Here is a 72,089-nt window from a genome sequence, read left to right as displayed (position 1 = left end):
CATGGCAAGGAGGAAGAAAGGCAAAAACCCTGTCTGAGTAAAGGATAAGAGAGAGATTACAAACACTTGGAAATACTCCTGGGGTCAAAAATCCGGAGATAACTCCAGGCCATAGTGAGTCTTGCTCTTCCCAGAAGACTTCACTTTGAGATCCATCTTGGCTGAGCTGTGTGTGTGCATCCCAGAGAAGGGTCCCTGGGTAGGTCAAGTTTGGAAAAAGAAGCCAGGCATTAGGCCTGAAGGAAGACAAAGACCTGGAAGAACTGACCCATGCAAATGAAACTTAACTCTCTCTTTACGGGGCTCCTCCTCACTGGCAGGGCTGCCACACCCTTTCTCCCCGGGTGGTGTGCATCTCTGCCCAGCTTCTCTCTCAATGAAACAAACTTTCTCTGTGTGCTGTTCCACTTGTTGTGTTATGTCTTTCATAATAAACTTGGTACTTGTGTTTACAGATTCTTCCTCTGTGATAAGTGCATTTTTCCCCTGGGCACAAAGATCCAAGGAAAATTGGCTTCTAACCTCTCGCCCTTGCTGGTTTGCTGACCAGGATTCCTGGTTTTCATCCAGGCTACCCAGGTTCAATTCCTGGGTGGGAAATAAAGATCTTGTTTCATGCCACTGCTCACTGCTGCCTCCCCGAGATCAATATCACTTATTTAGACACCTTCTCTTTCTTCCTAGTGCATTTAGAATAAATTGCAAATTCATTGAATGCTTTCAAAGTAATAAATTCAAAGTCAAAATCCCAGGGCATTTTTACAGTGAATTTCCCACTTTTAAGGAGCCTGTAAGTAATCATTTATCTAAATTATCCCAAATCAGAGCATTTTACGAAGCAAACACAGCCTTATGAAATTGTGCAAAACAGTCCAGAAAATAAAATTCCAATCCAGTTCCACTGATGAACATAGAGATTCAAATGTACCAAAACAAACAAAAGAGTGGCAAATAAAATCCTTCACAATATTTTCAGGAATAGTGCCTATTATTTACTTGAGTAATAGATTAATATTCAGAATACACACTACTATATAAAATAGATAACTAATAAGGACCTACTATATAGCACAGGGACCTCTACTCACTACTCTGTAATGACCTCCCTTAATTCTTCAGCTGGATCCACACCCACATTTTCAAAGTACTTTGAAAGAGCAAAGTACTTTTTATTTAGGGATCTTAGAAGCAGTGTGAAGAGACAGTTTGAGAGACCCTGGTTTTGGACCCAGATAACCTTGCTTTAGATGTATCTTGCTGTTTCATGTGCTTGCTATGTGACCTTGGCAATATATTTATTATTTGACCCCATATTGATTTTCTTATTAAAGAAAGGGTACCATAGACTGTGAAATTATTGTCAGAACTAGCAGAAGCTATATGTAAATAACTGTTTAATTAATTTCATAATAATACGAAGTTCAATTCAGTTCAGTTCAGTTGCTCAGTTGTGTCCGACTCTTTGCAACCCCATGAACTGCAGTATGCCAGGCCTCCCTGTCCATTACCAACTCCTGGAGTCCACCCAAACTCATGTGCATCGAGTCGGTGATGCCATCCAACCATCTCATCCTCTGTCCTCCCCTTCTCCTCCTGCCCTCAATCTTTCCCAGCATCAGGGTCTTTTCAAATGAGTCAGCTCTTCACATCAGGTGGCCAAAGTATTGGAGTTTCAGCTTCAACATCAGTCTTTCCAATGAACACCCAGGACTGATCTCCTTTAGGATGGACTGGTTGGATCTCCTTGCAGTCCAAGGGACTCGAAAGAGTCTTCTCCAACACACAATTCAAAAACATTAATTCTTCAGTGCTCAGCTTTCTTTATAGTGCAACTCTCACATCCATATATGACCACTGGAAAAACCATAGCCTTGACTAGATGGACCTTTGTTGGCAAAGTAATATCTCTGCTTTTTAATATGCTGTCTAGGTTGGTCATAACTTTCCTTCCAAGAGTAAGCGTCTTTTAATTTCATGGCTGCAGTCACCATCTGCAGTGATTTGGGAGCCCAAAAAAATAAAGTCAGCGACTGTTTCCACTGTTTTCCCATCTATTTCCCATGAAGTGATGGGACTGGATGCCATGATCTTAGTTTTCTGAATATTGAGCTTTAAGCCAACTTTTTCACTCTCCACTTTCACTTTCAACAAGAGGCTTTTTAGTTCCTCTCCACTTTCTGCCGTAAGGGTGGTGTCATCTGCATATCTGAGGTTATTGATATTTCTCCTGGCAATCTTGATTCCAGCTTGTGCTTCTTCCAGCCCAGCGTTTCTCATGATGTACTCTGCATAGAAGTTAAATAAGCAGGGTGACAATATACAGCCTTGACGTACTCCTTTTCCTATTTGGAACCAGTCTGTTGTTCCATGTCCAGTTCTAACTGTTGCTTCCTGACCTGCATATAGGTTTCTCAAGAGGCAGGTCAGGTGGTCTGGTATTCCCATCTCTTTCAGAATTTTCCACAGTTGATTGTGATCCACACAGTCAAAGGCTTTGGCATAGTCAATAAAGCAGAAATAGATGTTTTTCTGGAACTCTCTTGCTTTTTTGATGATCCAGCAGATGTTGGCAATTTGATCTCTGGTTCCTCTGCCTTTTCTAAAAGCAGCTTGAACATCTGGAAGTTCATGGTTCATGTAGACTTGTACTATTAAGGGTCAGCCAGACCTAAATTAAAACCGCACCTCTACCACTTAATCTGGGTAAGACTTTAGCCCAGTTCCTTAACTTTTAGATACTTAATTCTCTTCTTTATGAAAAATGATGTTTATCTTGCATATTGGTTGTAAGAATCCATGGAAACTTGATGCAATATCTAGCCCAGTTTCTGGTATCTGAAAGATGCTCAGATATAACTCTTCTTTTTATTTCTCTACATTGTTGCCTTGTGTCTCTCCCACTCATTAAACTGTAAAGAGACTGTAATGACTCCTTAAAGGCCAGAAGCATGCTTGCTTCTGGGCATCTTCAATACATTTATTTAGTGAGTAAGTCAAATATAGGGCTTCCCTGCTGGCTCATATGGTAAGTCATCTGCCTGCAATGCAGGAGACCCGGGTTCGATCCCAGGGGATCAGGAAGACTGCCCCCCACCCAACCCCCCGCCTCCTGGAGAAGGAAATGGCAACCCACTCCAGTACTCTTGCCTGAAAAATTCCATGGACTGAGGAGCCTGATAAGCTACAGAGTCCATGGGGTCACAAAGAGTCAGACATGACTGAGTGAATTCACTTCAAGTCAAATATAATGATATGCTGAATAATTAGCTCAGCAATACTAGGAAGTTAGAGGAATAAACCCACGGGTGGCTCCCTCTATTATTTAGAATCTAATTAAAATTCCCTCCTTGTTTGAGTCCTTGCCGACCTCTCACCTCCTGCTTGGCCTCTTCCTGCCTGTCTGCAGTATAGTCACACCTGTCTCCTTGTATCCAGAAGTGGCCAAACTCTCAGACTCAAGGCATTTGTGTTCTTTCTTTGGCCTGAAATGTTGTTCTCAGGAATTTCCATATGGCTGATTCCTTCTTGTCCTTCAAAAGATCCTCAAAGATGTCCTCCCTTTGGGAGATTTTCCAAGGCTAGGCTCGCTAAGTTAGGCATTTTCTCCAATTTTCTGTTCCATATTAATTCCTTTCTTTCATCTTACTGATTAACATTTACATATTAGCAGCACATATTATAAGGTTTTCTGACCAGCATTTTCTTGGTTCAGGAGAACTGTGACTGGCTTTTTGAGGGCTTGTGAGCTTTAGGCAAAGCTGACTTCATTCATCCCAGCGTTTCAGGGCAGGACTGCATGACTCAGATAGACTGAGAGAATCATTGAACCCTACCCCTATCCTCTAGCAGACTCGAATCAGGATAGTGTAGACAAATAAAACTCAGTTCTGGGCCATAGATAATGCAATCAGGCAAGTAGTTTTTCTTGTGGACATAAATCATGAAAGATATAGAGGCTGGAACTAAAGTAGCCAGCTTACAGTGAAGAAAGAGAAAGGGGAGTGTGTTGTGTGTGTGTGTGTGTGTGTGTTCATGCATGTGTCTTCTACATAATTATCATGTAAGTACTTGGATCAATCTATACCTGAACTAGACCTCTGACAGGATCTTTAGTTATATATCCAATATGTTTATTTTGCTTATCTGGTTTGAGTTGGTTTTCCTGTGATGTTATAAAAATCATCAAGATAGATACATTTGTTTAGTGTCTGTGTTTGATACTAAACTAAAGCTTTAGGAGTGAAGGGATAAGGCCTTATCCTTAATTATTCCATTAGTGCCTAGAATAGTGTGCATGCATGATCATATGTTAAGTTGCTTCAGTCATGCCCAACTCTTTGCAACCCTATGAACTGTAGCCCACCAGACTCCTCTGTCCATAGGATTGTCCAGGCATGAATACTGGAGACCTAGAATAATACTAGTCATCGAATAGATTCTTAATACATATTTGTTGAATGCATAAATATGGCATTGTGTCAAGCTCCAAGGGGGTCCCAATCTTTCCCAGGTGTGAGTTCAGTTGCTCAGACTGTCATAGTATTTAAGGACCTAGAAGTGCTTGGATTGTGTTTGACAACACTGACAAATGTGGAATATTCAGGATGCTAGCATTAGCTCACAGATTTTCACAAAGATTCTTTGAAAACTTAAATGAAGTCTGTGTGTCAAGGCAGTTCCTGGGCTTGCAGACTGGGATAGGTATGTCCAGTTTCAGCAGAAGTCCTGACTTTTCCTGTTGTTAAAATCACCCTGGGACTGATGACATGGAGTCATGGAATCAGTATTTTCAAATTAAAATACACCCTAGGGCTTCTTTAAGCTCTTATGTTACAGATGCAGAAATGTATGCACAAAGAGTTTACTAATTGGTCATCTAGTCCACTACACTTCACACCACACTCCTCTATTTAGACCTTTTTTCCTTCTACCTTTCCTTTCTTTCTCCTTCTCTCTGTCTCCCTTTTTTTTTCATTTCAGATACCTTCATAGATGACACTTCTTTCCTGCCAGCCATATGACATCTATTTCCTGCCAGTCCCCATATTGGGACTACACCTGTGCTGGCAATCATAACATGATCTTTGCTCTTAAGCATCTTTAATCTGTTAGAAGATGAAAACAAGGCAAAAGACAACTCTAACATGAGATAATTATCAAAGGTTACATTTATAAGGTATCATTTCCAGTCTGCTGGATATGGCGATTGAGTCATGGTGACTGGTGGTCAGAGAGAAGACTTAGAGGATGTAGAACGCAAACTGAGTTCCAAACTTTGCCTCCATTAGAGGTTACCAAAACAACAAAATCAGATTAAGGTGACTTCAAAAGGTCAACAAGGTAGTATGGTGTATCAGATGGATAATGTTGCAAGATCAGGACATAGAAGCACAAACAGGGTTGGAAATCAATGGCTTTGCAGATCTTACAGGAAGCCCTGACTTTATCACAGGGATGGGAAGACTTTTGAGAGACTAGGAACAGGAAATAAGCATGATCAGATGGGCATTACAGAGTGACCACCCAGACTGATTGATGGGTAGAACTGATCACAGGGAGATGAGTAAGGAGGCTGTGTCGTTAATCCAAGGTTGGGAGTGAGGGGTGGGACAGGCTGAAAAGCTGGGACAACACAGACTGCCAAGACAAAAACCCCAATGCTGTAGTGTATCATCACCCTCCCCCTTCCCTCCTTTCCTCACCTTTAATGATTTCTGGATGTTCTGAAGTGGAACCTGGCAGATGGCATTTTAAGAAAAAAATGACTTCACAGCCCCAGGTTCTAATCTGATTTATATTTTTTTCCTACCAGAAGGAGATGAGAATGCAATACCTTCTTAGGTAATTAATGATTCAACATGGGGCCTTTGCAAAATGAAACTGAAGCGGCTGGAAGCCTCATTTGCAGCTATAAGAATTCAAAGAACACAAGAAGGCTGATTTGTGATTGTTGCTTTTTCTCAATAAAAATTAAACAGATTACAAAGAGCTGACAGTGAGACAATGTCTTGCAGAAGTAATGTTTCTGACATTTCACTGAGTGTTTACTGCAAATATTCAAATTTATCATTCTTGACATTCTTTAGAAAAATGGGGATAAAATATTATTTTGGTCCTGCAATATTTGCTCATATGCATGGTTATATGCATGCATAATTGATGGAAAATTAAAAGATTTCTGAACTCTGCATCATATTCATTTTTTAAATTAAAAGTTCTGATGAAAGATCATGAAATTAAACCCAAAGAGCTTTTACTTTGGGTATCAAATCCATTTAAGGAATGATAACCTCTATTTTTTGTATAAGAAAAAAGGTGCCTATCATTAAAATTTTGTTTATTTTGTTTAAGTCAACCTTTAGAGAAAAGTTATTGACAAAACAAATCCAGATAACATTTATATGGCCCTTAAAACATTAGAGATATGATCTTATTTAAATATTTTAAGAATCATATTGATATTATTATGTCCCGTTTTATTGTAGGAAGCAAAATTCTGCTCACTGTCTGTTCTCAGGCAGGTTCCTAACCTCTCTGACCTTCAATTTCTTTATCTGTAGACACAGCTGATTTTCCCTGTGTTATGGGATAGTATGAGGATGATGGAATCCAAATAAGACACAGCACAGCCATGAATTCATAGTGCTGTTGAGATTATCTGTCACAACCACTCTGTGCAGACCAAGTCTGCTTTCAACTCAGGCTTCCTAATTTCTATTTTCATAATCTTAACATCCTAAAGTTCATTGTTCTGTTGTTGACAGGTTCTTCTTTCACAATATGCTCTATCCTGTTTTTTCTCTTCCTTTCCATTCCCTCCACACTTTGTACAAATTTTATGAAGTTTTCATAAAGCTGCTTCCCTAGTCTTTACTCTGTCATCCTTTTCATTTATTTCACGGTTCACAATGGGGAGCTTCCAAAGGTTTATACTACTTTCCTGATGAATTCTCGTTGTCTACATAAGAACTTAGTCCATCCCTGACATGCAAGGACTACTGTCTCCACTTACCTTCTTATTTCTCCCTAAATGTCTCTAATGAATGCTAAAATAAGAACACCTGCTATTGATGCAATGTTTTATGGTTTACAGAGTGTCTGTGATAGCCATTTGACATTTGGTATGAAACCATTAACTTTCTCTACCATAGCAATTAGAGGCATGTTTCAGTGCTTTACACTGGAAGTGTTATAACTCTGCCAAATAAAGAAATACATTTTATCTCAAACTCTTGAAAAAAGTGACTGCTTACAGATGGAGCACACCCATTTTAAAATTGCTAAAATTAAAGAAAAAAAATGATAATACCAAGTTCTCTTATAGGTGAGGAGCCATCTGATCATTTATACATTACTGATGAGAATAAAAAGTGCTATAACTATCTGGGAAATCAGTTTGTCAGAGCTTCATAAAGTTAAGAATATGCTTATATGGTCAAGCAATTCCAGTTAATACTATTCACCACAGAGGAATGAAAAGTTTTGCATGTAAATCTTGTCACAAAAGTTCAACTTCATTTATAAAAAATAGAAATAACAGCTTCATTTGTCATAGCCAAAGTCTGTAAATGACCTAAATATCCTTCAGAGGGCATTTGGCTAAACAAACTCTCATAAATCTATACAATGGAATACTACTAAGTGTGAAAGAGGAGCAAATCAACTTAGATGGCTCTTACTGCCTATCTCAGAATGTTGCATACTTTATGATTCTGTTAATTTACCATTCTCTAGGTGACAAAATTAGAACTGGGCAATAGATGAGAGGTTGTCAGGGGTTAGAGCAAGGGCATAACTGTTAAGTGGGAACATTGGGGATTTCCTATGTGGTGATGGAATTGTCTTGAATCTGAATTGTTTTGGTGGTTATACAGATCTGTCCAAGTTCTGAAATGTCAGAAGCACACACCCACACACACACACCCACACACACCCACCCCCCCACACACATGAGTTCATGCAAAAACTAGCGAATTCTGAATATGGTCTGTAGTTTAGTTCCTAGTATGGTGCCAGTGTTACCATAGTTATGGAAGACTATCACTTAAGGAAGCCAAGTGATGAGAACCTATGCTATTTTTGCAGCTTCTATATTAAATCATTTCAGAATTAAAAGACTTTAACCAGGAAGAAATAGAAAATCTTAACAGATCCATTACAAGCACAGAAATTGAAACTGTAATCAGAAATCTTCCAGCAAACAAAAGCCTAGGTCCAGACGGCTTCACAGCTGAATTCTATCAAAAATTTAGAGAAGAGCTAACACCTATCCTACTCAAAGTCTTCCAGAAAATTGAAGAGGAAGGTAAACTTCCAAACTCATTCTATGAGGCCACCATAGAACACCAAAACCTGACAAAGATGCCACAAAAAAAGAAAACTACAGGCCAATATCACTGATGAACATAGATGCAAAAATCCTTAACAAAATATTAGCAATGAGAATACAACAACATATTAAAAAGATCATACATCATGACCAAGTGGGCTTTATCCCAGGGATGAGAGGATTCTTCAATATCTGCAAATCAATCAATGTAATACACCACATTAACAAATTGAAAATAAAAGCCATATGATTATCTCAGTAGATGCAGAGAAAGCCTTTGGCAAAATTCAACATCCATTTATGATAAAAACCCTCCAGAAAGCAGGAATAGAAGGGACATACCTCAACATAATAAAAGCTATATATGACAAACCCACAGCAAAAGTTATCCTCAATGGTGAAAAACTGAAAGCATTTCCCCTAAAGTCAGGAACAAGACAAGGGTGCCCACTCTCACCACTACTATTCAACATAGTTTTGGAAGTTTTTGCCAGAGCAATCAAAGCAGAAAAAGAAATAAAAGGAATCCAAATTGGAAATAAAACTCTCACTGTTTGCAGATGACATGATCTTCTATATAGAAAACCTAAAGACTCCACCTGAAAATTACTAGAGCTAATCAATGAATATAGTAAATTTGCAGGATATAAAATCAACTCACAGAAATCCTTTGCATTCCTGTGCACTAATAATGAGAAAATAGAAAGAGAAATTAAGGAAACAATTCCATTCACCATTGCAATGAAAAGAATAAAATGCTTAGGAATATATCTACTAAAGAAACTAAAGACCTATATATAGAAAACTATAAAACACTGGTGAAAGAAATCAAAGAGAACACTAATAAATGGAGAAATATACCATGCTCATGGATAGGAAGAATCAATATAGTGAAAATGAGTATACTACCCAAAGTAATCTATAGATTCAGTGCAATCCCTATCAAGCTACCAACAGTATTTTTCACAGAGCTAGAACAAATAATTTCACAATTTGTATGGACATACAAAAAACCTCGAATAACCAAAGCAATCTTGAGAAAGAAGAATGGAACTGGAGGAATCAACCTGCCTGACTTCAGGCTCTACTACAAGGTCACAGTCATCAAGACAGTACGGTACTGGCACAAAGACAGGAATATAGATCAATGGAACAAAATAGAAAGCCCAGAGATTAATCCATGCACCTATGGACACCTTATCTTTGACAAAGGAGGCAAGAATATACAATGGATTAAAGACAATCTCTTTAACAAGTGGTGCTGTGAAAACTGGTCAACCACTTGTAAAAGAATGAAACTAGAACGCTTTCTAACACCATACACAAAAATAAACTCAAAATGGATTAAATATCTAAACATAAAACCAGAAATTATAAAACTCCTAGGGGAGAACATAGGCAAAACACTCTCCGACATAAATCACAGCAGGATCCTCTATGACCCACCTCCCAGAATATTGGAAATAAAAGAAAAAATAAACAAATGGGACCTAATTAAAATTAAAAGCTTCTGCACAACAAAGGAAACTATAAACAAGGTGAAAAGACAGCCTTCAGAATGGGAGAAAATAATAGCAAATGAAGCAACTGACAAAGAATTAATCTCAAAAATATACAAGCAACTCCTGCAGCTCAATTCCAGAAAAATAAACAACCCAATCAAAAAATGGGCCAAAGAACTAAATAGACATTTCTCCAAAGAAGACATACAGATGGCTAACAAACACCTGAAATAATGCTCAACATCACTCATTATCAGAGAAATGCAAATCAAAAGCACAATGAGGTATCATTTCACACCAGTCAGAATGGCTGCTATTCAAAAGTCTACAAGCAATAAATGCTGGAGAGGGTGTGGAGAAAAGAGAACCCTCTTACACTGTTGGTGGGAATGCAAACTAGTACAGCCACTATGGAGAACAGTGTGGAGATTCCTTAAAAAACTGGTAATATAACTGTCATATGACCCAGCAATCCCACTGCTGGGTGTACACCACCAAGGAAACCAGAATTGAAAGAGACACGTGTACCCCAATGTTCATCGCAGCACTGTTTATAATAGCCAGGACATGGAAACAACCTAGATGTACATCAGCAGATGAATGGATAAGAAAGCTGTGGTACGTACACACAATGGAGTATTACTCAGCCATTAAAAAGAATACATTTGAATCAGTTCTAATGAGGTAGATGAAACTGGAGCCTATTATACAGAGTGAAGTAAGCCAGAAAGAAAAATACCAATACAGTATACTAACACATATATATGGAATTTAGAAAGATAGTAACAACAACCCTGTATGCGAGACAGCAAAAGAGACACAGATGTACAGAACAGTCTTTTGGACTCTGTGGGAGAGGGTGAGGGTTGGATGATTTGGGAGAATGGCATTGAAACATGTATAATATTGTATGTTATAAAACGAATCTACAGTCCAGGCTCGATGCATGATACAGGATGCTCGGGGCTGGTGCACTGGGATGACCCAGAGGGATGGTATGGGGAAGGAGGTGGGAGGGGGGTTCGGGATGGGGATCATGCGTACACCTGTGGTGGATTCATATCAATGTATGGTGATTTCTTTGGAAGGAATGGTACTAAAGCTGAAACTCCAGTACTTTGGCCACCTCATGCAAAGAGTTGACTCATTGGAAAAGACTGATGCTGGGAGGGATTGGGGGCAGGAGGAGAAGGGGACGACAGAGGATGAGATGGCTGGATGGCATCACTGACTCGATGGACGTGAGTCTGAGTGAACTCCGGGAGTTGGTGATGGACAGGGAGGCCTGGTGTGCTGCGATTCATGGGGTCACAGAGAGTTGGACACGACTGAGCGACTGAACTGAACTGAACTGAACTGATGGCAAAACCAATACAATAATGTAAAGTAATTAGCCTCCAATGAAAATAAATAAATTTATATTAAAATAAAAATAAATAACTAAAAATGTAACACAGGTGAAATTTCCAGTGTCATAATAAGACTGATTATGTAGAAACAAGCTAGACACAAACCCCTATGACTAGTATAGCAGAGCATATCTTCATTTTCATTAACAGAGCAACAGTCAACATGTTAGAAGGAGGGAAAGCTTTTTGTAACTTCATCATGAAAGCCTATATTTTTTAACTCAGTTATTAAAGCCTATATTTTGAGCAAATGCTTAAATCTAGATTAAAATCTTTCTAAAGCAAGAAGAAGTAGTTGTTTCCACACCAGTAGTGTGGGGCAAGTGCAACATGTGACTCAAAATAGAAATGAAGCTGGGCAAAGTCAGAAACATGGCAAGCCTAGATTCTATTACAAAGGTAATTTGCAAGCTGATGTAGAAGTCCTAGCCTAGAAATTGTTTTCAAACTCCTGAAAAAAGATCACACTCACAGTCTGCCACAAAGCTGGAAAGTGCAATAGGCTAAATATATCCTGGCCTCTAATGAGGTGATAAATGTCATAGAGAGATCATTTCAGAAACCTTTTTACAAAGGAGAAGCCAGAGGTCACCAAGATACATTCTATTCTCTAGAATATCTAGTATGTATTAGCAGCTTCTCATTCACTTCTGCTTTATTGACTACACCAAAGCCTTTGACTGTGTGGATCACAACAAACTGTGGAAAATTCTTTAAGAGATGGGAAGATACCAGACCACTTTACCTACCTCCTGAGAAATCTGTATGCAGGTCAAGATGCAACAATTAGAACCAGACATGGAACAACAGACTGGTTCCAAATTGGGAAAGGAGAACGTCAAGATTGTATATTGTCACCATGCTTATTTAACTTACATGCAGAGTCTATCATGTGAAATGCCAGGCTGGATGAATTAGAAACTGGAATCAAGAAATCAGGAAGAAATATCAATAACTTCATATATGTAGATGACACCAGCCTTCTGGCAGAAAGTGAAGAGGAACTGAAGAGACTCTTGATCAAAGTGAAAGAGGAGAGTGAAAAAGCTGGCTTAAAACTCAACTTTCAAAAAACTAAGATCATGAGACCATTATAGTGGGGGAATCACCCAGTGATTAAAAGAATAATTAAAACTGTGATGAGTACAATATATGAAGTGGGCATGATGCTATGCAAACATATAAAAGAGAAACTCATCAAGTCTAAACTTAATAATAGCTCCCAAATCAGTCTCTTTCACCCTACAATTCCATTTTCCCTAATATCAGGTTGTGGTGAAAAGTTTTAATTCAGTTGTATGGACATAGTAGCCAAGGAGTCTTTTTTTTAAATTAAATTAATTAACTTATTCACTTTTGACTGTGCTGGGTCTCCTTGCTGTGTTGGGACTTTCTTTTTTTTTTTTTTTAATTTTATTTTATTTTTAAACTTTACATAATTGTATTAGTTTTGCCAAATATCAAAATGAATCTGCCACAGGTATACATGTGTTCCCCATCCTGAACCCTCCTCCCTCCTCCCTCCCCATACTATCCCTCTGGGTCATCCCAGTGCTCTAGCCCCAAGCACAGGCTCTAGGGTGTGCAGCCTCACAGTTGCAATGCATGGGCTCTAGGCGTGTGGGCTCAATAGTTGTACACAAGGGCTTAGTTGCCCCAAGGCGTATGGAATCTACCTGGAGTAGCAGCCAAACCCATGTCCCCTGCACTGGCAGGCAGATTCTAAACCTCTGGGCCACCCAGGAAGTACAACAAGGACTCTTAGTCGCAGTCATGATCCAACATAACAGAGATCCATGAAGTAGAGAGTAGGAGGTTAAAATCAGGGTAATTTCACTCAAAAGTGTGGAGGAATGTATTGCTGATTCCTGCAAGGTCCTTTTGTGGTAGGAGGTCTAAGGCTTTAACCAGCTGTGGGTAATACTCAATCCTCTAATGAGGTGAGAGGGCCTCCCTCATAGCTCAGTAGGTCAAGAATCTACCTGCAAAGCAGAAGACCCAGGTTCAATTCCTGGGTCGGGAAGATCCCCTGGAGAAAGAAATGGCAACCCACTCCAGTATTCTTGCCTGGAGAATCCTATGGACAGAGGAGCCTGGCAGGCTATAGTCCCTGGGGTCGCAAGAGTCAGACACAATTTAGGGGCTAAAGCACCACCACAATGAGGTGAGAGACCTGAGTATCTAGTAGGGTTGGTACCTGAAAACACAGCACAGATCAGGGAACTGAACAAAAGACAGGCATTTAGTCTCAGGAGTTCAATATCTGAACAAGGAAACTATGGATAGAAAGTCAAACTAAGGCTGAGCTTGAAGCCTGCAGGCTACTACCAACTAGCACACATGCCCTTCTCAACTCTGAGGAATCCTTCAGCTTCCTGCCTAATTTCTTCAACCTTTACCTCCACTGAACCACCTATATAATTCTCAACCAATCCTGACTTGAAGCAGAAAAGGTTTAATCTATGTGGGCTATTTTTCACCAGCCTTTGAAAGTCTAGTTGAAAAATGACTGCTTCCCTTTAGACCTTAAAGGTAAACTAGTTCTGCCAGTGTAATATCCTACCTTCCAAGGAATAAGAACAAGTTCTCTAGAGGAAGGCAATGGCACCCCACTCCAGTACTCCTGCCTGGAAAATCCCATGGACGGAGGAGCCTGGTAGGCTGCAGTCCATGGGGTCGCTAAGAGTTGGACATGCCTGAGCAACTTCACTTTCACTTTTCTCTTTTCATGCACTGGAGAAGGAAATGGCAACCTACTCCAGTATTCTTGCCTGGAGAATCCCAGGGACGACGGAGCCTGGTGGGCTGCCGTCTATGGGGTTGCACAGAGTCAGATACGACTGAAGTGACTTAGCATAGCATAGCATAGCATCTCACAGACAACTTAAAAATGCCCTCAATGACCAATTCTGAACCACTGTCCAAGGACTCACACATAGTTGACCTTTCCTTAGTTTACCTACTCAGGATACCAAGAACAAGGCTTGTTAAGGTGGTACCAAAATTAACCCCAGTTTCCCTTTACCAAAGTGCTCATCACACTTTCTCTATAAAGAACAGGATATATGAGTGTCCAATATCTGATAATTAATGAGATGGGCCTGCAGGCCAGAGTTCCTCACCTCACCATGAACCTTATCATATATGATTAAACAAAACTGTGAAGTGATATAAGAAAAGGGAAAATACAAGGTAAAAGTTCCTACAGTCTTAGAGGGGGATGAAGTTACCTTCCGGGTGAAGTGATTAGGGAGTGCTTCAAAGTCAGACAGAGGTCAGACAGAGAAAGACAAATAAATGATATTGCTTACGTGTGGAATTTAAAGTGGTACAAATAAGCTGATTTGCAAAACAGAAATAGAGTCAAGATGTAGAAAACAAGCTTATGGTAACAAGGGGGAGAGTGGGGAGGGATAAATTGGGAGATTGAGATTAACATATACACACTACTAAATATAAAATAGATAACTAACAAGAACCTGCTGTACAGCACAGGGAACTCTACTCAATACTCTGTAATGACCCATATGGGAAATGATTCTTAAAAAAAGAGTGGGCATATGTATATGAATAAACTGATTCACTTTGCTGTACAGGAGAAACTGACACAACATTGTAAATCAGCTATATGCCAATAAAATTAAGAAAAAGCAAACAAAGACAATGTGGATGTATAAATGAATGAAGCATAAAAGATTGGTAGTGCAGAGGCCCTGGAGTTGTACTGTTCAGAGCTCCCTTCAAGAGAACTCATTACAAAATTTCCTCCAGTCTCCAGCTTCTAGGCCTTATCTTTGAATCCACTATAACACATATCTGAGGCCATGACTTTCAACCAATGAGTGAAAGTAATGGAGTTACTAGAGAGAAGGGCTATTTCTTCCCAATACCAGACTCTTCTAATAAGGAATCTTTGCTCACAAATCCCCATTGACCTGGTTCTCAGACATGAGGATATTTACTGCCCATCTATCTCCTTCCTTCTTTCTTTCATAGGGACCAGACCTACATCATAGTGTGAAGACTTTTCCCACTTCCTCCTGCTTATGCTTACCTCTGTCCTTCAAGTGTTCCTGTGAGATTTATTACACCGATAAATCTCTGTGAACCTAATTCAGTCTTGGAGTCTGCCCCATAAAGGATCTGATACAGACAAGTTTTTTGAGTGACTGACTTGGCTAACGGATAGATTAATCAACATGCTCACAGCTCTGCTCAATTTGATGAAAATATTCACACTCAAGCATCAGTCATGGGTGGGATTTCCCTTGGTTTCTGAAGATTGAGGCTGAAAAAATCTAGAAAGTGCAAAGCATAAAAAAGACAGCTACATCAAAATCATCTTTTGTTCTGTCTGAGATGTGGCCCTTGAGACCTTGAAACTGCTTCCCTTAGATCTTATCAACCCTAATTCCATCTAAATAAGAAGCAGAATTCTATATCATTTCTCTATGGACATCTACTGTCCTTAGAATTTTTTTGTTGTTCCTTTCTCACCTACTGGATCTCAGAAGACATTATCTTGACCGAGCATCAACCTGTTCATTCATTTGTTCATTCATTCACTCATCCAACAATCCTCAGTAAGGGCTCGTATAAGAGACTGTTTAAATGTGGTAAATAGCAGTAAATAGTCTTTGGAACTCATTTGTCTATGTTCAAATATGAATCCCACCACTTACATCAATAAAACTTAATTTCTCTGTGACTCAGTTTCATCACCTGTAAAAAAAGGAATAACAAAATACCTGTCCTATAAAGCTATTATGAGAATATAAGGCATAATACATACACATCTTTATCTAGTAGAGTATGCTACACAGTAAGTATTCACAAAAGCTATTATTAGTTTTTCTGTGTGCCATCACCTGTGCTAGGATTTGGAGATACAAGCTAATAAAAGAGACATAGCTTATGCCCTGAGATCACTTACATTTTAGTGGAAGAAACAAAAATTTTAAAAAAAAGTAAATAGAAATTAAATACTTTTACATGGCATTAAGTGCTATAAAAGGGAAGAAGAGTGCTGAGCTAATATGATGCTATTTAATTTTATAGGAAGGGACAACATTTCAGGAAGACACAAAAGCATATGCAAACCCCTTTTACAGGCAGGAACTTAGGGTATTGGAATTTTTTTTTTTTTTTAATTAGCAACATGTCTTGATGAATAGATTCATGCTAGGACTCTATGTTCACACACATACTCTAGACTGGCTCCTCAGAGCCACCGGCATTTTGTTCTGGCTCCCTGCTTGGGTTTGATACTCTAAAACCCACTTGGCCTTTACATGCTGTAGCCCCAACTTCACCCCCATCTTACCCCAGGCATTTTTGCAGTGATCACCCTTATCATGTCCTATTCAGGAGTCAACTGCTACTCTTTGTTTATCCAATTCATGGTTCTGAGAAGAATTCAACTTAGAAGGTAAGACTGTAAACTCTGTATCTAGTTCCCAAAATCCCGTCATCACTTGACCTTGGCATAGCTACTCATTGCCCTGAGCTTCAGATTACTCATCTATACAGTGAGATTAAGGCTTCCCTGGTGGCTCAGTGGTAAAGAATCTGCCTGCTATGAAGGAGACACAGGAGACAGGGGTTTGATCCCTGGGTTGGGAAGTTCCCCTGAAGGAGGGCATGGCAATTCTCTCCAGTATTCTTTCTGGGAAAATCTCATGGACAGAGGAGCCTGGTGGGCTATGGCATGACTCCCATAGGGGGTCTCAAAGAGTTGGACAAGGCTGAAGCTACTGAGAACACACCCAAAGTGGGATTAAAAGCATTTTCTAATTCTTAAGACTGTTGTACGTGTTCAGTAGAATAGCATAAATATAAGATTTTTAAACTAGACAATTTGTAGATGTTGACTATCATCATTATCATCATCAATATCATTCCATAGACTCCTGCTATTACTTTGGGACTCTGTCTTTGAGGATGCTGCTGGTGTTTCAGTGTCTTACTGGGCATCCTTCTTTTTCTCCCAGGGACTGACTGATTCCCACTGACTTTCCCAGCCCAGATTTGGACCAAGGCTAGCTTCCTGGATCAGGATAGGAAAATTCAGAGTGACATTGGGGATGATGCCTCAGTGTTCACATGCACACATCCAAATACACCTCTCCCTTGTTGACTCCTCAGTTGCATCTGGAATGGCACATTCCCCTCATTTGAGACTCAGTCTCTGACTGTTGATAGTCGTCACTATGTTCCATCATAAATGATAATGCTAGGGAAAGGAACTGACATTTTAAATCATCATGATCCTCAGTAAAATGGTACTAATTTTAATGCTTTCAACTGCTGCTCCTTTTCAAGGCACAAAGCTGCCAGACTTCCTTTTTATTGAAGAGATTGCTAATGTGATGACATCCAAACCATCAGCTGCCTCCCACGCGGATATTGACAGCTGGGGTGCTTTCAGGCTTCTCCATAGTGATCATCCCCTCTCCATTTGCCTCTCTTGCAGATTAGATTGAAATGGCAGCATTTCACTCCATTTGAGACCAGGGGGTTCTGCAGATTGACAGGTATAATTATCATGTTTGCCTCCCAGCATGCGGTATCTAAGTAATAGTCTCCATATTTATCCACTGTTAATCAGGAAAGAGTTCAATCAGTTGGAGAGGGATTTTTCAAACGAGGCCCTTCCTGGAGAACTCACCCAATAATGATGATCCTCATTTCTGAAATGAGGTTAGAGTTTTATAACTCAGGGAGCAGCAGTTATTGTTCAAGGACCCCAGACCCTCATAGAGGTAGTGTGTGGGACCACACAGGAGACCTACAAAGAGGCCCAGCTCTGCTCATTCTAGGGAAATGAAGCATTGCAAGGATTTCCATTATAGAGGGAGCAATTAGAGTAAAATGAACCCAAGAAAATAAAATATAGTTCATCACAGTTTGGAGGTTTAGTTAATAATAGCAGTAAAAAGTGTACATCAACATACTGTTTCTTTCTTATTTGCTTTTAGCAAAGGAATGAGGATCATAGCTGTTTGGTGCTCTAATGGAATTTAAAGTAGATGCAGTCTGCCTTCCCTTTTTCCCTTTTCTAACAGGAAAATATCAGGCTTTTCCCATGAGCCTACAGTCATTTGGCTCATTAGGGGTAGTTCAGAATTTAGCCAGAGGAAAAAGCCAAGACATGAAACAGATTTGTAAATGGCTAGTGCATCTGTTGCAGTCATTTCTATTTATATTGTCAATGAAATGAAGGGATAGAAGGGGCCTTTAAAAGTATATGGTCCAACTCACACTTCTGAGAAGGGCTGTCCTGTCTCCCCTTGGATGTCTTCCATGAAGATGAACATCCAAGTGTCAGGAAAGCTAAGTGACAAGGCTGGGCAAGGGGGAGAGCCCACCTGGGTGCTGCTCCTAATAATGGTAATGGTCATGATGGAAGGGCCACAAACAAAATGATTCTTGGGGATGGGGGTCACACTCATGATGAACCATTGCTCATTCCAGACCAGGCAACCTTCAAGTCTTGACATAAATCATCTTATTTAAACCTTTCCATAATTCTCCACAGCAGGTAACAGTTTTCCCCCCTCAATTTAGAAATTAAGCTTAAAATCCTAAGCAAATCCCTCTAGCTTAGTCAGTGGTCAACTGATGAGCTACAATGATGGGATTACAGTTTTTTTTTCCTTAACTGCAGAGCTGCCCTGCCTTAGATGTATTCCTCGCCTTGCTTGGATCAGAAGTTCAAAGAGAACACACAGGGGAATTTGGGGACTAGAGTTTCTTTCAGAAAAAGTGCCTAATAAACAGAGAGAGACAGTATGTGCTCAGGCAGAAATGAAAGCTCAACCCAGGCAGAAATTAGAAGTGAATAAACACAGCCAGTTAATTTTGATTCTCCAATTGCTGTGTGTCTTCTGGGGAGGTTCATCAAATGGACCACTGCCTTCCTTGTCTGTTTATTTTATTTTGTCTGTAAGCTCACTGAGTAACAGCTCTCTTCTCCGTGGCATTCCCATAAAAGTTAAATAACACTTCTATTAAAAGACATGGGAAAAGCTCATTCCCATTTTCTTTGGAGACCTATTCGCCACTATCTGGCCCTTAGTGTGACTGTCTTAAAAGAAAATACTTTTATTGCCCCATCGGGTGTGTCAAGTCTGTTCCAATAAGCTGAATTTTGTTTTTTCCTAAATGAGAAAAATGGGCATCCTGAATCACACCAAATGGTTCAAACATACCAAGGAAGGGAAAAGTGAAGGTGGGTGTTTTTAAAACAATCATCCATTGTATGCCAGACATTATACTGAGTGCCCACATTACAAAGGTCAGCATTACTGACATTGCAAAGATCTTTATAGTCCAAGCTATGGTTTTCCCAGTAGTCATGTACAGATGTGAGAACTGGACCATAAAGAAGGCTGAGTACCAAAGAACTGATGCTTTTGAACTATGGTGCTGGAGAAGAGTCTTGAGAGTCCCTTGGACTGTAAGGAGATCAAACCCGTCAATCCTGAGGAAATAAACCCTGAATATTCTTTGGAAGGACTGTTGCTGAAGCAGAACTTCCAGTTCTTTGACCACCTGATGCAAACAGCTGACTCATTGGAAAAGGCTCTGAGGTTGGGAAAGATTGAGGGCAGGAGGAAAAGGGCGCAACAGAGGATGAAATGGTTATATAGCATCACATACTCATTGGCCATGAACTTAAGTTCCAGGAGATAGTGGAGGACAAAGAAGCCTGGCAAGCTACAGTCCACGAGGTAGCAGAGTCAGACATGACTTAGCTACTGAACAACAACAATAAATAGTAAGTACCCACATTATCTCACTGGATGCACACAGAAATCTGTTGAAGCAGGCATTGTCATCACCGTGAGTTACAGACAAAGAAACTGAAGTTCATCTGTGTGTGTACTAGGTCAAGGTCATGGGGTCAGTCTACATCAGAGTCAGGGCACCCATGAGTCTCCCTTCAGGGCTACCTAAGGTACTCCAGGGTAATGACATTTGTATGCAAAGTGAACAGGGAAGCCCTCCTTGAGGAGGGAAAAACCTGAGCTAGACCTGAAGGATGGGGAGAAGCTGGGAAGGAACATTCTGAGCAGTTAGAACAACTGCAAAGGCTCCAAATGGAAGGAATCAACACTTTCCACGGAGAGCCAAGATGTCATGTTGGCTTGAGCACGTTATCTGAATAAGCAGTAGAACTGAAATTCCAATCCGAGAGTGGAGCTTCAAGCCCCACATAAACCACTCTATTGCCCAGATGCTCTCATCCGGTTGGATGCTGCAGAGTCTCCCAAGTAAGTCTAAGACATAGAAGTTGTCCATTGATTTATATTCTGAAGATTTTTACAAGAGTGATATCCATGGCATGGTGGTTGGCAGAATACAGAGAAGGAATGTGGGAAGTATACATTTTAAACTGGGAAGAACAGACAGGAAGTGTCAACAACTTAAAAAAAAAATCCTGGAGATGCTAAAGGGGAACATGGGGTCAAGGAAGGGTTTGTGAAAGCAGAAACAAGCATGTGCATGCTGATGGGATTGCTCTATGAGAGAGAAGCAGAGTCTTGATACAGGAGAGAGAAATTGATTACATACAGAAGCATTCGTGCATAATTGGATTCTTAATCTTTGGCTAGAAGGGATTTATGAAAGAGGAGGAACTGAGGATGTGCGTTTCACCCTGTTTATCATTGTTTCCACACGTGTCCATCTCTCACTTCTGTGAAGCCAAACGCGATTGATATATAATATACACGCTGCTTCTGTTTTTCGTGGTTTTATTCTTTTCCCCAAAGCTCACTGATTGATTCTCTCCTCTGATAATTAAATGATATAATCAGCATATTAACTTATTATCTCATTCTTTCAGCAAAGGTGTTGACCAGCTTCTATATGACAGATATTGTAACAAATTAAGTGGTAGAAATATGGAGGATACAAGCACAAATGTCTGTTCCCAAGGAGGAGTTCTTGACCTCTTAGAATAAGATGCAATATGCTACAGCATGCATCACAGTCCTTTGCTCAGTCAAGTTACATTTTCTGCTGTATCTGTGGGATTGGAAAGAGATTGCTATGTAAATCAATGTCAGAGATTCAAACATTTTCAGAGCTTTTTTCCTTTATCTGCTTTTCCTTTCTTTTTGTCTTTTCTTTCCTTGAATGCTCATTTATGCATGTTCAATTATACGTGTATGTGTATATGCCTGTGTGCGTGCTCATTCGCTTTAGTCGTATCCAACTCTTCACAACCCTATGGACTGTAGCCCACCAAGCTCCTCTCTCCATGGGATTCTCCAGGCAAGAATGCTGGAATGGGTTGACATGCCTGCTCCAGAGGATCTTTCCAACCCAGGGATCAAACATGCATCTGTCTGTCTCTCCTGCATAGCAGGCAAGTTCTTTACTCACTGAGCCACCGGGGAAACCCATATGTGTATATGTATATATTATGTGGAATACTAAGTGAATATATAATACCTCTGATGAAGGACTTTATCTAGATTATAAGCTTTTACAAATCAATAGCAAGACCAATTTCACAATGAAAAATTGAGCATAGGATTTGCACAGACATTTCACAAAGGAAGATATAGTAATGACCAATGAACACATAATAAGAAAGGTGCTCAGAATCATTAGCCATCAAGAAAATACAACTTATAACCAAAAAGAGATACAGTACACATGCTATAGAATAGCTTGAATTAGAAACATGGACAAAAATGGAGGTGAGGATGTGTGCCAGCTGAAATGTGCGTACTTTACCAGGAGTAAGGAGTAGATGTAGAAAATGCTAGCAATCAATTTGGAACAGTATCTGGCAGTTGAACACTTATCTATGTAAAGACACAGAGATTTCCACATCTGGATATTTATTCAGGAGAAATGAAGAGTTATCACCACATGAACATTTTTTAAGAATGTTTAAATGTATTCATTATAGCCACAATTAAAATGTACACCAACACTTTAGTCAACAAGCAAGCTGTGATATAGGAATATTATTACTCCTTAATAAGCTGAAACAAACTCCTGATACATATATTATGGATGAATCTCAAAAATATTATGCTAGAGAAAGAATACAAATGAAAACATACTGTGTAATTCCACTTATATGGAGGCAAAACTAGTTGTTGATGATGGAAAAGTGTTCACTTGTGAACTTGGGGACTGCCTGGAGTGGGCACAGGGCCATTTCTGATGGAAAACTGTCTTAATCCTCATTGAGTTGGGCTTCCCTGGTGGCTCATCTGGTAAAGAATCTGCATGCAATGTGGGAGACCTGGATTCGATGCTTGGGTGGGGAAGATCCCCTGGAGAAGGGAACGTCTACCCACTCTAGTATTCTGGCCTGGAGAATTCCATGGACTACAGTCGCAAAGAGTAGGACACGACTGAGCAACTTTCATTTTCACTTTCTTTCTGAGTGGGTTACTAACTCATCAGTTGTACTCTTAGTGTGATAGGCATAATTTCAAGAAGGCCCTTGCCCTTCATCTATGTTGTCATTCCTATTATTTTAAGCCAAAGAAGAGATTATTCAGGAGGGGCTAAGTAGGGCTTCCCTGGTGGCTCAGTGGTAAAGAATCCGACTGCCAATGCAGGAGATGGGAGTTTGATACCTGGGTTGGGAAGATCCCCTGGAGAAGCAAATGGCAACCCATTCCAGTATTCTTGCCTGGGATATCCCATGGACAGAGGAGCTTGGTGGGCTATAGTCCATGGGGTTGCAAAGAGTCAGACATGATTTAGAGACTAAACAATGACAACAATATAGTCACATGAACCCATTAAAAGCAGAGAGCTTTGTCCTCTTGGTTACAGAATGAAAAATCAGAGAGCTAAGTGGCTTTGCTGCTTTGAAGATAAAAGTCAGGTGAAAGGGAATGAGAGGCCCTCTAGAATTTGTTAGTTGGCTGACAGCTGGCAATGGTATCAGGACCTTGGACCTACAACTGCAAGGACTGCATCCTTCCAAAGGAAGTGGATCCCTCCTCAGAGTCCCCCAGTAAGAACCCTGCCTGGCTGACTTTCTGATTTCTGCTTCATGAGACTGTAAAAGAGAACCAGTTTGACCTCAACCAGACCTCTGATGAACTGTAAGATAATAAATGGGTACTCTGCTTTATCTTTATTTAATTTACTTTACTGTAAGATTGAAGTATAGTTGATTTATAACATCCCAGGTGTACAGCAGAGTGATTCAGTTTTACATGTATGTAAACACTATATTTTACACATATATGTAAAATATACATTTTATTATGTATGTTGCACAATAAAATACATATAAAGAATATATATAGAATATGTATATTCTTTTTCCATTTCTTTTCAACTGTAAATTATTGAGTATAGTTCTTTATGCAATATAATACGTCTTTGTTGTTCTATTTTATATGTAGTGCCTGTGTGCTCAGTCATTCAGTCCTGTCTGACTCTTTGCAACCCTATGGACTTTGGCCCTCGAGGTTCCTCTATCCATGGGATTCTCCAGGTAAGAATACTCCAGGGGATCTTCCCAACTCAATGACTGAACCTACTCTTCCTGAGTCTCCTGCATTGGCAGGCAGGTTATTTACCACTAAGCCACTTGGGTAATCCTATTTGTAGTTGTGACTATCTGTTAATTTCAAATTCCCAATTTATCTCTCCTTTTTCCTCTTTCTATGTCTATGACTTTATTTCTGTTTTATAAGTAAGTTCATTTATATTGGGGTTTTTTGGTTTGCTTTTTTAGATTTCACATGTTCAGTTCAGTTCCGTCGCTTAGTCGTGTCTGACTATTTGCCACCCCATGAATCGCAGCACGGCAGGCCTCCCTGTCCATCACCAACTCCCGGAGTCTACACAAACCCATGTCCATCCAGTCGGTAATGCCATCCAAACATCTCATCCTCTGTCCTCCCCTTCTCCTCCTGCCCTCAATCTTTCCCAGCATCAGGGTCTTTTCAAATGAGTTAGCTCCTTGCATCAGGTGACCAAAGTATTGGAGTTTCAGCTTCAACATCAGCCCTTCCAATGAACACCTAGGACTGATCTCCTTTAGGATGGACTGCTTGGATCTCCTTGCAGTCCAAGGGACTCTCAAGAGTCTTCTCCAACACCACAGTTCAAAAGCATCAATTCTCAGGTGCTCAGCTTTCTTTATAGTCCAACTTTCATATCCATACATGACCACTGGTTGAACCATAGCCTGGACTAGACGGACCTTTGTTGGCAAAGTAATGTCTCTGCTTTTGAATATGCTATCTAGGTTGGTCATAACTTTCCTTCCAAGGAGTAAGTGTCTTTTAATTTCATGGCTGCAATCACCATCTGCAGTGATTTTGGAGCCCAGAAAAATAAAGTCAGCCACTGTTTCCACTGTTTTTCCATCTATTTGCCATGAAGTGATGGGACCAGATGCCATGATCTTCGTTTTCTGAATGTTGAGCTTTAAGCCAACTTTTTTACTCTCCTCTTTCACTTTCATCAAGAGGCTCTTTAGTTCTTCTTCACTTTCTGCCATAAGGGTGGTGTCATCTGCATATCTGAAGTTATTGATATTTCTCCCGGCAATCTTGATTCCAGCTTGTGCTTCCTCCAGCCCAGCATTTCTCATGATGTACTCTGCATATAAGTTAAATAAACAGGGTGACAATATACAGCCTTGACATACTCCTTTTCCTATTTGGAACCAGTCTATTGTTCCATGTCCAGTTCTAACTGTTGCTACCTGACCTGCATACAAATTTCTCAAGAGGCAGGTCAGGTGGTCTGGTATTCCCATCTCTTGAAGAATTTTCCACAGTTGATTGTGATCCACACAGTCAAAGGCTTTGTCATAGTCAATAAAGCAGAAATAGATGATTTTCTGGAGCTCTCTTGCTTTTTTGATGATCCAGATGTTGGCAGATGATCCAGATGATCCAATTTTGGCTGGTTTATCTGGTTCCTCTGCCTTTTCTAAAACCAGCTTGAACATCTGGAAGTTCACAGTTCACATATTGCTGAAGCCTGGCTTGGAGAATTTTGAGCATTACTTTACTAGCATGTGAGATGAGTGCAATTGTGCAGTAGTTTGAGCATTCTTTGGCATTGCCTTTCTTTGGGATTGGAATGAAAACTGACCTTTTCCAGTCCTGTGGCCCCTGCTGAGTTTTCCAAATTTGATTTCACATGTAAGTGATACCATATGATGTTTGTCTCTTTGATGTGCCGTTAAATTTGTGGTGATTTTCCATGAGGCAATAGCAAACTAAGATGCAAGGATTATTTAGGACTTTCAATATATGTGCATATTACCTCTCTCCCTGTGTCTGTGTGTCACACATGCGTATATCTAAACCAAGGAGTTTAGCTGGATTTAGAGTCACATTAATTTTCAACAGAAAGCACAGATAAGAAGCTGCGTTTATCTCAGGGAGGCAGAGTAAGCAGCCTCTGATTCCACAGCTGGTGGTGTATGACATTGATATGAAAAACACAGGATTCTTAAATAAAGCTCTATGCATTATTGGAAAAAGTAAGTGTATGTTTAAGGACCTCACAATTTTTGTTTCTCTAAACATGCTCTTCTCCAGCTTTGCCATAGCAAACATTTATTGAGCTGTTACAGTGTACTAGCCATTATTTTAAGATATCTCGATGTATAAACTCATGTAATCCTTACAGTAACCCCATGAGTGGTAGATAGGTATTTCATCATCTCCAGATAACTCACTCCAGGGTAGCAGGTAACTTACACAGTGAGGAAGTCTGTCTCTGGAGCTCTGGCTTTAACTACAATGCTGTATCTTGCCCCATAAAACTGGGCATAAGAATAGGGTAAGGATATGCTTAGAAGCTCTCCATGCATTCATGCTCAGTAATGTCTGACTGTTTGCCACCTTGTGGGCTGTAGCCCATGAGGCTCCTCTGTCTATGGAATTTTCCAGGCAAGAATACTGGAGTGGGTTACCATTTCCTTCTCCAAGGGATTTTCCTGATCTGGGAATTGAACCCGTATCTCCTGAGTTGTAGGCAGATTCTTTACCTATTGAGCCACCTGGGAAGTCCATGCTTATTACATTCTTACCCTATTCTGAGCCATCATTGTATCTCATCTGGACCGGCGGAATAGTTCCCCGATGCTTTCTGCTCTCTCTGCTTTTGACCTTTGCCCTCATCCCCCACAGCCTTTGGTCCACAATATTGTCAGATTACCTCATTTTTTCTCCTCTTTTAAAACCTTCCTATGATCTCAACTATGCTTAAAATAAAGACTTTGCAATAGATTTCAGTGTAACTTTGGCAGTATCTAGAGACACTGGTGCTATGGTTGTTTTTGGTTGTTATGGCTTAGGGGTAGAAATACCACTGGCATCTGATGGATAGGGACCAGGGATGCTGCTAAGCATTCTACAATGCACAGGCTATGATCCAAAACAAAGAATAATTCAGCTCATGACATCAGTGGGGTTGAGGTGAGAACCCCTGTTCTACATTGAGCGTAGCAACACATTCAAAGCTAAGAACATCAAGCCTTAGTATTTAAGAGTTCCTGGGCTTCGTTCAAAGTGCCATGAGGACACAGCATCTATTAGTCAGGGACATAAACCAGGTCTCACTCTAGCATGGAGGAGGGAGCTCTCTCTAGTTTGGAGAACTTTGCTCTGATCTGAGACTGAAATCCTGAGATCCAGCAAGTGGTGAATTGAATTTTGAAGAGTGATGAGTAAGTAGAAGAACAAACGTCACAAACATCATAAATGAACGGCTGTTGCTTCTCTGACCTTAGGAAGACCTGCTTTTCTCCTGCTTCCTGTGGTTTGTGATCAGCACTTAGATTAATTTAATGTCCCCGTCCTTGCTGAAACAGTAAAGACTAACATGGCAAAACCTTTATATGATAATCAATTTTAGTAACATCCTGCATCATAAAATAATAGTGTTAGTCGCTTAGTCAAGCTTCCCTGGTAGCTCAGCTGCTAAAGACTCCACCTGCAATGTGGGAGACCTGGGTTTGATCCCTGGGTTGGGAAGATCTCCTGGAGGAGGGCATGGCAATCCACTCAAGTACTTTTGCCTGGAGAATCCTCATGGACAGAGGATCCTGGCGGGCTACAGTCCATGGGGTCGCAAAGAGTCAGAACATGACTGAGCAACTAAGCACAGTCATTCAGTCATGTTAGACTCTTTGTGACCCCATGGACTGTAACCTTAATATAAAGAAAGGTTGGAATATATTTTTAAATTAAAAAAAATCTATGGACATCAAGGGGGTAAAGGAGGAGGGGTGGGATGAATTGAGAGATTGGGATTAACATATTATACTATTGATCCTATATATAAAATAGATAACTAACGAGAATCAACTGTACAGCACAGACAACTGTACTCAGTGCTCTGTGGTGACCTAAATGGAAGGAAATCCAAAAAGGAGGGGCCATATGTTTACTTATAGCTGATTCATTTTTTGTACAGTAGAAACTAACACAATATTGTAAAGCAACTATACTCTAATAAAAAATTAATAAATCTAAAAGAAAAAAGGAAAAGAAAGAAAAAGAAGTTAAAATTTCACTATTTAGAACGAACCACTGGTAATTCTTCGGTGTGTGTATGTGTATGCATGCACTCGTGGTATTTTATCATGAGCTTTCTCTCATGTTGTTAAATTTTGAAAACCGTTGTTTAATATTCTATCATATTGCAATGCGTGCATGCTAAGTTACTTCCATCATGTCTGACTCTTTGCAACCTTATGGACTGTAGCCCACCACACTCCTCCGTCCATGGGATTCTCCAGGCAAGAATACTGGAAGGGTTCTGTTTCCTCCTCCAGGGGATCTTTTAAGGTATCAAACCCACATCTCTTGTGTCTCCTGCATTGGCAGGTGGGTTCTTTACCACTAGCACCACCTGGGCAATATGTTGACCTTAAGATTCTTCCTAGTTTTCATCGAGATGGATGATATCCACTTCACTGATTGATTCAGACTAAAAGGAGACATAATTTATTTAATCAGCATTAATGAGATATTTTCTATGCACCAAACATGGTACGAAGTGCTGTGTATAAGAGATGAGTAATAAAGGATTTCTCCATTCAAGATGAATTACATAGAAGTGGTGAGTGTCGTGAGGGGAGAGAGCAGATGAGAAGTTGGTACCAGCTTCTGAGGAAGCTCCTGGAAGTCATCTGCTTTGGTATCAAGCATAGCAATCTAGACTGTTCACAAAGTCCTCTCTGTTCTCAATGTCCTCCCTCGAACCCAGAAACTTCTCACTTTCACTGAGCCCCACTCCTCTGCCTATCCACAGGGTATATTGATCTCTAAATTCCTGCACTGAAAGCTATCCTACATGGGTTTTGTACAGTCTTCTAAGGCTTCCATAATAAATACCATGAACTACGTGGCTTAATTGTTAGCTGCTCAGTCATGTCCAACTTTTTTCAAAACCATGAGCTATAAGCCTGCCAAGGCTCCTCTGTCCATGGGATTCTCCAGGCAAGAATACTAGGGTGGGTAGCCATTCCCTTCTCTAGGGGATCTTCCCGACCCAGGCATCAAACCTGGGTGTCCTGCATCGGCAGGTGTATTCTTTACTACTGAGTCACCTCCACATTCAGTCCATACTAGGTTACCTGGAGTGTATTTCTTTTGTGATCAGTGAAACTTTAATTTTATTATAAACAAAAAAAAATGTATTCATGCACAGTTTAGATAATTTGCTATCGATTTAGTATATATTTTCCCTTTATCATCTCATATACATGAGTCATGTTATATATTTTACATATCATGTATTTCACTTTAACACTGATTTGTGTGTTTATGCCACAGACATTTATAAATTCCTTTTCTATGCTGGTTGCCATGGTGAGTGGTAGAGAGTAAGTGGTACTAAGTAACAAGTAGAGATCTGGAATCTGAGTATAGGGAGCTCAGAGCCTAGTATAAATGGGAGTTCTTTTCCAAGTTCTACTATCATGAAAAAGCTTCAGTTATTTACATCTACCTCTGCACCCAACTGATGTCTTTGTTTTAAGAATTGTGTGGGTATGTGTGTGTCTACAAACTAGCATGTACTTTCCAGCTTCATTCATACATTGACCCTTAGCACCATTAAGACCGTTATTTTCTTCAGTAAGGGATTCATGACCCATTAGTCTTTAAAAGGCCCCCACTTTTAACTCAGGGTGTCACATATGATAGACATTCCATGATGCTGCTTGAAGGAATGATAACATAAGGAGCATCTGAGGAAGATGTGGATATTCCTATCTTAGAGAGCTCTGCTTTTGTTCTGTCACTCGGTCATATTCATCTTTTTGGCACCCCATGGACTATAGCCCTCCAGGCTCCTCTGTCCATGGGATTCTCCAGCCAAGAATACTGGCGTGCGTTGCCATTTCCTCATCCAAGGGATCCAGGGGACCTTCCCAGATCAGAGATTGTACCCACATCTCCTGCATTGGCAGGCTGACTCCTTATTGCTGAGCCACCAGGGAAGCCCCCGCAGTAAGCTCAGGCTGCCACAGCAAAGTACCACAGACTGGGTGGCCGAAGCAGAGATGCCTGCTCTCACAGCTACGGAGGCTAGGAGTTCTCGATTGGTGGGGCAGCATGGCGGTGTTCATCTGATAAAGGCCCTCTCGCTGGCTCACTGTTGCCCATCATCTCCGTGTGTCCTCACCTGGCAAGGGAGGATAGAGCTGGAGAGACACACACACTCGGAAAAAGAGAGAGATCTCTGGTGTCTCTCCTTCTGAGAGCACTAATCCCAGTGGATCAGGACCTACACTTATGACTTCATTTTTCATTTTACTTCAGTAAAGGCCCTAACTCTAGATATAATCACACTGAGAGTTAAGCCTTCAAAATGCAGATTTTGGGTGGACACACACTTTCAGTCCCCAGCCATTCTCATTTTACAGATAGAAAATCAGGACTGTGAGAGTGTATCATCTGTGCTTTGTCCGCCTACCTGCTGACTTGCTCTGATTGGGAGTGGACACCTGAAGCCTGATGGGGAGAAGGTTCTGGAGCCATGCCTGTCTCAGAAGAGAGCTGTCCTGTATGAATCTGTTAGTCATGTGTGTGTGTGAATATGGAGCGGGAAGTAGCAGCACATGCACGTAAGAGTCATCGCTGTGCTTGGCTATACGCAGCATTACCTTAATTTTGAATACTCATAACCTGCAAGGCCTTGGAGAAGGCAATGGCATCCCACTCCAGTACTCTTGCCTGGCAAATCCCATGGACGGAGGAGCCTGGTGGGCTGCAGTCCAAGGGGTCGCTAAGAGTCGGACACGACTGAGCGACTTCACTTTGACTTTTCACTTTCATGCATTGGAAGAGGAAATGGCACCCCCCTCCAGTGTTCTTGCCTGGAGAATGCCATGGACGGGGGAGCCTGGTGGGCTGCCGTCTATGGGGTCACACAGAGTCGGACACGACTGAAGCGACTTAGCAGCAGCAGCAGCAGCAGCAGCAGCGACCTGCATGTCCAGACTGACTGACTGACAGCTGGAGAATTTAGTTTACGAGAGTGCAGTTAGAGTTCCCATTTGAACCGGCTTCAGTGACTTTTTTCTGCTATAATCGTCTTAACTCCATTTTCTCTATTACTGAAGATTCAGACAGTTCTTCAATCTACAATTCATTTCAAAATTTTGAAAAATTTTTCATCGGTGAAATCAGTGTTAAAGAAAGTAGAGGAACAATTGACTCTTAAAGATTAGCCAAGTTTATGATTTAAAAAAATAGTGAAAACATTTTTTCATAGAGCATTATTAGAACTCCATATTTTATTTTAAAGGCAGTGAAACCTTTTTGTTGAGACATGAATGAGCTCTGAACATTTAAAAAAATGAAAAGCAGAGCTGTTGAGGGCAAAGATTTCCCTTTGCCATTGCCAGGCCCCTGGAAACATGTCCAAGAAACCCCAGCATTCCATGAAATGTGGTTTATAAAACACTGAGCCAGCTCACCCTCCTTCTTCAGCTGAGAGAGGCACAAATTACTTGCTGAAGGTCACAGAGCCAATTAACAGCAGGGCCAGGCACATGGCTCTGGCTTCTTGATTCCTAAACCTGCTTCTCATACACAGGTGTTGAAATATTTTAAAATGTCATCTGTGACTTTGAGACACGAGGCTCTTCTGGAACCATAACTGAATTATGTAGGCATGCGAGATTTCCTGAAATCCCAAGGAAAACAAAAGGAAATTGGAAAGGCACTGTGGGATTGACTGCAAACAATTGAAATTCTTCTCAGTTAAATATCGAGATAAAAGGCCAAGACAAGCACCAGTCTGCAAAGAGGAGAAATGAAAAGTCAAGTCAGAAAGCTTTACAGATGTCGATATTCTGCCAGGAAGACTTAGTTCCAGAAGAAAAGGAAAGTTAAGGTTTCTGAACACATATCCGTGTTTGGTTCCAGTAGAAATGCCCTGTCTGACTCTGGCTCAACGTGGTATGGGTTTAATGAATATTTCAGAGGTCCTTACACAGCAGAACTTAGAGGTCAAGGGGCCTTTCCATCACTTCATGGAGGAATCCTGTCTACAGCAACTCACATTCAGTTATGCCTTCAAATGTTATGACTCGTTGGGTGCCTCTGAAAACAAACAAGACCATATATATAAAGAGAGAGATTAAAAAAGAAGATAAAGGAAAACACTTTTCTGTGAAATTTTATTCACCTCCTTTAAATGTTCCAACAAGCCATGAGTGGGGTATTCATCATTTTACAGATTAGACAAATGAGGCTCAGAAAAGTTAGACAACAGGATGCACGAGGCACATCTAATTCTATCACAACTGGTATTTGAACCTAGATCTGCCTAAAGTCTTTCGCGGTATAGTGCAGAATGCTAGTGAGCACAGATATGCATGTTCTGCTTTCATTCCTGCGCAAACAGCTAGATGACATTATGACATTTATGGCTAACATAAGCACAGGTGATTGGAGCCATGCCCAGGTCTGTCCCTTAATAGCACAGGCTCCCTTCCACTCGTGTGGGGAAAAAAAAAAAAAAAAAAAATTCTGAGGATCTGACGAGGATGGAGCCACAGGATGAAAGGAGATGGGTCCTTGAATGATCACATGGAACTAAGCCCTTCCCCCAAACCACATCTCATTCTGCCTTCCCACTGAACTCTGCTTCAGATCATTCTGTCATTGTTTCCAGTTGTGACTGCAGAGTAAACAGCCCAGATCATATCTGGAGAAAACCTTTTTGAGTTTCTGTAATCAAACACTGGGAGAAGGTGGCCATAACCTCAGCTCCAGAGCTACTCCAGCTGTGTTGTGGCATTTGCCTTGCAGAGTAGAACTTTTACCAGGTTATCTGATGAACACAAGCTTCCCTGGTGGCTTAGTTGGTAAAGAATCTGCCTGCAACACAGGAGACCCAGGTTCAATCCCTGGGTGGGGAAGATCCCCTGGAGAAAGGAATGGCTATCCACTCCAGTATTCTTGCCTGGGAAATCCTTTGGACAAAGGAGCCTGGTGGGCTACAGTTCATGGGCCACAAAGAGTTGGACACAACTTAGTGACTAAACCACCTGATGAATGATCATGGACTAAATAAGTATCTGTATTCCCCTCACATTTTGCTATAACAGGCAAAGAATTGTGATGAGGGATGTGCAAAGCTACCAGACCTCCCACTCCCATCCTAGACTGAAACACCCATTCTCCTAAAGCAAAGGAAGTGTTGACAGCTTATAGGTTGCCTCTGTGGCTCCCTCAAGAGATTGCTCTTGGATGAAGAAATCCAACTCAAGTAAGAGCATAACCTCTTCCCAGGGGCATCATTTGTCAAATGACTGGTCCAATGCTGAGCCATAAAGGCCTTGCCCCTTTATTAAAATTCAGAAAAAAGTTTGTAGGGTTGTTCCAGTTTCTGGTCCCATATTTGATGCCTCCCACTTCCACCTACTGTGGGAATGGCAGAACCATTTGTTGTCACTGTTTCACATCCTAGCTTTCCCTTCTCTAAAACCTGGTGCAAACACCAGGAGCACCCAAGCCTTATTACTAAAAAAATAAATAAATAAATAAATAAATAAAGGTTTTAAATGATTACATATTTATAGAAGCATGCCTTTAGGATATTGAGGGATAATCTTCTCTATGAAAAGAGGGAGTTCATGACATGCTTAAAGTCATGTAACTGCAGAGAATTTCAGAATTGCTGTAATCCCCTTGTGATATTTAGCCCACTTGTAGCCACTCTGCCTGGTAATGATGTGTTTAGATTTAGCAGGAAACGGCTGCAGGCTTCCCAAGTGACATTAATGGTAACAACCCTGCTGACAGGACATAAGAGACCTGGATTTGATCCCTGGGTGGGGGAGATCCCCTAGAGCAGGACATGGCAGCCACTCCAGTATTCTTGCCTGGAGAATCCCCTGGACTACAGGAGCCTAGTGGGCTATGGACCATAGGGCTGCAAAGAATCAGACATTACTGAGCACACATACACACACACTCAGAGGAATCTGCTGCCCTATCTTTCTGTGTAACTTGTGACCCTACTACTCTTCTTTCTTATCATCAAAATTATCCAATTGCCCTCTAAGATACTTTCTGCATCTGGTACATACTTTTGATCATTTTTGCATCATATCACCACAGTCTACTGTTTAAATTGTGATTATCTTTTTACTCTCTTGTTTTTTTGATGATTCAACAGATGTTGGCAATTTGATCTCTGGTTCTTCTCCCTTTTCTCCCTTACCAGCCTCCTGAGAAATCTGTATGCAGATCAAGAAGCAACAGTTAGACCTGGACATGGAACAATAGACTGGTGCCAAATAGGGAAAAGAGTACGCTAAGGCTGTATAGTATCACCCTGCTTATTTAACTTATATGCAGAGTACATCATGAGAAATGCCAGGCTGGATGAAGCACAAACTGGAATCAAGTTTGCTGGAAGAAATACCAATAACTTCAGATATGCAGATGACACCACCCTTATGGCAGAAAGTGAAGAGGAACTAAAAAGCCTCTTGATGAAAGTGAAAGTGGAGAGTGAAAAAGTTGGCTTAAAACTCAACATTCAGAAAACTAAGATCATGGCATCTGGTCCCATCACTTCATGGCAAATAGATGGGAAACAATGGAAACAGTGAGAAACTTTATTTTTCTGGGCTCCAAAGTCACTGCAGATGGTAACTGCAACCTTGAAATTAAAAGATGCTTGCTCCTTGGAAGGAACGTTATAACCAACCTAGACAGCATATTAAAAAGCAGAGACATTACTTTGCCAACAAAGGTCTGTCTAGTCAAAGCTATGGTTTTTCCAGTAGTCATGTATGGATGTGAGAGTTGAACCATAAAGAAAGCTGAGTGCTGAAGAATTGATGCTTTTGAACTGTGGTGTTGGAGAAGACTCTTGAGAGTCCCTTGGACTGTAAGGAGATCCAACTATTCCATCCTAAAGGTAGTCAGTCTTGAATATTCATTGGAAGGGCTGATGTTGAAGCTGAAACTTCAGTACTTTGGCCACCTGATGAGAAGAACTGACTCATTGGAAAAGACCCTGGTGCTGGGAAAGATTGAGGGCAGGAGGAGAAGGGGATGACAAAGAATGAGATGGTTGGATGGCATCACTGACTCAATGGACATGAGTTTGAGCAAGTTCTGGGAGTTGGTGATGGACAGGGAAGCCTGGTGTGCTGCAGTCCATGGCGTTGCAAAAAGGTGGACAGGACTGAGTGCCTGAACTGACAGAACTATCTTTTTACTTGTCCTTTTCCACTAGTCCAGGAATTCCTCAGGGACTAATAGGAGAGTGGATTATTCATTTCAGAACTTTCCAGACACTAACCGTTGATGCTCCTCAAGAATGATTTTTTTCAGTGTTAACACAGCACGTTCACACCACCCTGCTTGACACTGAAAGCCCAATGGCAATAGCTTTATTTACCACTGTTTACTTGTCTCCTTCTGCAAAATAAACACTTAAAATGGGTCACTTTAAAAGCCCAAACCAGTCATAAGATTGGACAAAATAATATCAATTTAAAATACACTGTTTACCTCAACAAATGGAGTTAGCTTGGAAGAGGAGTTTAGAGAAGGCATTTTCCTTCTAATTTTGTATTGAGTAGGTCTGTTTGTCTCTGTGTCCATCACCTTATCTAAGTTGAAGCTATTATAGCCTTACCCTCAGTCCACATTCTTTTAACTGGTCCACTCACATCTACATGTGGCTTTCTCCAATCTGCTCTTTGCTGAGTAAGCAGAATGCTCCAAAATATGAAACTGGACATTTCAGACACACCTCTTCCTTTCTTTAGGATGGCACATGCTCTTCCTTGTCTGGTCATGGCTCACCTCTCAGGACCCATCTCTTAATATATTCCCTCAGCTTCAGTTCCCCAACCCCATTAACTGTCCCATTCTCTCCCTGGATTTCTGCTCTTGCTAACCCCTCTGCCAGGACCCCTCTTCCTTTCAGCTCTATTGCATTCATTTGTGCTTATTTAGCAGATCTCAACACACATAGGGAAACTTACCTATTTCTGGATATGTTTGAACCCCCATACAGAGCTAGTAACACTCATATGTTGTTTATAGAATCCATGAAGCAGGATATATGGTTTTCTTCTTCATGCAAATGGAGGGCTTAGCACACAGCAGGCACACAATGTAAGCATGTGTTTAAGAAAAGAAAGGAAAAGAGAACGGAAAGAAGAATAAAAGGAGGGAAGGAAAGATGAAAGAAAGGAAGACATTAAAATTAATTGGTTGAGGGTTATCTCATAGTTTTCTACTTTTTTATAAGAAAGTTGAGACTTTCAGCCACACCATACCAGCTCTCTGATAGATTAGGGCTTACTTGAACCTATAATGCCGATCAATTCAATTGGTTTTGGAATCCGGAGGGTCTCACAGAGTCATGCGTTGTCCTTCACTCTTCCTAGAATCTGTGATTTTCCTTTGACTCATGATCTGATTCTCACTCTTAAGCAGTTGGTGCCACAACAGAACTGGAGGCACTCTGCATAGTCCTTAAAAAAATTTGAAAAGAACCAAAGATCCAGATGATGGGTGTGGGAAATCAAAACAACCCTTAAAAAAGAGAATGGAAATAAATGGAATAGAATCTACTATAGCTCAGAGAAAAGCCATGTTCGTTAATCTTGAGGGCAGGGACACGATGAAGTATGAAATCTGATATCTCATAAAAAGCTTCCAAGGTCAAAGGTATATAAACAGTCAACCCTATAGAGATTGGAAAATCTCATGACTTGCTGCCTGTGTCATTAATTACTGAACTCCCTGTTACCCTAGTGGAACATTATATAATTTTTGCTCTAGGCATGGATGTGGCAATCCCTTAAAATAAACAAGACAGTCAATTAGAGTTAATCTGTTAAAATATTGCTCTGCCAAGAAAAGCTGCAGAAAGTGGAAACAAAAATAAAATAGCGTGGAGGAACAAGAAATACGTTTCTGAGTCCAACAGTCATCACTAATAATAATAATTCAGAAGGCCCATTTTCTAATATGTCCATCTTTCCACTGATCTAATGTGAATTCCCTTTTCTCTGGAGGTCAGTTAGACAGTCTAAGGCACTGGCTTGGCTGCAATATTGTGAATGAAGGATGCGAATGGTTCAAGATGCCAAGTTTAAAATCCAGAGGCTGAATTAAACATTCACTCCAAAAGAAAGACTATAGCATGCGATGATGAAGTACCACAGGAAATGCATCTAGATACTGGTTGTTGTTGCTGTTCGGTTGCAAAGTCATGCCTGATTCTTGTGATCCCATGGACTGCAGCACACCAGGCTCCCTTGTCCTTCAATAGCTCCTGGTGGTGGTAGTGGAGGTTTAGTCCTTAAGTCATGTCCGAATCTTGTGAGCCAATGGCCTGTGTCCACAAGGCTCTTCTGTCCATAGGATTTCATGGAGTTTGCTTCAATTCATGTTCATGGAGTCGATGATGCTGATACCAGCCACTGGTGGGTGACTTCAAACACTTGAAAGTGTTTTGTTTTCTTTTTAAGAGCTGTCTCATGTACAGTAAATGGACTCAAGTAACTGAAAAGTCAAATGTTGAGATGTATCTGTCTATTAATCCATTATTCTACCATCCACCCACATTTTTATATATCCAACCATGTATTTGGGTCTTCAAGAAGGCTTAGATGGATTGGATCAAGGCAAGGCAGTACGAGCTGACCCAGCCCTGTTCACCTATATTTATGTAGCACATGCCACCAATACTTAGGAAAATACCAACTAGTATATACTATGGTATTAGCTCTGTTCTTCTTATCCACTATCTAAAGCTGATTTTGAAGAGTAAGAAGACCTTTCACATACATGGACAGGCTAGTTGGTGCAATCCAATAACAGCAATTCTTTGATTTCCTCTCTTATAAAATGGAGCGAATGCTAGGACCTACCTCGTAAGTCTATTACGAGGGCTAAATGAATTAATAAATGCAAATAATTCCTGGCATTATTATTGCTTTTAAGGATACCTATAGATAAGCAGCAATTTATTATTAAAAAGTACTATCATCAATAATATTTCCTTTGATTCTCCCAAAACACTTACACATAAAGAGTATGGCTTCTCACAGACAAGAAAATATATGACAACATTTTGTGTCTCTCTAAATTAACCAAGTTACTAGAAGGCAAGACTGGGAATCCTCTACCTAGTCTGCCTGGTATGCAGTAAATTACCAGAATAAATTGGTTGAGAGACAGAAGCTGCAGAATCCTCCTGGGTCCTTCTCTAATCTGATCCCTTCCTCTACATTTCTCCTGCCCCTTCCCTGGTTTAGGTCTCATCATATCTCTTCTAGATTGTCACCAGTCACCTATCTGGACTCCTTGCTGCCAGATCTTTTTTTTTTTTTTTATCCTACTGAGTTTAGTCATCTTTTCAAATTAAATTTGACTACACTTATTCTAAAGTCCCCAGTGGCTCACCATCTCAGGATGTACCCTTAGTTCTAGGTCTTGCTTACAAGGCTTCTTCCAAGGGGCAAAGGCCCCCTTGCTGTTGCATGAGTCCTGTCTGCCAGCCCACTGCAGGGTCTGGGGACATGAGCAGGTCATAGGGTAGAAGGCTCAAGCTAAGATGTGAGGGTCACCTTCCCTCCTGTCTCCGATCCCCCACCCATCATAGAGCATTCCCCTTCCCACGCAACCTCCACCCTGGAAAGCTTCTCTCTGGAGACCTGAAGGGTAATGTTCCCTGTGCCAAGCCCTGAGAGTAGAGAGGATGGAAACAGTTCAAGGGAACAGAAGGCCTTCTTCTCATCCTACTGTCTTTAACATTTCACTAAATGAAATCTTCCACTCATAAATAGGTAGATAAACAAACAATTAAACAAACAAATAAATATGCAAATAAAATCTTGGTTTCCTACTGCTAGAACTTTAAGCTCCCTGGACTGAAGATATTTTAATTTCCTCCAAGGCTGGTACTGATTTTTTTTGTTTGTTTGTTTATTTCCCTCTTTCAGACAGGATTCACAAGTAGATACAAACTTTTCCGCTCTCTTTTCCCAGTGAGTTTTAGGCCTAGATGGGACAAAGTTATTTGTGACAAACAACTATACTACAATGTAGGAAAAGTCATAAGAGCAGTGTACACAACATGCCACACCATCGGATGACTTTGCTTTTTTCTGCATTCCAAACTTACCATTTGGTTCACTGTAGGAGAATTGGACACGACTGAGCGACTTCACTTTCACTTTTCACTTTCATGCATTGGAGAAGGAAATGGCAACTCACTCCAGTGTTCTTGCCTGGAGAATCCCAGGGACGGGGGAGCCTGGTGGGCTGCCGTCTTTGGGGTCGCACAGAGTCGGACACGACTGAAGCGACTTAGCAGCAGCAGCAGCAGCAGCAGCAGCAGCAGCAGCCGTAGCCATTCCTGGAAAGGATTACTGGCAACAGCCAGAACTGTACTGAGCATTTTGTTATTTCATATAGTTTTGGTCCTGCAACAACATGTGAGAGTGATACATGTTAGATCTACATCAGGTTAGAAAACTCATTTCCAAACTATGTTGAGACTGCCAGGATCAACTAAAGTGTATATGCAGAGCCAGGATTTAAATTCAAATAGGTCATCTTTACAGTAAAATGTATAACCACTGAATCTCACTGCCGAGGGACATCATGCTATCATTAGCCTCTATTTCTTTATTTTTTAGCTGCTTTGAGTCTTAACTGTGGCTCGCAGGTTCTTTGTTGTGGTGCTCAGGCTTCTCTAGTTGTGGAGCATGGGCTTAGTTGCCATGGTGTGTGGGATCTTGGTTCCCAAACCAGCGATGGAGTCCACATCCCCTGCATTGGAAGACAGATTCTCAACCACTGGAGCACAGGAAGTCCCAACCCCTCTTTAAATAACTCTTATCCTCTGTCCTGAGGCCAACCTCACCAAATTCTAGTCTACCTGTAAGGAGTTGCACATGTGAATTGCCAGGCATTTTATAAAGCTCTCCAGGGGATACTGAAAGATTCAGTCCTATACACTATTCCACATTCTATATGGCATCAGTTTAAACACTTTGCTGACTTAATTTAAGGAATCCTGGGGTAGAAAATTGGAGTGACTGTTTTTCAGCATGAAAGACTATGAGATCTGAGAGGAGCTTCCACAGGTGGATGTGGGGAATCAGAGAGAATTGGAAATGTAGAGGGAAGCACCAAGTGTCACTAAGATGTGGGAACTATGCCAGAATGTGCCTGGAAAACACAGTTGATATTGAAATATGTGATTTCTTTACTCATCTGCTTGCTCTTTAGACCAGCACTTCCCAACCTTTTTGGCACCAGAGACCGGTTTTGTGGAAGATAATTTTTCCATGGACTGGGGTGGAGGGGTGGTTTTAAGGTGATTCAAGTGCATTCTATTTATTGTGAACTTTATTTCCATTTCTGTTACATCAGCTCCAACTCAGATCATTATGCATTAGATCCTGGAGGTTGGTGACTCCTACTTTAGGCCGTACGGAGGCGGGGGTCATGTATTAACTGAGCTAGATGCATAGCTCCTGAACAGTGCCTGACACAGGGGATCTATCACACATCTTGGGACAAGTGGTAGCTTCCAGGTAGGATATAGATCCCAAAACAGTAGACCCCAGACTCCACGGACAGTGCCAGTGCATGTAAACAGGGACAAGGAGGCCCTGTGGGACCCTCCTGCCTCTTTTGTGTCATCCTTTCACAGCACCTGCACCTTCACTCACTGTGCCTGCTCCCACCACACTGGACTATCAGTTTCAGGAATGTGCCAAGCTCCCCTGGTCTCACGGTCTGAAGGCACTTGTACCTCTTTGTGAAGTATTCTCACTACATTCTCACTACACTGCATGGCAGCCACTTCCTCCCACTCTCAGATCACATCCTTTCCTGGCCCAGCTTTCATCCTGCCCTCCTTTTACACACTTTCAGAGAATATGGCGTGAAATATTCAGAGAATATTTCAGAGACTATTTAACACAGCACTTATACATCTGTAAGTTAATACTTATGTAGTGATCCCTTGCTTGTTACCTACTTCTTGAACTAGACTAAAATCTCCATGATGTAGAGACTTTGTCTAGGTAGCTGTAGCATTCTTAGTGCTTGTCACAATGTCAAAGACAGAGTAGGCACTTATTAATTGTTAAATTAATGTTTCAGTAGGTTGTGTGTCAGAAAGTACGATGGCCAATGGGACAAATAAATGCCCCTGCATTTGTGATTATCATTACTGAAATAAATAGAAAAAAATACTGTAAATTTGGTTCCATAGAAAGGGTTTGTAGTGACATGCATCAGCCACTGTATTCAAAGGACTAGGCATTGATTTTTGTTCAATCAAAAATTTAATATAATCTTGTGCCAAGGGCTTCACATGAGACCTAAGATGAAGGAAGGAGAGGGAGGGAAGAATTGAAAGAGTAACACTGAAATGTAAACATTACCATACATAAAATTGATACTCAGTGGGATTTGCTGTGTGATGCAGGGAGTTCAAACCCAGTGCTCTGCGATAACCTAGAGGGATGGGATGGGGTGGGAGGTAGGAAGGAGATTCCAGAGGAAGGGGGCATATGTATAGCTATGGCTGATTCATGTTGATGTATGGCAGAAACCAACACAATATTGTAAAGCAACTATCTTCCAATTAAACATTTTTAAAAGGAAAAAAAAATGTGGATAAAGAACATTGCCAAGTTGACAGAATTAGATATTCCTACCTAGTCTTCTACAGCATACAGATTTAAAAAAGACAGGACAATTTAATCCAGAGAATTTTACAGCTGAAAGTATGGATGCTGAGATTTGTTGTTGTTCAGTCACTCAGTCATGTCTGACTCTTTGCGACCCCATGGACTGCAGCACGCCAGGCTTCCCTGTCCTTCACTATCTCCTGGAGTTTGATCAAATTCATGTCCATTGAGTTAGTGATGCCCTCCAACCATCTCATCCTCTGTTGCTCCCTTCTCTTTCTGCCTTCAATCTTTCCCAGCATCAGGGCCTGTTCCAATGGGTCCGCTGTTTGCATCAGATGGCTGAAGTACTGGGGCTTCCGCAGAGATCAGCCTTGTTATTAATAAGCAATAAACAATGATGTGCACGTGCATATTATGTCTTATAATTCACACAACACTTAATCAATTGTTCTCTTGATCTATGACTGTTGAGATATGATGAGTTACACTAATGAATCCTCTTGAAAGTGAAGATCTGACACATATCGTGCTCAGCCATTGGAGCCTTCTCCATGAAGTGGAGATCTGACATGTCATGTTCGGCCATGGGACCTTCTCCATAAAGGTTGGGATTCTGGCAAATGGGGTTGAGAAGATCATTTCACCCTACATGTTTATAATATATCTTAAATTTAGATTTTTAATTGCTATCTACAAATGAAGATCACTCTAGGTGTATAGGTGTGTTCATGCGTATAGCTTCATAATCTAGTCTTGACATTTCTTCATCATTTAACATTCTGGAATCTTCAAAAATTGGGCAAAGCTTGGGTGTCATTGAGATGTCCTGTGTCCAGAGCCGCTTATAAACTGAGTGAAGATGTCAGGTTCAACAAGCAGTAGCATCAGGAGGCCTCAAACTTCTCTTTCCACTGGCCCCCACACTCTCTGGGGGCGTGAGTGTTCCATTCAGTTTCAAATCCTAGCTTGTGAGTGTTGGTGACTCGTTACACCCCTCTGGGTCTCAAGTTTATTCATCTATAAAATGCCTATTCCCATCCACAATCACCTTCCACAATTCTGAGATGCGAAAATCCCTGGGATCTGAAAGAATTTTTTTTTCATAAGTTTGGAGCAAAAGCTCTTTTCAGCAGCAAACCTTCCTGAACTGACATGCAGTTATTGAAGTCATCACTTATCACCCTTAGTCTCAATATTCACAGTGTAAGATAGAAATATCAATGTGATTATGCTGGAGATGTTATTTAGTATATAACACCGATATTGTGCCGCTTCTGTACAGCAATAAGGTTTTGAATCTCAGAAGCCTGCAGACCTCAGGAGCTTCATGGGAAGGACTTCAGCCTCTTCCTGAGTGGTACTGGGTATGAAGGAGATGGAATCACTGGCTCATTGTATGAACTCAAAAAGTGGTATCCCTCAATTACAAGCTGTGCTTTTATCTCAGTCACTAAACCCTAGTATTCCTGCCCTTTCCCTGGCAGTCTAGTTGGTTAACATCTGGCTTTGGATCAAGCCTCCTTTTTTCTTTAGCAAATGCTGTCTTGGCTGGAGGTTGTCTGAAACCCAGGGAGTTTCTCCTTTGGCTCCAGCTACCTTTGTCAATCCAGGGAAATTCCTGGGTCTAACATCACCATTGTTTCTGTAAGATTCCTACATCTACTTCTTTGCTTTTACATGGATGGTTAAGTGAAAGACAGCAGAATAGGAGCCTCCAAAATAGTATATGCCTTTTCAAAAATGAGTTTATTATCTTTGATAAACACTAGCTTTTTTATGTAGTAGGTAGTTGATTGATCTTATTGCTTTATTTAGCAATCATTCTCCTTTCATTGATTCATTCTATTATTCATTCATTCATTCATCCATTCTTTTGTTCATACAATTACTTAATAAATGTGACCAACTTTTACTGGCCTTCATTGATTCTATTTATAAGATGAACACCAAAAACTAATCAGAGACATGGAAAGTCAAAACCATCTATTTATCAGTCTGTTTTTCTTCTGTGTGTTTATGTTTGAAGAAAGCACATGGGTGAAATAATTAAATATTTAACTTTTAGAGATCATTCTGTAAATACTTTGCAAAAGGCAGAGGCCATCATTTTATAAATTAGAACATATTATTAGTGACTGCCAGGCCTTACAGTCAATGTATTAAATGCATTACTTGTTTAAATTGTCCACGCTTTCTGAAAAGTTAAGACTTTTATCTGCAAAGGTTTATAAAGATATACTGGTTACTAGTCAGTTTCAAACCTAGATCAGCTTGACTTCCCTTGGATTTCCAGTTATATCCCCCTTCTTCCCAAGAATAGCAAGGGCCAGTGGTAAGAGCTTCACAACTTTGCTGAGGTTCAAATGAAATAACTTTCAAAATGGAAAACCTGTTTCAGAGTCTTGGGAAGAAGGTAAACTCTAAGGAGGCAGTGAAAATGCATCTAATTCAGGAATGTATCCTAAATTGCCGCCTTAGTACCTGGGCAAATAAGTCTTTGAATAAATAAGACATGTAGTTGAATATAACAGCAATTGATATTAGTTAAGACAGGGGGAAGAAAGAGGAAAAGGAAAAGGAAGAGGATGAAACAGAAGAGGGAGGAGGAAGAGACAGGAAGTGGAAAGAAGAAAACCAAACAGAGAGGAACAAAGGAAATGAAGACAAAAAGGAAACATATCGGTTGCCCCAGTAATTGGGTTTCACTCATCACTCCTGTAAAACTGCTCTCTTTAGATCTTTGTTGATGTCCAGGTCGCCAAACTCAATGGCAAAGAGTTTAAGAGGAGTCCCTGAAATCAAAATGCCAGTTTGATACAAAAAAGCTGAGTGATCATGATGGACAGAACCTAAATGATCTCCCAGGGATCCCTGCCTCCTGGTGTCTATGCATTTGTACAATACCCTCACCTTGGGTGTGGCTGGAATGTGGCAAAATCTATGGGTTCTCTCTCCACGATTGCATTATGTAAGACTCTGCTTTGCTGGAAGACTAATTCTAGATATTTTTCTTCCAGGCCTGATGAAGCAAATGATCGTATTGAGGGAACTCATATGGCTAGGAATTGTAGGTGGCCTCTAGGAATTGCATAAAATCTCCAGCTAACCATCGGCAAAGAACTGAGTGAACAGAGTCTTCCCCAGATGAGCCTCCCATATGAACACAATCCAGTAAAGGCTTGGAAAAATCCTTGCAAAGTTCCAAGCAAATGGCCCAATTAATCTGTGACTGGATTCCTGACCCACAAAAACTGTGAGATAATAAACATTCATTTTGTTTGAGCTGCTGAAGTGTAGAAGTATTGTTATGAAGCACAGAAAACTGATATAGTGACTTGAGTTTGGGAGCCAATCTTTCTGTATCTTAGCTCCCTGTTCTATAAACTGGAAAAGACAGTGGGATCCACCTTGAAACACTGTTGTGAACAATATGATGATAATGATATGACACAGAACAGAACAGACATGTAAAGAGTTCATGAGCTTAGCTATTACGTTTACCTGTGACTTACCAACTTTGATACAATGTAACGTCTCCTTGAAAGTCTTTTCTTCCAAAGGAAGAAATATTTATAAATTTTTAAAGTCTTATTTATACTATTTACAATATTATAATATTTATAATTCACAATACTTAAAATATTTCTTGATACTTATTTATAATATTTTGTTCTCTTTGGTTTCCCTCTTATTTTCTTCTCATATTTGTAGTCTCATTCACTAACTTTGCTTCTCTTTGGTCCTTCATTTGGAATCCTGCCTTCCTGTCTGCTCACCTTCAGTGTCCCCACCGTGTTCCAGCAAAAAAATAATTGCTTTCCCTTGTATTAATACCATGGTGTGCTAGAGCACTAGTCGTGGAGTGCATACTAAGTCACTTCAGTCATGCGCAACTCTTTGCAACCCCATACATAGACGACAGCCTGCCAGGCTCCTCTGTCCTTGGGATTCTCTGGGCAAGAATACTGGAGTGGGTTACTGTGTCCTCCTCCAGGGGATCTTCCCAACCCAGGGATCAAACCTGCATCTCTTATGTCTTCTGCATTGGCAAACAGGTTCTTTACCACTCACGCCACCTGGAAGCCCCTCTAGTGGACTAGCTTCCTGCAGACCTTGTTGAAGTGGTTTCTTCTGAAAAGAAATGAGAAATAAGATGAAAAGATGAATTCAAGCAAAAATAATATTTTAAGCCACCCATATATCCAAAGCACTGTGTCAGTTCAGTTCATTCAGTCGCTCAGACATGTCCGGCTCTTTGTGACCCCATGAATCGCAGCACACCAGGCCTCCCTGTCCATTACCATCTCCCAGAGTTCACTCAAAACCATGTCCATCGAGTCGGTGATGCCATCCAGCCATCTCATCCTCTGTCGTCCCCTTTTCCTCCTGCCCCCAATCCCTCCCAGCATCAGAGTCTTTTCCAATGAGTTAACTCTTCGCTTGAGGTGGCCAAAGTACAGGAGTTACAGCTTTAGCATCATTCCTTTCAAAGAAATCCCAGGGCTGATCTTCAGAATGGACTGGTTGGATCTCTTGCAGTCCAAGGGACTCTCAAGAGTCTTCTCCAACACCACAGTTCAAAAGCATCAATTCTTTGGCACTCGGCTTTCTTCACAGTCCAAATCTCACATCCCTACATGACCACTGGAAAAACCATAGCCTTGACTAGACGGACCTTTGTTGGCAAAGTAATGTCTCTGCTTTTGAATATGCTATCTAGGTTGGTCATAACTTTCCTTTCAAGGAGTAAGCGTCTTTTAATTTCATGGCTGCAGTTACCATCTGCAGTGATTTGGGAGCCCCCCAAAAATAAAGTCTGACACTGTTTTCCATTGTTTCCCCATTTATTTCCCATGAAGTGATGGGACCAGATGCCATGATCTTCATTATCTGAATGTTGAGCTTTAAGCCAACTTTTTCACTCTCCACTTTCACCTTCATTAAGAGGCATTTTAGTTCCTCTTCACTTTCTGCCACAAGGGTGGTGTCATCTGCATATCTAAGGTTATTGATATTTCTCCCGGCAATCTTGATTCCAGCTTGTGCTTCATCCAGTCCAGCGTTTCTCATGATGTACTCTGCATAGAAGTTAAATAAGCAGGGTGACAATATACAGCCTTGACATACTCCTTTTCCTATTTGGAAACAGTCTGTTGTTCCATGTCCAGTTCTAACTGTTGCTTCCTGACCTGCATACAGATTTCTCAAGAGGCAGGTCAGGTGGTTTGGTATTCCCATCTCTTTCATAATTTTCCACAGTTGATTGTAATCCACACAGTCAAAGTCCTTGGCATAGTCAATAAAGCAAAAATAGATGTTTTTCTGGAACTGTTTTGCTTTTTCGATGATCCAGTGGATGTTAGCAATTTGATCTCTGGTTCCTCTGCCTTTTCTAAAACTAGTTTGAACATCTGGAAGTTCAGGGTTCACATATTGCTGAAGCCTGGCTTGGAGAATTTTGAGCATTACTTTACTAGTGTGTGAATTGTGCCATAGTTTGAGCATTCTTTGGCATTGCCTTTATTTGGGATTGGAATGAAAACTGACCTTTTCCAGTCCTGTCGCCACTGCTGAGTTTTCCAAATTTGCTGGCATATTGAGGGCAGCACTTTCACAGCATCATCTTTCAGGATTTCAAATAGCTCAACTGGAATTCCACCACCTCCACTAGCTTGGTTAGTAGTGATGCTTTCTAAGGCCCACTTGACTTCACATTCCAGGATGTCTGGCTCTAGGTCAGTGATCATACCATCATGCTTATCTGGGTCATGAAGGTCTTTTTTGTACAGTTCCTCTGTGTATTCTTGCCACCTCTTCTTAATATCTTCTGCTTCCGTTAGGTCCATACCATTTCTGTCCTTTATTGAGCCCATCTTTGCATAAAATGTTCCCTTGGTTCTTTAATTTTCTTGAAGAGATCTCTAGTCTTTCCCATTCTGATGTTTTCCTCTATTTCTTTGCATTGATCGCTGAGGAAGGCTTTCTTATCTATTCTTGCTATTCTTTGGAACTCTGCATTCAGATGCTTATATCTTTCCTTTCCTCCTTTGCTTTTTGCTTCTCTTCTTTTCACAGCTATTTGTAAGGCCTCCCCAGACAGCCATATTGCTTCTTTACATTTCTTTTCCATGGGGATGGTCTTGATCCCTGTCTCCTGTACAATGTCATGAACCTCATTCCATAGTTCATCAGGCACTCTATCTATCAGATCTAGGCCCTTAAATCTATTTCTCACTTCCACTGTATAATCATAAGGGATTTGATTTAGGTCATACCTGAATGGTCTAGTGGTTTTCCCTACTTTCTTCAATTTAAGTTTGAATTTGGCAATAAGGAGTTCATGGTCTGAGCCACAGTAAGCTCCTGGTCTTGTTTTTGCTGACTGTATAGAGCTTCTCCATCTTTGGCTGCAAAGAGTATAATCAATCTGATTTCAGTGTTGACCATCTGGTGATGTCCATGTGTAGAGTTTTCTCTTGCGTTGTTGGAAGTGGGTGTTTGCTATGACCAGTGCGTTATTCCAAGGCCAAATTTGCCTGTTACTCCAGGTGTTTCTTGACTTCCTATTTTTGCATTCTAGTCCCCTATAATGAAAAGGACATCTTTTTTGGGTGTTAGTTCTAAAAGGTCTTGTAGGTCTTCATAGAACCCTTCAACTTCAGCTTCTTCAGCATTACTGGTTGGGGCATAGGCTTGGATTACTGTGATACTGAATGGTTTGCCTTGGAAATGAATAGAGATCATTCTGTCATTTTTGAGATTGCATCCAAGTACTGCATTTTGAAATCTTTTGTTGACCATTATGGCTACTCCATTTCTTCTCAGGGATTCCTGCCCACAGTAGTAGATATAATGGTCATCTGAGTTAAATTCACCCATTCCAGTCCATTTTAGTTTGGTGATTCCTAGAATGTCCACATTCACTCTTGCCATCTGCTGTTTGACCACTTCTAATTTGCCTTGATTCATGGACCTAACATTCCAGGTTCCTATGCAATATTGCTCTTTACAGCATCAGACTTTGCTTCTATCACCAGTCACATCCACAGCTGGGTATTGTTTTTGCTTTGGCTCCATCCCTTCATTCTTTCTGGAGTTATTTCTCCACTGATCTCCAGTAGCATATTGGGCACCTACTGACCTGGGGCATTCCTCTTTCAGTATCCTATCATTTTGCCTTTCATACTGTTCATGGGGTTCTCAAGGCAAGAATACTGAAGTGGTTTGCCATTCCCTTCTCCAGTGGGCCACATTCTGTCAGACCTCTCTTCCATGACCTGCCCGTCTTGGGTGGCTCCACGGGCATGGCTTAGTTTGATTGAGTTATACAAGGCTGTGGTCGTAGTGTGATTAGATTGACTAGTTTCTGTGAGTATGGTTTCAGTGTGTCTGCCCTCTGATGCCCTCTTGCAACACCTACCCTCTTACTTGGGTTTCTCTTACCTTGGATGTGGGGTATCTCTTCATGGCTGCTCCAGCAAAGCGCAGCCATTGCTCCTTACCTTGGACGAGGAGTATCTCCTCACCGCCGCCCCTCCTAATCTTGAACGTGGAGTAGCTCCTCTAGGTCCTCCTGTGCCCACGCAGCCACCGCTCCTTGGACATGGGGTTGCTCCTCCTGGCCTCCACTCCTGACCTTGGGCGTGGGTTAGCTCCTCCCGGCCGCTGCTCCTGGTCTCAGGCGGTGGGTAGCTTCTCCCGGCCACCACCCCTGATTTTGAACTTGGGGTAGCTCCTTTCAGCTGTTCCTCCACAGTCACAGCTTGACACTCTCGGCCGCTGCCCCTGACCTCGGACATGGGGGTAGTTCCTCTTGGCTACCGCCCCTTGGGCATGCGGTCCTCCCGACTTCTGCCTCTGACCTCAGACATGGGATAGCTCCTCTTGGCCACGCTTGTGGGCTGTCGACCTTCTATAGGGCTGTTTAAAATTAGTTGAAGGGAGATCTTCAGTGTCCCCTGTTCTGGGCGCCACTTGCCAGAGTCCCGCTCCAGCAGCCAGGGATTCAACCTGAAGAAATGAATGGTGTGAGCGATGAGACAGCCTCTCAGTCAGCACATTTATATTTTGTAATTCATCTGCACAGCTGTCCAATAAGATTAGCAATATTGGCACCAAGAAGAGAACAAAGGGAAACTCAAAGAAGTGAGTGGCAGGGTGAGTAATGGAAACGGTTTTGGCTTTGGAGACAAACCTGAGTTCAAAATTGGCCCCTGCCTGTTGAGAGCCGTGTGACCTTAGACAAGGTCTTTAACCTTTCTGAGCTTATTCTCTGAAGACAAAATGAGGATGTTAGTATTCATCTCAGACAGTTACGAGAATCAAGTAATACATGTGTATGGCAGGAGCTCAGTACCTAAGGTTCAGTTTGTCTCAGGCTGCACTGTGAGTGCTGGCAGTCATGTTTGGATTTCACACCCTGGATAGAAGGTAGAAGAGAGAGAGATAGGTAAGTAGGTAGACAGATAAAATTAAAAAGAGAACTAAATCTTTATGGAATATATACAGTAATACTTGATGTTTCCTGAAGGCTTTCAGGCAGAATGTCATGACAGAGTTGAGGGAGCTTTTAAAAGCTTCCCTGGTTTATGGAGAGGAAAGCAGGGCTTACGAAAAACACCTGTGTTCCAGACAGTCCCTGGAGAGTCTATTGCTGCTTACTCTATGCATAGAAGGGCTGCAATCTGAAGACTCTAAGTGCATTCTGAAAGCAAAACTCTTGGCACTTCAGCCTTTAAACTCTTAAAGTGTGTTCAGAGCCAAATGTCTATCTCAACACTTGAGAATAGCAGTACTCTATTTGTCATAGTGTTCAATAGTGCCTTGCCAAAAAAATCTATTTATTCTGGGATTCAGGCATCCCTGGGATTAATGCAGGGCTAATAATAGGAATCTGTATGGAAGAGGGGTTTGAGAGTCCACAGAAAGAATTTTTTCTAAGGGGAGACGGAGCTGGAATATGAAGGTAGGGTTAATGGAGAGAAGGTGAATAAATAAAGAATGGAGAGTTCCTCATCCTTACTCCCATCATCTCCTGCTCCCAACTATGCCCACATTCTGGAGATTTTAGATCTGGCAAGAAAATGTGGTAAAAATGAAATCTCACTATGTGGAAAGTGAAAGCGTTAGTTGTGAGTCGTGTTGGAGTCTTTGCAACTCCATGGATTGAGGCTCCTCTGTCTGTGGAATTCTCCAGGCAAGAATACTGGAGTCGGTAGCCATTCCCTTCTCCAGGGGATCTTCCCAACCCAGGGACTTAACCCAGATCTTCTGTATCACAGGTGGATTCTTTACCCCTGAGTGACCAGGGAAGCCCTAGGGAGGGAACATCCTCTCTCACTTCAGTGTGAGATAAAAGGAACCCAGGAGTCGGGTCTAAGGGAACTATTTTTGAGTGTATCCTGTAAAGACAAAACAAGGAACTGAGAAGAGGATCTTAAGCATGTCTCGAAAACATGTTGAAGCACTTGGGAGGAATGTGAAGGTGTCTCTATTACCAGAAATTCTTCAGATAGTAGCAACGATGGCAAAATTTTGTGTGTTTTTTTAACTTTTTATTTTATATTGAGGTATAGCTGATTAACAATGGTGTGATAGTTTCAGATGGACAGCAAAGGGACTCAGCCATGCATATATATGTAAACCATTCTCCCCCAAACTCCCCTCCCATCCAGGCTGAAACATAACATTGAGCAGAGTTCTATGTATTACGCAGCAGGTCCTTGCTGGTTATCTGTTTTAAATGGAGCAGTGTGTACATGTGGATCCCAGGGAGTTTGGAACATGTTTTTCTATATATAGCAATTGCACATGTCTATAACTGTTTCTATGTAGTATAGAAAGTGTTTTTGTTTCTATAACAATTAAAAGATATTTGGCTTAGAAACATCCTCAAAACATGCTGACATGTGAACTGTTGAGCCGTTTGCAGATATGACTGCAATTATATCAGTAAGTAAAGTAGAAAGCATGTAGTCATGGCTCCTCATTTTTGTGAATTAGCTACTTAAGCTGTTCACAGCACAGTCACAAGTCAGGAAAACACCCTCTTGAGAAGAAGATGCTCCGTGCTTAGTCACTTCAGTCGTGTCTGACTCTTTGCAAACCTAGGGACTGTAGCCCTCCAGGCTTCTCTGTGCTTGGGATTCTCCAGGCAAGAGTACTGGAGTGGGTGCCATTGCTTCCCACTAGCTATCTACCTGATACATGGTAGTGCATTCCTCAGGCTTCCCAGGCGGCTCAGTGGTAAAGAATCCGCCTGCCAATGCAGGAAATCCAGGTTTGATCCCTGGGTTGAGATCCCCCAGAGAAGGAAATGGCCACTCACTCCAGTGTTCTTGCCTGGGAAATCCCATGGACAAGAGGAGCCTGGTAGGCTACAGTCCATGGAGTCACAAAAGAGTTGGATACAACTTAGTAGCTAAAATACAAGTATATTACTCAGTCACAAAGAGGAACATAATTGAGTCAGTTGAAGTAATGTGGATGAACTTGGAGGCTGTCATACACAGTGAAGTCAAAAAGAGAAAAATAAATATTGCATATTAATGTATATATTTGGAATCTAGAAAAAAGTACTGACAAACCTATTTGCAGGGCAGAAATAGAGGCAGAGATGTACAGAATGGACTTGTGGGCACAGTAGGGGAAGGAGGGTGGGGAGACAAATTGAGTTTGTCTCCTACCTACCTGGTTATCTATTGTAGCATTTTATTCCCTAGGATAGTTGACTGATACACAAAAATACATCAAAATCGATAAACCAATAAATACCCCTTTTTATGAACAAACGTAGTTATTGGCCAGTTTTAAGTGCCAAAGAATTGATGCTTTTGAACTGTGGTATTGTAGAAGACTCTTGAAGAGTCCCTTGGAGTGCAAGGAGATCCAACCAGTCCATCCTAAAGGAAATCAGTCCTGAATGTTCATTGGAAGGACTGATGCTGAAGCTGAAGCTCCGACATTTTGGCCACCTGATGCGAAGAGCTGACTCATTTGAAAAGACACTGGTGCTGGGAAAGATTGAGGGCAGGAGGAAAAGGGGAAGACAGAGGATGAGATGGTTGGATGGCATCACTGACTCAATGGACATGGGTTTGGGTGGACTCTGAGAGTTGGTGATGGACAGGGAGGCCTGGCGTGCTGCAGTTCATGGGGTCACAAAGAGTCAGAGATGACTGAGTGACTGAAATGAACTGAACTGAACCAATTTTCAATAGTATCTGAGATCTTCAGTATTCCCATATGAACAGCAGTAACAGATATTTATAAACACATCTAAGAGCCTGAAAAGCTATCAAAGTAGTATTATGAATAGTCATAGTAAAAAAAAACACAAAAAAAGAACTAGGATTTCCAGTGAATCATAGAGCACTTTAAAGAAGACTAAAGACCAAAGGGAGTTTGCAAGAGCTCATATTTCACTTCCAAGTCTCCAAGGACCACCAGTAATCCTCAGTCCATTTCAAGTTATTTCCTCTACTGTTAACTTCTCTGCCTTCTATAAAAACACTCTTTCCTCCTTCATCTACTATACTTATTGGGATGGATTTATGTCTCAACAAATTAGGTGGGGTTGGTGTCTGACTCACATGCCTTCACTCCCTTCTTAGGAAAGCTGGAAACCTGGGAAACACATGGCAGTTGTGATTGTAAAGGGTATTTTAAATAAGTGGCTATGGTGACCATAAGAGCTCTGTAAGAATGGTTATAAAATTCCTGTCTCCTGATCATCACCCCACAGACTGTAAACATTTTTCCGTACTAAGCTAATAGTTTTTTTTTTTTTTTTTTTAATATTTTTCTCTTTTCTTTTTTTAAGTGCAAAGCATTTCTCTGGCGAGGACTCTTTAGACATTGAGTTGAGGTTCCCCAAAGCAGACGTTCAATTCTTTCAGAGGGAAAGGGATATGCCCTAGAGACTTACAAAGCTGGAATTAACGAAATAAACCATTTAATCCAATGAATTTCTTGTTCTAATAAGGAAACTGAGGCTCACAAATACAGTCATATATATATATATCAGTTCAGTTCAGTCGCTCAGTCATGTCCGACTCTTTGCGACCCCATGAATCGCAGCACGCCAGACCTCCCTGTCCATCTCCAACTCCCGGAGTTCACTCAGACTCACGTCCATCAAGTCAGTGATGCCATCCAGCCATCTCATCCTCTGTTGTCCCCTTCTCCTCCTGCCCCCAATCCTTCCCAGCATCAGAGTCTTTTCCAATGCATCAACTCTTTGCATGAGGTGGCCAAAGTACTGGAGTTTCAGCTTTAGCATCATTCCTTCCAGAGAAATCACAGGGCTGATACATCATTCATATTGAAAATGAGTTTGAAAATGAGACGTATCAGATGCCATCATGGTGATAAAAAAAATTGTTCTTATGGTTTATTTTTTAGGTTGATTCTCAGAGTGTTTCATGCTAGCATTTTTTCACCTCTACTGGCCTGGAACACGTAACTCCCACATGCACTTGTATATACTACTTATCAAATAAAAGTTTCATTTATTTGGTATGTGTCTGCTCAAAATAAATCCTTAAGACTACAATGTTTCATTTCTGGAGAAAATTTTGTCTTGTTTCAACACATGCTGTAGTAGGTTGTTTGTTTGCCTTTCTGCCACGTCAAAACAGCTGTGTGTTTCCACGAACCCTCCCTCTGGTTCAAAGATAACTCCCCCTACCCACTTCTTCATCCCCTATTTTCCCTTTCCCACCTTTGCACTGCCGTCCACGAGCTGCTTCTCTCTGGGGCACCAAGCATGCTCTATTCATGCTAATAGAGACAGGGGCACTTTCAAATTGTTTTTCTGCAAAGACATGTTTTCTTGCTTGCATTCTGAGAAAAAATGTGGATCAATATCTTTCTTTTCTAAATTCAAAGGAAAAAAAAAACAGCATTACTGTGACATTTCCAGTATTCATATCATAAACAAACATCATCATTTCCTCACGGGCCTGCAGCTGTAATTCAAGATGTTTCTGCTTAACCACATCTTGCCTGCTACCATGTAAGCTGGATGGCTCAGTTGATCTGATATTATCCTACCAATTGTATGTGACCAAAAAGATGAGGAAGGAAGCTAGTATTTATTGAGGTTAGTTTATATGTCATGTGTATTTCCCCCTGCTACATACCAATATTTAATTGTTACAGCACCATATATGGAAGACTCCCATTCCCTACTGGTATTTTTATGTGGTATTTTTGTCAAATTTCAGTTGCTATTATGTATATATATTTTCTATATATGAATCATGTGCATACATATATACAAATATATATGTTATTTCTAGAATCTGTATATTTCTGTCCATTATTTAGAACTTCAATTTTTCTATTTTTTCACTACACAGACATACGTATTTTGCTAGTTTCATATTTTTGTATACTATATTAAATGATATTGCATTTTTATTTTAATTTCTAATTTCTCATTACTAGTACATAAAAGCAAAATTAATCATTATTATAAGAACATTGTTCATTATTTTAGGTGACATTGCTAAAACTCTTTATCACTTCTAGTAACTCTTGCCGATTCCTTTAGAATTTCTATACATATGGCATATCTTCTTCTGCAGATATTGACTATTTACCTTTTCCTTTCCAGGTTGTGAGACATTTCTTTTCTCCCAATACAATGTTGAAGTGAAATGATGAGACTGGACATAACCCTTTGCTATTGACCTTGGTGTGCATGGGGGAAGGGGTCAATATTTCAGCGTTTCTTATGTTTACTGGACATTTTCTGAAATACGTCATTCATCAGATTGAGGAAGTTCATTTTTATTTCTAAGTAGCTGATTTTTTTGTTTGTTTGTTTTCATCATGTATGGTGTGGAATTTTATTCAAAGGCTTTCTTCCCCATCAATGGCTTACTTCCTGATCATTCATGATCAGGAAATGATAATGTTGATTTTTTCCTTTATACAATTGATATTGTAAATAAGAGTTTGCTTTTTTTTTTTCTTTTGAAATGTTAAACCAACCTTACATTACAGGACAAACCAAACTTGATCATGTGTTATTATATTTTTATATGTTGCTGGATCTATTTCCTAATATTTTTGTTATATATGTTTTAGAACAGCTTTACTGAAGTACAAGTGAGGAAAAAATACATATGTATATATTTAAGTTATACAACTTGATGCTTGATATACTTATTTGGGAAATTTTAATATTGTGAATTCAATGCTTTTTATTAGTAATAGGGATACTCACATTTTCTATTTCTTAAATCAGTTATGGTAATTTGTGTCTTTCAAAGAACCTATCACTTCATTAATATTAATTAATTGGCATCACTTTCTTCATTATATTCTTTTATTATCATTTTAGTGTAGACAGAACTATACTGAATTTCCTTTAATTTCTGATACTGATAATTGGTTTCTTCTCCTTTTGTCCCCTTCATTAGTCTGAATAGCCTAGCCAGAATTTCATCGTGTATTGGTATTTCCAATAGAATAACTTTGATCTCATTCATTTTCTCTATGACTTGTTAATTTATTGTTGTTGAAGATGTGCTTCTAAATATGAAAGTATTTTCGAATATTTTAGGGTCTCTGAGTCCCTTGGACTGAAAGGAGATCCAACTAGTCCATACTAAAGAAAATCAGTCCTGAATATTCATTGGAAGGACTGATGCTGAAGCTGAAACTCCAATACTTTGGCCATGTGATGTAAAGAACTGACTTATTGGAAAAGACCCTGAGGCTGGGAAAGATTGAAGGTGAGAGGAGAAGGGGATGACAGAGGATGAGATGGCTGGATGGCATCTCCAGCTCAATGGACATGAATTTGAGTAAACTCTGGGAGTTGGTGATGGACAGGGAAGCCTGGTGTGCTGCAGTCCATGGGGTCACAAAGAGTCGGACATGACTGAGCAACTGAACTGAACTGAACTGAGGCTATTTTATATTAATATATAATATATAAGGAATATGTCATATATTAAATAGGAAAAATAACATCATTTTGTTTCATTTTATCAGGAAAAAATAGCAATTATTGTATTGCAATAATTTAGATTTTGCTTTCAATATACTTTTGTAAATCAGATCTAACTATGTCACTTGGGCACCCAGAGAATGTTTCTTTAGAAACATTTCTTCATGAAAGAAACATCAAGAAGAAACATTTCTTCCTGATCACTCATGATCAGGAAATGATAATGTTGATTTTCTCCTTTATACAATTGATATTGTAAATAAGAGTTTTTTTTTTTTTTTTTTTTAATGTTAAGCCAACCTTACATTTACAGGAGAAACCAAATGTGATCATGTATTATTATGTTCTTATATCTTGCTGGATCTATATGTCCCGTGACTTTATGACAGTATCACAAAATACCAACTCAGGCATGTTGCCCATATTGGTAATTCTGTAAAGCTTCAAAGAATAGCAAGGAGAGATAATAAAGCCTTCCTCGGTGATCAATGCAAAGAAATAGAGGAAAACAACAGAACGGGAAAGACTAGAGATCTCTTCAAGAAAATTAGAGAACCAAGGGAACATTTCATGCAAAGATGGGCTCGATAAAGGACAGACATGGTATGGACCTAACAGAAGCAGAAGATATTATGAAGAGGTGGCAAGAATACACAGAAGAACTGTACAAAAAAGATCTTCACGACCCAGATAAGCACGATGGTGTGATCACTGACCTAGAGCCAGGCATCCTGGAATGTGAAGTCAAGTGGGCCTTAGAAAGCATCACTGTGAACAAAGCTAGCGGTAGTGATGGAATTCCAGTTGAGCTATTTCAAACCCTGAAAGATGATGCTGTGAAAGTGTTGCACTCAATGTGCCAGGAAATTTGGAAAACTCAGCAGTCACCACAGGACTGGAAAAGGTCAGTTTTCATTCCAATCCCAAAGAAAGGCGACGCCAAAGAATGCTCAAACTACCACACAATTGCACTCATCTCACATGCTAGCAAAGTAATGCTCAAAATTCTCCAAGCCAGGCTTCAGCAATACATGTACTGTGAACTTCCAGATGTTCAAGCTGGTTTTAGAAAAGGCAGAGGAACCAGAGATCAAATTGCCAACATCCTCTGGATCATAGAAAAAGGAAGAGAGTTCAGAAAAAATTTATTTCTGCTTTATTGACTATGCCAAAGCCTTTGACTGTGTGGATCACAATCAACCCTGGAAAATTCTTCAAGAGATGGAAATACCAGGCCACCTGACCTGCCTCTTGAGAAACCTATATGCAGATCAGGAAGCAACAGTTAGAACTGAACATGGAACAACAGACTGGTTCCAAATAGGAAAAGGAGTACGTCAAGGATGGATATTGTCACCCTGCTTATTTAACTTCTATGCAGAGTACATCATGAGAAATGCTGAGCTGGAAGAAGCACAAGCTGGAATCAAGATTGCCGGGAGAAATATCAATAACCTTAGATATGCAGATGACACCACCCTTATGGCAGAAAGTGAAGAGGAACTCAAAAGCCTCTTGATGAAAGTGAAAGAGGAGAGTGAAAAAATTGGCTTAAAACTCAACATTCAGAAAATGAAGATCATGGCATCTGGTCCCATCACTTCAAGGGAAATAGATGGGGAAACAGTGGAAACAGTGTCAGACTTTATTTTTCTGGGGCTTCAAAATCAGTGCAGGTGGTGATTGCAGCCATGAAATTAAAAGACACTTACTCCTTGGAAGGAAAGTTATGACCAACCTAGATAGCATATTCAAAAGCAGAGACATTACTTTGCCAACAAAGGTCTGTCTAGTCAAGGCTATGGTTTTTCCAGTGGTCATGTATGGATGTGAGAGTTGGACTGTGAAGAAAGCTGAGCACTGAAGAATTGATGCTTTTGAACTGTGATGTTGGAGAAGACTCTTGAGAGTCGCTTGGACTGCAAGGAGATCCAACCAGTCCATTCTAAAAGAGATCAGTCCTGGGTGTTCTTTGGAAGCTGAAAATTCAATACTTTGGCCACCTCGGGCAAAGAGTTGACTCATTGGAAAAGTTCTGATGCTGGAAGGGACTGGGGGCAGGAGAAGAAGGGGACGACAGAGGATAAGATGGCTGGATGGCATCACTGTCTCAATGGACATGAGTTTGGGTGGACTCCAGGAGTTGGTGATGGACAGGGAGGCCTGGCGTGCTGCAATTCATGGGGTCACAAAGAGTCGGACATGACTGAGTGACCTAACTGAACTGATCTGAAAGCGTAGGAATGGGTTTGAGTCCAATATACAGCACTAGCTAGCTCAGTAATCTTAGGAACATTATTTTACCTTTTTAGTGTCTTAACATTCTCTTCTGTAAAATGGCAATAATAATGATACATACCTTTCAGATATGCTGTGAAAATTCTATGTGTAAGTAAGTATAATATACTACTAAGAGACTGTCAAACTAAGTATCAGGTACTAAGTACTAAACCTATGTTGACCTACTACCATGATTATTATTATGGCTAATCCCTTTACCTGTGTTTTGACATCACTCTTACTTCCTTGGCTCTTTTATTCAAAATCATCATTTGCCTTGATGATATGAGGTCACATCTCTCCCTTGACCATGGGTATCTCTGGCTATTTCCCAGTCTGACTCCTTTCTACATTATATGATCATAATTCTTTCACTTGTGTGCTTCTTTTCCTTACCTCCCCGGACCTTACTCCCAGTTATTTACCCATTAATCCAAAATATGCAGTCTTATCCTCTTAGAATCCAGTGTTCTTTTTTGGTTTTGTTTCCTTATTCAAATATTTTCTGATTCATGAAACAACCATGATATATCAAACCCCTGCCTTCTAGGAGATGAAATATGATGAATAATAAAGAACTATGATATCCTTTATCCATCCCTCTTCAATTTGTAAAGGTTCCAGCTTCAGCCCAGATTTTACTTTCCAGAAACAAATCCAGTGTCCACTCCACCTTTTTGTCTGTGCTGGTTCCTCTACCAGGAATCTGTATGTCACCTTGGAGGAATGTCACATCATCCGTGAAGACTTGCTAGATTATACGCTCCTCTTTGGTGTTTATCATATTTTACTTGCCACAATGTAACATGTTTCCAATTGTGCCTTTTTTTCATCCTCTAGTGAAAATAAATTTCTAACAGCAGAGATTGTGCCTACTCATCTTTGTATTTTGAGCACTTTTTCCTAGTTTCTAGATGTTGTAAGTGTTCAATAAATGCTTATCAAATGTGTATATGTATGAACACCTTATTTATATCAAAGGTTTAATGTGTGTGGGCTTCCCTAGTGGCTTACCTGGTAAAGAATCTGCCTGTAATGCAGGAGACCTGGGTTTGATCCCTGGATTGGGAAGATCCCCTGGAGAAGGGAAAGGCTACCCACTCCAGTATTCTGGTCTGGAGAATTCCATGGACTGTATAGTCCATGGGGTCACAAAGAGTTGGACAGGACTGAGTGACTTTCACTTTCACTTTCTAATGTGCATCCACATTTGTAGGATTTTTCACAACTAACATCATCTAACCCTAAAAATTTCCATAAAAGGTGAATACTTCCTTTCTCATGAGGCAACTGAGTCTGAAAAAAAATCTAGATAATTTTATCAAATTCTGACCAGTGTCTAGAAACTGAATATAGTGTTTAAACCTAACATTTTGCTTGTTCAGAGTTGTACACAGAACTATGAAAATGGGTTCTCTGTCTAAGCAAGTTTCCACTGATGTTTTCTATCCTTGTATTCCAGTAATTTCCTTCATAACAATCAGCCCAATGATAATGATGTGTTTATGTGTTTGCTTGGGTGCATGTCTGCTCAGTCATGTGCAACTCTGCAATCCCATGAACTGTAGTCCGCTAGGCTCCTCTGTCCATGGGATTTCCCAGGCATGAATGCTGGAGTGAGTTACCATTTCTTCCTCCAGAGAATCTTCCTGACTCAGGGATCAAACCAGTGTCTCCTGCATTAGCAGGCAGGTTCTTTACCACTGAGCCACCAGGGATGCCTATGTGTTTTCTCAAGCTCCTTCTATCTCCATCCCTAGATTTTAAGCCTGTCTCCTCTATGTCTTGATTTAAAGAGCACAGCCTTTCTGTTCTGTTTAGTGGCACACCGCCAGCACCTGGCAAAACACCCAGCACATTGCAAATCCCCAAGGCCGAGGCAAATCCTATTTATGCCCCCATCTTTTTTACCTTTTTAAACACCATGCCATTTCTAGGGTAAGTGCGAAGATGATGCAAAGAACCTTTAAGCCTGCTGCTGCTGCTGCTAAGTCGCTTCAGTCGTGTCCGACTCTGTGCGACCCCATAGACGGCAGCCCACCAGGCTCCCCCGTCCCTGGGATTCTCCAGGCAAGAACACTGGAGTGGGTTACCATTGCCTTCTCTGAACCTTTAAGCCTAATTGAGCCCAAATAACTTTTCCACCAATTTTACCAACTACTCTGAGAAAGACATTCAATGTCGCATTTTTCTTCTATAAAGTGATGCTAACAAAGCCTAAATGTCACAGCTAGTATGAAAAACCCATTAAAATAATCAATGTAACGTGATCAACCTGAGTTCCAGAAAATCCCTTTCTCCCCATTCCTTTGAGGTCGTTTCACCTGATACTATTTTCAATGTAGAAAGTTTTCACTTAAATTGTAAAAACAAAATTGTCATTTTAAAGAACAAACATAGTGCTGATTATAATCATCTGAAAGAAGTTCTAGCCTTCAAGCTGAATTCATGAAATGAATATTACCGCAGTCCTCTGTCTGTGCTCTTGCTAGAACTAGTAAAAAGGGGGACATTTCAAAAAAGAAAGGGAAATAATCCCAGCTGGCTCAGATTTATAAGTTGAAGGAAACGCATGCCAAGAACATATGGCAATTCATTTAGCAAACATTTAAAGGGTATCTATCATGTGCATACTGCTATAATATGTACTTGAAGATGAAAACAATGTGATAAGTTGTTCCTCATCCAAGGGTGATTGTCATGCCCTGGAAAACATCTGCATTTTGTACCAACTTTCTGTGGGGAAAAATATATATTCTCTTGACGTCGGCTTTTACATTGGCAAGACTATAAAAATAATTTCCAGGTCACCTTCACAAAAGCATGGAGATTTCCAAGGGAAATGTACGTGAAAAAGCCACTGATCCATCCATTCAACAAATATTAACTAAATGCCTTCTGTGTTCTGAGCAGTGACCATACAAGGGTTGACCATGCATACAAGTGGCTACCTTACTGCTTTTATGTGCTTTACTAGTTGGAAAGTATTGATATTCAGCAAATCATTAGTACTACACAAAGGCTCAGGTTCTAGAAGAATTTAGCAAAGCTTCAACAGTATAGTAGCAGCAATAGCAACAGCTATACCTTTCATGTGCCCAATTTGGTGGCGGGCCCAACACAGAAAAGCATTTTATTAACAAAACACACTCTCCAGGTGAACAAAATACTTTGTGTTTAATTTGCAAATGCAGGTTCCTACGAGCTTGTTTAATGTCTAGGATAGCTATAATGAGCCTTTCCTTAATCAACATGTCCTCCAGAATTATTCAAAACTAGTAAAACTATTGACATTGACTTGATTTTAACAGAAAAGCTCAACATTTGATGTAACGCAGCATATTGAAAAGCAGAGACATTACTTTGCCAACAAAGGTCCATCTAGTCAAGGCTATGGTTTTTCCAGTGGTCATGTATGGATGTGAGAGTTGGACTGTGAAGAAAGCTGAGTGCTGAAGAATTGATGCTTTTGAACTGTGGTGTTGGAGAAGACTCTTGAGAGTCCCCTGGACTGCAAAGAGATCCAACCAGTCCATTCTAAAGGAGATCAGCCCTGGGTGTTCATTGGAAGGAATGATGCTGAAGCTGAAACTCCAGTACTTTAGCCACCTCATGCAAAGAGTTGACTCATTGGAAAAGACTCTGATGCTGGGAGGGATTGGGTGCAGGAGGAAAAGTGGACGACAGAGGATTAGATGGCTGGGTGGCATCACCAACTCAATGCACATGAGTTTGGGTGAACTCTGGGAGTTGGTGATGGACAGGGAGGCCTGGCATGCTGAGATTCATGGGGTCGCAAAGAGACATGACTGAGCGACTGAACTGAACTGAACTGAGGGTTATATCAAGCACAGTTCTCTAGGATTATGAACTTAGCATACTAATTGTCTAATGTGCTTCCCATTTGGTTCTTGGGCTCGAACCCATATTGGGAGTATATATCAATTAAAATGCAGACAGATCTTAACTTAAGCTTCAGTTAAGTTTGCATTTAAGAAATGGTTTTATGGATCAGCAATCTGATTACCGTATGTAAACATATTCATTTACACACTGACACATTTCCAAATTTGACCTCGTTTGTAGGCAACATTTAGTCTCTATCATAAATATGAAGTGAAGTGAAGTGAAGTGAAGTCGCTCAGTCGTGTCCAACTCTTTGTGACCCCGTGGACTGTAGCCTACCAGGCTCCTCAATCCATGGAATTCTCCAGGCAGGAATACTGGAATGGATTGCCATTTCCTTCTCCAGGGGATCTTCCTGACCCAGGGATTGAACCTGGATTTCCAGCATTACAGGCAGATGCTTTACCGTCTGATAGGCTGCTGAAAATAGGCCTTTTGGCAAATTAATCATATTACTTGCACCCAATGTTCCCACAACAATGTCTGTATAACTCTATCTCAAACTTTATCCCACTGCATTATAATAATCCTTTGTCAATGTTTGCCATTCAAATCTTATGTCCATACTTACAATCTGTGCCATCTCCCTCTCTTGTACAGGGTGGTAATAATATGTCTCTCTCAGGTCTGTGACAGTGAAATGATCCATCAAGTGGCCAACAGAATGGTCACCAGCGCCCTCTCGTTCTTTGACTGTTGCTGCCTTTTCACATAGAAGTGTCTCTAGCTGAGTCCTGTTGAATCTGGAGGTAGAGCCTTTCCGACAATACATCATCTCCAGTTAGTGGGTGCTGCTTGTGAGGTCAGCTTTGCAACTCAGGGCATCTGAACATAAAGGCCAGCAGGGGCCAGCAGTTTGGAACCACTCCCATCTAAACTGGAAAGCTGTGAGTCCATGACTCAGCTTGCTCCCTTTCAAAGCACAGTTTCAGGATAAGTCTGGCACAGAGGTGACACTCACTGCATGTTTGTTAAAAGGGTGAAGTGAATCATTGTCTAGGATCACAAGAGAAAACAGATAAAATGTAACTGTAATGGCCATTTGACAAATTTAAGGGCGGTGTATATGAGAGACCAGGCTATTTTGGTAAGTTGTATTATTGCTTGATAACTGACCGTTTACCAAAACAATTCATCTTTGACATAAAACTCACTGTGTCAGACCAGTGTTAACTTGTGTCCGACTCTTTGTGACCCAATGGACTATAGCCTGCCACGCACCTCTGTCCATGGGATTTTCCCAGCATGAATACAGGAGTAGGTTGCCATCCCCTTCTCCAGGGGATCTTCCCAACCCAGGGACTGAACCCAGGTCTCCTGCATTGCAGGCAGATTCCTTACTGTCTGAGCCACCAGGGAAACCATGTGTAGGAACAAGTTTATGATTTTTTGTCCATTTCTGCAATTTGGAAGTCAATGCATGCTTATTATTATTAAAAATGATAATTTAACACCTATAGCTTAACAAAAGGTACTGTGCTCTGAGTGTTAGAACTATGTTTGAAATTCACTGATTTGCCAAGTGTTTCCTAGAAGGAAGGAGAGACATGTACAGGGAAATATGGAGTTTGAATTGTAAAGACCAAATATCCCTAAACCTCAGCCCCCTCATTTAGAAATAGCATGGGTGATTTCTATCTTATCAGCTTGTTAAAAGGACTAAATAAATAGCGCCTTGGAAAATGCAGATGCTGTTGTTCAGTAGTGTAAGTAGGCTCTAGCTCTGTGACCCATGGAGCCCAGCACATCAGACTTCCCAGTGCATCACTGCCTCCCAGAGTTTGTTCAAACTCATGTCCATTAAGTAAATGATGCCATCCAACCATCTCATCCTCTGTCGTCACCTTCTCCTCCTGCCCTTAATCTTTCCCTCAAGACCCTGCCCTGGGGAAAGGGTCTTTTCCAATGAGTGGGCTCTTTGCATCCGTAGCCAAAGTATTGAAACTTCATCTTCAGCATTAGTCCTTTCAGGGAATATTCAGGATTGATTTCCTCTAGGATTGACTAGTTTGATCTTGCAGTCCAAAGGACTCTCAAGAGTCTTCTCTAGTACTGCAATTCAAAAGCATCAGTTCTTCAGTGCTCAGCCTACTTTCTTGTCCAGTTCTCACTGTACATAACTGCTGGAAAAACCATATATGGGCCTTTGTTAACAAAGTGATGTCTCTTTTTAATACACTGTCTAGGTTTGTCATGACTTCTTCCAAGGAGCAAATGTCTTTTAATTTCATGGCTACAGTCATCATCCATAGTGATTTTGGGGCCCAAGAAAATAGAATTTGTCACTGTTTCCTCTTTTCCCCCTTTCATTTGCCATGAAGAGATGGGACTGGATACCATGATCTTAGTTGTTGTAAAGTTGAGTTTTAAGCCAAGCTTTTCACCCTTCTATTTAAAATGCAGTAGGCACTAAATAATTCATCCCTCTTTCCAAGAATAATTGTCCACATTTATAAAATAAAGGTAGTATTTCTATAATAGTATTATTGAGATTGAAATAATGTATGTGAAGTGTCTTTTAAATAATAAATTGCTACTAAAATGTATCTTTAATAAAATTAAAGTTATTAGTAGGGCTGAAAATAGTTTATTCCAAATATTTTAGTCTTCCTTTAAAGAAACTTAAAAAAGAGGTTTTTGATAAAAATTGATTTATTTTTAAAAATTAAAATAGGTGAAGCCTAAAATTAGACTTTTTGCACTATTTTTAGAGCTTACAAAATACATGTGCTGACTGACAGTCTGTGCCAATTCTTTGCCCAATAGAATTATCATTTTTCACTTTTGAATCATTTGAAAGAACAGATTTTACTGCTGGGTAAATGACACCCAATATGGTCAATAGAAAGCTATTGAAGGAGCAAAAATCTGTTCTTCAAACTTTTCCTACTACAAGGATATTATTTAATAAGCTATCCCTCTAGTAGTGTTCCAATTAGCGAAAATGAAAGTTGCTCAGTCATGTCTGACTCTTCGAGACACCACGAACTATACAATCCAAGGAATTCTCCAGGCAAGAACTCTGGAGTGGGTAGCCTTTCCCTTCTCCAGGGGATCTTCCCAACCCAGGGATCAAACCCAGGTCTCCTGCACTGCAGGCGGATTCTTTACCAGCTGAGTCACAAAGGAAGCCCAAGAATACTGGAGTCGGTAGCCTATCCCTTGTCCAGTGGATCTTCCCAACCAAGAATTGAACTGGGTCTCCGACATTGCAGGTGGATTCATTACAAATGGAGCTATCAGGGAAGCCCTTCCAATTAACAGAAGACTGAAGGAAATCACCACTGTCCCCAAAGCATGGAATGGCAGGTTATTTGCCAGTGGCCCCTGGCATTTGGCATTACAGTGGATGCTCATTTATCCAACATCCTTGAGAGAAGCACTTTTGGGTAAGGGACAGTTTGCAAACAACTTAAAGCTATACTTTCAACACAGCAACTAAGCTTGGTTAAATACTTGTATGGAAATCTTATAACTGAATTTTGTATTTCTCTACTTGCTAACTAAAATAGTGTATCAAATGTTGTTGTTTAGTCACTAAGTCATTTTCTTTCTTTTTTAATTTAATTAATTTTATTATTTTTTTTAATTTTTTAACTTTACAATATTATATTGGTTTTGCCATATATCACCATGAATCCACCACAGGCACACACATGTTCCCCATCCTGAACCCTCTTCCCTCCTCCCTCCCCGTACCATCCCTCTGAGTCATTTTCAACTGTTTGTGACCCATGGACTGCATCACACCAGGCTTCCCAATCCATCACTGTCTCCTGGAGTTTGCTCAAACTCATGTCCATTGAGTTGGTGATGCCATCCAACCATCTCATCCTTTGCCACCCTCTTTTCCTCACACCTTTAATCTTTCCCAGCATCAGGGTCTTTTCCAATGAGTTGACTCTTCATATCAGGTGGCCAAAGTATTTGAGCTTCAGCTTCAGCATCAGTCCTTCCAATGAATATTCAGGGTTTATTTCCTTTAGGATTGACAGTTGTAATTTAGAATATTTTCATGGGTGTGAAGAATGGAATCCTCTTTGCCCTACACTGAAAGCTTCCAGATTGCTGCGCTTAGAAGTATCACGTCTGGTCCTTCTTGCTTGTTTTGGCATTTCTCTCCAGCAGCTCAGTTTTCAGCTTGTGCTTTTCAACTTGCCATTTCATCTGCCTTCATGCCTGTTGTATCTCTTGCTGATACTCTTGAAGGTCAGTTAGAGTAGAATGATTGACTTTGGTCTGTCCCCATCTTGGGAAACTCTTCAACTTGGGACATTGGATGTAGCTGGTTGGTCAGTATGTTTACAAGCTGCCATCTAGTACAACTGAGATTAGAGCATGTTAGAAATCAGAGTAAAGGAGAAACAGTGATAAATAGAATTTAAATAAGAGCCCAAGGGATTCCTTAGCAAATAACTAATGATTTTCATTACTGATGCTGAAGTTGAAGATCCAATACTTTGGCCACCTGATGCAAACAGCTGACTCATTGGACAAGATCCTGATGCTGGGAAAAATGGAGGGCAGGAGGAGAAGGGAGCAGCAGAGGATGAGATAATTTGATAGCATCACTCACTCGATGAATTGAATTTGAGCAAACTCTGGGAGATAGTGAAGGATGGGGGAGCTTGGAGTGTTGCTGCCAATGGGGTGTCAAAGAGTCGGACACAACTCAGTGACTGAAGAACAAGTCGTCACTGTAATTTTAAGGCCAACTTTTGTTTCCATGTCCATCCTCAGCTTGTTTCTGGATTGCAGAAGTTATACCAAAGAGTTTTCTTCTCCCTGTAAATGTGGAAACTGTAGCCCTTACTACTTAGTTCACTCCAGATAGTTAGATTCTGCTAGCAACTGCTTAGATGTGCCCAGGTGATGTTTATGTAGTGACATATAAGAACTATATGAGTTTTAAGAGTTTGGGGGAAAAAAATCATCCCTGCTTTATCAACAACATTGATAAACCTGGTGAAATAAGCCAATCACAGGATAAGTACTGCATGATTCCACTTATATTAGGTACCTAAAACAGTAAATCACAGAAGCAAAAAATAGAGCTACAATCACCAGAGAGCAGGGGATGGGGGAAGTGTAGACTTATTTAGTTGGTATAAAGTTTTTATTATGCAAGATCAGTTAGTCTAAGATCCCTGCTGTTCACATAGTGTCTCTAGTCAACAATTCTGTATGGTGCCCTTGAAACTTCTTTAAGAAGGTAGCATGAGGCAGGGTGCTCAGGGCTGGTGCACTGGGATGACCCTGAGGGATGGGATGGGGAGAGAGTTGGGAGGGGGGTTCAGGATGGGGGACACATGTACACCCATGACTGAGTCATGTCAATGTATGGCAAAAACCACTGCAATATTGTAAAGTAATGAGCCTCCAAATAAAAAAAAACAAAAACAAAGACTTACATGAAAAAAGTTAAAGCAAATTATGTTGGAGCTTAGAAAACATTGAAGATGCAAAAAAAAAAAAAAAAAAAAACAAAGATAGCTCTTTTGCTCTGTACTTAAAACAAAATAATACATGTACACACTGCTGTATTTAACATGGATAATCAACAAAGACCGACTATGTAGCACAGGGTTCTCTGCCCAATATTATATAACAACCTAAATGGAGAGAGAATTTGAACAAGAATAAACACACGTACATGTATAACTGAATCACTTTGCTGTACACCAGAAACTAACACAACATTGTTAAGCAACTATACTCCAATATAAAGTAAAAAGTTTTTTGTGTTTTTACTTTAAAGGAGCACAAGGACACCATAGGAGTTGCCTATCACTTTGATTGTAGTGATGATTTCACAGATGTTTGCCTGCTGAGTCATTTCAGCCATGCCTGACTCTGTGCGACTTTATGGACTGTAGCCTGCAAGGCTCCTCTGTCCACAAGATTTTCCAGACAAAAATACTGGAGTGGGTGGCCATTGCCTTCTTCAGGGGATCTTCCTGACCCAGAGATCAAACCTGTGTCTCTTAAATCTCCTGTATTGGCAGGAGGTTCTTTACCATTTGTACCACCTGGAAAGCTGTGTGCTTATGTCCAAACTCATCAAATTGTGTACATTAACTATATGCAGATTTTAGTACATCAATTTACACCTTAATAGCTTTTTTAATTAAAAAAGAATAAATTTAAACAGCAATAAAAAGAAAAAAATCAGCCCATTCAAGTGATCACATCTCTATGTTGTCCTATAGAACTGAGAGCTTGTAAACAATTCAAATAGATAGGAGATACATCTTACAAGCGTGACTATAGCTTCCATAAATGTTTCTCCTGGGTAAAAACCAGGGAGTGTATGTGTACACATCAGCAGTTGTGAAATAACCCTCATAGGTCTTGCCTGGACTGGGTATGAATATTACCTCTGGGACTGTTTGACTGAGAAGACTAAGGCAAATTACTTAAGATCACTGAATCTCAGTTTTTGAAAGCCTCCCAGGTTAGAAGGGCTAAATGAGGTACCACATAGGAAAAGTCATGAAGGCGGTTGCCCTGTGCTCCCTTGCACCTTCCCCTTCCCTCTCCTACTACTTGTGTCATTAGATACATTATATAAACCCCCTGTATGTGTGCTAATTTGCTTCAGTCATGTCCAACTCTTTGGGACCCCATGGACTCTAGCCCAGCAGGCTCCTCTGTTCATGGGGATTCTACAGGTAAGAACACTGGATGGGTTGCCATTTTCCTCCTCCTGGGTATCTTCCCGACCCAGAGATCGAACCTGTGTCTTTTACATCTCCTGCATTGGCAGGTGGGTCCTTTACCACTAGCACTACCTTACAGATTCTGTTTTATGTGACTCCAGTCACCCTGGCTTCCTTGTTTTCCTTGAACTCATCAAGCACACACCTCCCTCAGAATCTGATGTTTCCCCAGCTTGCTATGTTTTCCCTTCAGAAATCCACATGACTCACTCTCTCATGCATATCACAAATCTGTTCAAAATTCACCTTCTGCAGTGGTCTTCCCGAGGACTTTCTCCATAGTGCTTTTATATATAATACACACATATATGTTCAGTTCAGTTCAGTCGCTCAGTCGTGTCCAACTCTTTGTGACTCCATGAATCGCAGCATGCCAGGCCTCCCTGTCCATCACCAACTCCCAGAGTTCACCCAGACTCACGTCCATCTAGTCAGTGATGCCATCCAGCCATCTCATCCTCTGTCGTCCTCTTCTTCTCCTGCCCCCAATCCCTCTCATCATCAGAGTCTTTTCCAATGAGTCAACTCTGTATGAGATGGCCAAAGTACTGGAGTTTCAGCTTTAGCATCATTCCTTCCGAAGAAATCCTAGGGCTGATCTCCTTCAGAATGGACTGGTTGGATCTCCTTGCAGTCCAAGGGACTCTCAAGAGTCTTCTCCAACACCACAGTTCAAAAGCATCATTTCTTAAGTGCTCAGCTTTCTTCACAGTCCAACTTTAACATCCATACATGACCACAGGAAAAACCATAGCCTTGACTAGATGGACCTTTGTTGGCAAAGTAATGTCTCTGCTTTTGAATATGCTATCTAGGTTGGTCATAACTTTCCTTCCAAGGAGTAAGCGTCTTTTAATTTCATGGCTGCAGTCACCATCTGCAGTGATTTTTGAGCCCCCCAAAATAAAGTCTGACACTGTTTCCACTGTTTCCCCATCTATTTTCCATGAAGTGATGGGACTGGATGCCAGGATCCTCGTTTTCTGAATGTTGAGCTTTAAGCCAACTTTTTCACTCTCCACTTTTACTTTCATCAAGAGGTTTTTTAGTTCCTCTTCACTTATAAGGATGGTGTAATCTGCATATCTGAGGTTATTGATATTTCTCCCGGCAATCTTGATTCCAGCTTGTGCTTCATCCAGCCCAGCCTTTCTCATGATGTACTCTGCATAGAAGTTAAATAAGCAGGGTGACAATATATAGCCTTGATGTACTCCTTTTCCTATTTGGAACCAATCTGTTGTTCCATGTCCAGTTCTAACTGTTGCTTCCTGACCTGCATACAGATTTCTCAAGAGGCAGGTCAGGTGGTCTGGTATTCCCACCTCTTGAAGAATTTTCCACAGTTTATTGTGATCCACACAGTCAAAGGCTTTGGCATAGTCAATAAAGCAGAAATAGGTGTTTTTCTGGAACTCTCTTGCTTTTTCCATGGTCCAGCGGTTGTTGGCAATTTGATCTCTGGTTCCTCTGCCTTTTCTAAAACCAGCTTGAACATCAGGAAGTTCACGGTTCACGTATTGCTGAAGCCTGGCTTATTTAGGGAGTCACAAATGTATTTTTGTCTCTTATTTTTCTTTCCCTACCAGGCAGGGTATTTTTCTATCCTTTTATCTTTTTTTTTTTTCATAAATGTATTTCAATGCCTAGAATATTTTCAGGCACATAAGTAGACACTCTTTAGTCTTTGATAGATGAATAATGAATGCATGAAAGTTTTAATATAAATTGATGTTGAATTTTGCCAAATGCTTTTTTTCTGAACCTACTGAGGTGATTGTGTCATTTTTATTTTTCCTTTGGTTTATGTGGGGTATCATATTGATTTACTTATGGATGTAGATATATCTTCGCATTCCTGGTATAAACCCTACCTGATCATGATGTATCACTCTTTTTATTTTTGTTGAATTTGGTTTGCTAACATTCTGTTAAGTATATTTGCATTTGTGTTCATCTGAGATATGATATAGTTTTCTTTCTTTCTTTTTTTTTGTAGTGTTTTGTCTGACTTTGAGGTCAGAATAAGTCTGGTCCCATAGAAAGTCTGGAAGTGTTCTCTCGTTCTCAGCTTTTTTGGAATAGTTTGAGAAGGGTAGGTATTAATTCTTTCTTAAGCGTTTAGTAGAATTCCCCTATGAAGCTGTCTTGTCCTAAACTTCTGTTTGTTGAGAGTTTTGAATAGAAATTTCAAGATCAATTTATTTATAGAGTGTTTGCTTGGAAGCATGCTCAGTCACTTAGTCATGTCTGACTCTTTGAAACCCCATGGACTATAGCAAGAATACTAGAACAGGTTGCCTTTTCCTTCTCCAGGGAACCTTCCTGACCCAGGGATCAAACCTGAATCTCTTGACTCTCCTGCACTGCAGGCAGATTATTTATCTTCTGAGTCACTGAGGATTCCCATAGCGGGTAAAAATTGATTCTTGGTGGGAGAGGGAATATCTTGCTCTTTATATGAGTAAAGCACTAATACAATACACACACACACACACACACATAGTACATAAACATATACAGTGTATCTGTGATACTGGCAATCAATGATGATCAACTAGGAAAATACTGTCTAGGAAAGATCCTTGAGGTTGTTAATGAAAAAATAAAAGAGGTCGATAAACACAGTCTTAAAAACTAAAGTGATTCAACTGTAAATTATTAAATACACTAACATAATGAGGAGTCTGGGTCCCTGAGTCCCACAGGTCCATATGGCAGACATTACTGGTTTGCCTACTCTACTTAAAAAAATGTTTGACTATGGATTGCAATATTTATACATGTATATTAAACATGCATGCAAAAAA

Source organism: Bos taurus, chromosome 6, assembly GCF_002263795.3.
Source record: "Bos taurus isolate L1 Dominette 01449 registration number 42190680 breed Hereford chromosome 6, ARS-UCD2.0, whole genome shotgun sequence".
NCBI classification, from domain to species: domain Eukaryota; kingdom Metazoa; phylum Chordata; class Mammalia; order Artiodactyla; family Bovidae; genus Bos; species Bos taurus.
Note: the sequence above shows the minus strand (reverse complement) of the source record.